At 43.7% G+C, this 50,661-nt stretch overlaps 1 protein-coding gene and 10 non-coding genes across 19 annotated transcripts; 10 read left to right on the top strand and 1 right to left on the bottom strand.

The window, feature by feature from the left end:
- Positions 1–2,895: 2,895 nt before the first annotated feature.
- Positions 2,896–2,968, bottom strand: TRNAA-AGC (transfer RNA alanine (anticodon AGC)). Its single transcript has one exon. It is a non-coding gene; the product is annotated as a tRNA-Ala (tRNA).
- A 22,691-nt stretch (positions 2,969–25,659) lies between these two features.
- LOC103654752 (uncharacterized) lies at positions 25,660–30,050 on the top strand. 9 transcript variants are annotated; one of them, XR_004857976.1, is made up of 8 exons: positions 25,660–26,828; positions 26,908–27,111; positions 27,221–27,313; positions 27,406–27,516; positions 27,598–27,951; positions 28,075–28,308; positions 28,385–28,621; positions 29,777–30,050. XR_004857976.1 is itself a non-coding variant. In XM_020552887.2 (6 exons), the coding sequence occupies exons 1-5, from the start codon at positions 27,094–27,096 to the stop codon at positions 28,243–28,245; spliced, it is 747 nt and encodes a 248-aa protein (XP_020408476.1). In that variant the 5' UTR covers positions 25,660–27,093; the 3' UTR covers positions 28,246–28,308; positions 28,385–30,050. The 9 variants fall into 9 exon arrangements, 1 of the variants encoding a protein (XP_020408476.1); XR_002269335.2 differs by adding an exon at positions 28,964–29,002 and having other exon boundaries at positions 27,221–27,516; XR_002269330.2 differs by having other exon boundaries at positions 27,221–27,236; positions 28,385–30,050.
- Positions 30,051–30,633: 583 nt separating this feature from the next.
- TRNAA-AGC (transfer RNA alanine (anticodon AGC)) lies at positions 30,634–30,706 on the top strand. Its single transcript has one exon. It is a non-coding gene; the product is annotated as a tRNA-Ala (tRNA).
- Positions 30,707–31,376: 670 nt separating this feature from the next.
- TRNAA-AGC (transfer RNA alanine (anticodon AGC)) lies at positions 31,377–31,449 on the top strand. Its single transcript has one exon. It is a non-coding gene; the product is annotated as a tRNA-Ala (tRNA).
- Positions 31,450–32,121: 672 nt separating this feature from the next.
- On the top strand, positions 32,122–32,194 carry TRNAA-AGC (transfer RNA alanine (anticodon AGC)). Its single transcript has one exon. It is a non-coding gene; the product is annotated as a tRNA-Ala (tRNA).
- A 293-nt stretch (positions 32,195–32,487) lies between these two features.
- On the top strand, positions 32,488–32,560 carry TRNAA-AGC (transfer RNA alanine (anticodon AGC)). Its single transcript has one exon. It is a non-coding gene; the product is annotated as a tRNA-Ala (tRNA).
- A 300-nt stretch (positions 32,561–32,860) lies between these two features.
- TRNAA-AGC (transfer RNA alanine (anticodon AGC)) lies at positions 32,861–32,933 on the top strand. The gene has a single exon. It is a non-coding gene; the product is annotated as a tRNA-Ala (tRNA).
- A 1,039-nt stretch (positions 32,934–33,972) lies between these two features.
- Positions 33,973–34,045, top strand: TRNAA-AGC (transfer RNA alanine (anticodon AGC)). The gene has a single exon. It is a non-coding gene; the product is annotated as a tRNA-Ala (tRNA).
- Positions 34,046–34,348: 303 nt separating this feature from the next.
- Positions 34,349–34,421, top strand: TRNAA-AGC (transfer RNA alanine (anticodon AGC)). The gene has a single exon. It is a non-coding gene; the product is annotated as a tRNA-Ala (tRNA).
- Positions 34,422–34,721: 300 nt separating this feature from the next.
- On the top strand, positions 34,722–34,794 carry TRNAA-AGC (transfer RNA alanine (anticodon AGC)). The gene has a single exon. It is a non-coding gene; the product is annotated as a tRNA-Ala (tRNA).
- Positions 34,795–35,461: 667 nt separating this feature from the next.
- On the top strand, positions 35,462–35,534 carry TRNAA-AGC (transfer RNA alanine (anticodon AGC)). The gene has a single exon. It is a non-coding gene; the product is annotated as a tRNA-Ala (tRNA).
- Positions 35,535–50,661: the final 15,127 nt, after the last annotated feature.

Raw genomic sequence — 50,661 nt, 5'->3', positions numbered from 1 at the left:
TCTTTCTCCATGATAAGTCCACCTTTTGTATCCCTCTTGAAAGCCATCACATATCAAGTGCGCACGAACTTCATTTTCATCTCTCCATAGAGAATTAACACATTTTATACATGGACATAGAATTTTGTTTCCAACTATAGAATTGCTAAACGCAAACTCAATAAATCTAGCTACCCCATCTATGTAGACCTTCGTGTGCCTATAAATATTAGGTACAAAATGATATGTTGGTCAAAGGTGATTACTACAAAATAATGGTTTATAGTACATTGTTAGAAGTATACCTAGGTTCATTCATCCACCTTTTATCCATGTTGTACCTTAACAAATAATAAGATGAAATGTATCCTTCACATCTTCATAATGTAAGTGCAAAAAGGGTGGAAAAGGAGGAATCATTACAAGTATCAAAGACAAAAGCTAAATTAATTAGTTGTTTCTGGTGCAAATAGTTCTAATCAACAGGAGATGGAAAAGTAACAAGTAAAGATTACCACTATTCAATGGATGTCGTCCAAGTGTTGTTCACGCACTTCTCCTTCTAGTGGTCCGGCGCCCGCGCTCGTCCTCACGAGCAGCAACAGTAGACTTATGCCAAACACAAATAAATATCTTCAGTTCTTCACCATAATTTTTTATCACAAATTTACAATGGCACTAGTAAACATTCTGAAACCTAAACTACCTTTCTTTAGTCTTGGGCACCAGCAGCAGACTACACCACCGCACGGTCACAAGGCACAGCGTTGGGCGGTGCTGCGGTGGTCGATGGGGGAGGGACCAAAGGAGGACGCGTCGGCGTAGGGCGTCCGCAGTCACCTGTGGTCGAAGCCCAGAGATGGCGGCGCTTCTTTCGATTAGCCGAGTTTTGAAGTTTAAAATATCAAATTAGGTCCAATTCTGTGATTAATAAAAAGGTCAGGGGTCTGCTTATAAGAATACAGGGGCCTGCGGGCAAACCTAAAGAACGACGGGTTCATTACTAAAAAGCTAGTGGTTTCTTTAACAAAATAACACGCGAAGGGGTATCGGGTCATCTCAGCCGTCAGATCTCAAATCTACGATCGAGATCAGATCCCACAGACGAGCGGGTGGGCACACGACAAGCGCTGACAGGTGGGGTCAGGGCGCCAGTGACCTGAGATAGGACTGACAGACCGGGCCTAGCGGTAGGGGCGCTGGTGAGGGGGAGATCTGAGCGGCCAGATCTACAACGAGCGGCAGAGATTAGATCGGTCCTAATTAAACCTAGACCGCCAGATCTCGAATGGACGTCCGGGATCCAACGACCAGTGAGGTCAAGGCGACCGTTCTTAAGTGCGGCGGCGCTGCTCGTCCCCGCGGCGAGGTCTCGCCAGAGACGAGGGCACGACCACGGAAAAGCTCTTGGGGATCGAGGAAGGACACGGGCGCACTCAGGGTGACACGGCGGACTCAACCGTGGGCACAATACCGGTGAGGGGCACCAGAGGGCACAGAACGCAGTGGAGTGGCCCAACGACAGCGTGTATTCGCTCCGACGAGCAATCGTGCAAAAGACCAGGGCAACGAATGGATAAATAAGGGCACGGGGACGTTGCTTGCCTCAATAGGAAACTCTAGAGCACCGGGGCAACGGTGGGGACGCAAAGACGCCTCGGGTCGACGACGGCGGGCTTCGGCTGCACGGCGAGAACACCGGTGAGCGCGGAATGGGCGAATTAGAGAGGCTGGGGGCAAACCAGGAGGTGTCTTGCGTTGCTAGCGAAGGGGCAGAGCTCAGTGAGGCAACGGACGCGGCAGACGCTCGATGACGGCCACAGAACGACGGTGAACCTTCGGCGGAGTTCCACGAGCGCGTGCGCAGAGCAAGAGAGAGAGCGAGGGAGTTCAGCCAAGGGCGCAACTAGTTGAGGGGACTGAGTGAGTGGGCGCGGGCTGCAGAAAAGGGCTCGAGAGCGGGGGTCGTAGATGGAAAACGCGCGGTCGTGGGCGCGTCCACGGTGGAGAGCGCGGGCGGGAGGTTAGAGAAGAGGGGAGTGGCTGACAGGCGGGGTCCGCAGACTAGCAAGGGTGAGCAGCAAACGGGCGGTCAACACTGACAGGAAGGCCCCACCGAGGAGCGAGCGAGAGCAGCCACAAGCGCGGACGGGTCGGCGCCGATAGGTCGGGCCTACAGGGCAGCGGGAGGGAGAGGGAGAGAAAGCGCGTGTGCACGGACGCAGGCGGTCGCTGGCGGGTGGGGTCCACCTGTCAGGCGATGCGGGCGCGCGCGCGGCCAGGCTTGGCCGAACTGGGCCTAATGGGCTACTTTCGGTTTTCTCTTTTTCCAGGGAATTTCTATTTCCTTTTCTTTTTATTTTCTCTAGGGTTTTCATTTCAAATTCAAACCAAGTTTCAAATTTAAACCAAATCAAACATGTGCATCAATTCAAAGAATATTTTGGGATCAGCATGATGCAACAATTCATGACTCACATAAGTTTGACAAAATAAATAATAAACCCCTCACTAAATTAACCTAATTCTACTCAAAAGAAAGGGAGAAAGAGAAAGTAGAGAGAGAGAAAGGGTGACACTTTAAATTGGTAGGCATTTAGAGAAGAAATTTTATACCCCCAAATTCAGGGTGTTACACCAACATAATGAAAATGTCACATCATCAATATAAGCTCAACACTCAGAACGGGTTGTTGTTCTGCTCCTCTTACAAGCATTGCTACTTCATCGCAGCACGACGATGGCGATACGATGTCGTCCATGGCGATCAAGTCTCTAGACTACACGGATGGAAACATGACGTGGTTGGCGAAAAAGATTCGAGGAGAAAGAAAGTTTCCTCTAGATTAATTACTGCATGCAATGCATTGCAATCACAGATTAAAAACTTAATGGAAGATTAAAAAAACATGATTTTGGAGATGCGGGGTATCGATCCCCGTGCCTCTCGCATGCTAAGCGAGCGTTCTACCATCTGAACTACATCCCCTGAGCTACTATTATGCTATAGCCAGCATAATGAAAATGTCACATCATCAATATAAGCTCAACAGTCAGAACGGGCCGTTGTTCGGCTCCTATTACAAGCACTGCTACTTCATCGCAGCACGGCGATGGCGATACGATGTCGTACGTGGCGATCAAGTCTCTGGACTGCACGGATGGAAACATGACATGGTTGGCAAAAAAGATTCGAGGAGAAAGAAAGTTTTCTCTAGATTAATTACTGCATGCAATGCAATGCAATGACGGATTAAAAACTTAATGGAAGATTAAAAAACATGATTTTGGAGATGCAGGGTATTGATCCCCGTGCCTCTCGCATGCTAAGAGAGCGTTCTACCATCTGAACTACATCCCTTGAGGTACTATTATGCTATAGCTAGCATAATGAAAACGTCACATCATCAATATAAGCTCAACAGTCAGAATGGGTCGTTGTCCTGCTCCTCTTACAAGCACTGCTACTTCATCACAGCACGGCAATGGCGATACGATGTCGTCCATGGCGATCAAGTCTCTGGACTGCACGGATGGAAACATGACGTGGTTCACGAAAAAGATTCGAGGAGAAAGAAAGATTTCTCTAGATTAATCAATGCATGCAATGCAACGCAATGACGGATTAAAAACTTAATGGAAGATTAAAAAAACATGATTTTGGAGATGTGGGGTATCGATCCCCGTGCCTCTCGCATGCTAAGCCAGCGTTCTACCATCTGAACTACATCCCCTGAGCTACTATTATGGTATAGCTAGCATAATGAAAACGTCACATCATCAATATAAGCTCAACAGTCAGAACTGGTCGTTGTCCTGCTTCTCCTACAAGCACTGCTACTTCATCGCAGCACGACGATGGTGATACGATGTCGTCCATGGTGATCAAGTCTTTGGACTGCACGGATGGAAACATGATGTGGTTGGCAAAAAAGATTCGAGGAGAAAGAAAGTTTTCTCTAGATTAATTACTGCATGCAATGCAATGCAATAACGGATTAAAACTGTAACACCCCGGGATCCACAAACACCCCAGAATGCTACTAAACTACACCTCTATCATTCGTATATAAAATTTCAACAGCATCTCCTTTGAAAATTTCATAAACGGGGAAGCAACAAAGTATAAATAGATATCATGATAAGAAAACATAATCGACATTAATAATCTGCTAGCAATGGGAAGACAACCATAACGACATGAACTAAATTAACCAGTGCGCACAACTAGTTAGAAACAAACATCCTTTGACAAGAAGCTTCTAATTAAATCATGACCGCGCCTTAGAAGCGTTATTATGAGAGTGAAGGTGGATGTGCTGCTACTTCCCACTTCCTTGGATGAGCAACAAGCACCTGCATTGAGTAATGCAAGAGTGAGATGAAACATCTCAACAAGCGAATTGTTTTGACGAGATATTTAAACCACAAATTGAATTAATCAACATTTTAAAAGAATCACAATTAAGATTAGAAATACTTGTAGATATAGAACTCAGTAGTCCCAATATAACCAATACCATCTCATTTCCTCGAACAACCACAATAGGTTCTATAACACTTCCCTGTGTCAACAAAACCTGCAAATATCACTTCAATGTATGCATAGGAATGCAAAGTGTAGGTACTCTGTCTTCATAACTCTGAAGGTATAAAACCACATCATCTGCAAATATCACTTCAATGAATGCATATGAATGCAATGCGTATGTCATCTGCCTTCATACCTCTAAGGGTATGAAGCCGCATCGTACCACTCCTCGGGCAACGTACGATGCTAAGTTGTACCGGTACGGTTGGACCATAGGTCACGACCCAACTTCAGATGCAAGTGAATCATGCAATGTGTATGGCATGCCACATTTATCAATATACTTCACTTCCTACACATACAATACAACCTCAAATAATACTTCATTTACCTTCAGTTACAATACCAACCTCAAATAATACTTCATTTACCTTCAGGGGTGTGAATTAATCTCATGAGTCATACTCGAATCATAATCATCATCAATATATGATTGAGCATTAGTATAATGCAAGCAAGTAAAGCATCACCATAGAGTCCAATTATGAAAGAATCCGATACTTCTGAATATTAGAGTGTAGGTAATAGAAATAACAGGTCAGAACGGAAGCAACCACCGCTACATTCACTTGCCTTCATCGAAGAAGAAAAATGTACTAGTCGTGATCTGGAGTGTAGCCACCTGCTAGAGGGCATAAAACTTAGTACAAATATTTCACAAACATTTGCCAACAATCAACAAAACACTCCTACACTTGACACCAAGACCCAGTGGAAAGACTCCCACCCTGAACCACATGCCACACAACAGTAGCGCTGTTTGTTAATTTTGTATCTTTAAAATTAAAATAGTGGTGACATCAAACAAATACTCTAGGAGTATCTACACAAAATACTATACAACTTCGGTATTCAATGGATAATTAAATTCTGCCATCTATAAGTTCTAAAACATCTGACAAGATAACTGACTAAATCTGTTTTAGACAGCATCATAGTTAACTTCAAAATTCGATATCTCTCAAACAACTGAATAAAAAATTATGAAATTCTGCTGGCAGTAAGAACTTTTATCCCTCTACAAAAATCTCCATAGTTGGAAGAGCCAATTCGGCCATTTACTAGATCAAACCCACCAGTGAACAGACCCGCTCATTTTTGTCAGGCAAACAGGAACAACCACAGTAAAACAAACATAACTGGAGTTTCACAAATCATATGAATGCACTCTTTAACAATCTGGATAGCTTATGAAATTATATACAACTTCTTTTACCAACCCACAGTTTGATTCTGTTGAGAGAAGAGATTCTGCACAGAATTATGAGACTGAAAAACTGCTATAGTAAAACTGCAATAACTTTCTGATCTGATGTCCGATTGAGGCGTTCTTCGCGGCGACGGAAGGATCTACAAATTATCTACGACTCATATATAGACCTTTCATTTTTTTGAGGCCACTAAGACCACCGAAAACTGGCATGAACAGAAACTGTCAAATCTACCATTCCACAGAAAACTAAATTCGAGATCAAAACCTAACCCCACATCTAATCCAACCTCTAATCCTTTAATCCCCATGATCCACAACCTCCAAAAGCACATAATTACAGGGAGGAACAAGAATTTCATCCATACCTAGGGTTTTCCCCAAGAAAATCTTCAAGAAGAGATGGAGAAGAACATCTCCTTGATCCTCTCTTCCTCTTCAATTCAACGTGCTCCTCCTCTTCTCGATCCTTGCTGTGTGGGGGGATCTAGAGGGAGGAGGGAGCCATGGAGAGGGTAGGGGGCGGCTGCCAATGGGGAGGAGAGCAAGAGAGGGAGGGGGCGGCTGCAACCAATTGGGGAGAAGGAGAGGGGGGGCTCCCATCCACCGGATTGAGATCAATGGCCCAAACTCGCTCTCCCCTTTGAGCTCCCAAACCCAGCGGAAAAAATGCCAAAAGATCTACTGTTTTCTGAGGAATGCCTCCTGAAACTCCAAACCCTAATGCCACAGAACATGAAAGAAAAGAGAAAAGGAAGTTTAACTTCGTTTCAGAAAATTGGGGTATCACAATTAAGCCATATCTTTATAAGCAGAGTTGAAGAACATATATTAGTGTGCAAGTTTGATGTAAGGAGGTAGCTCTGTCCCTATAAAAAATGGGAGCAAAAGAAAGATGAATTTGGCTCTGCAGTCGAACTGAAGAAGTTCAACGCAATTAGTGTAGTCTGAATTTTCATACTCAAAATAGTATCTGGCAGAGACTGAATTTCAGCGTTAGTGATCAGTTTAGAGTCTTGGTGCAGCAAATTCTTGTGGTTTTGGACTGAGAATTTTGTAGCAAAATGGGAAAATAAAGAATAAACCAAATGACATGCATTAGAAACCAATAATTTAGTTCATCACGCTATTTGCAGCTGTTGCTTTTATTCAGATCATCCGTGTTTAAATGCCCTCCTTGAGAAGCAACATATTGATCAAACTCTAGCATGTTTGGGATCCATGGTTTCTTGTTGCATTACCTTGGGATCTGCGTTTTCTGGCTGATTTGCCTTCAGACCCGTGGTTTGTGGTTGCATGGGACAGGTGCTAGTGCGGTACTCAATGCCTTCTTAGTCTCCGAACATGCCCCAGTAAGTGGCCCTGATTGATTAACTGCAGCAACTCCTGAAACATCATGAACTGCACTAGCATTTAGAGGTTCTAGGTGCTGGGAGCCCCCAGGTTGTGTTCCATGCAGTTTCCTGTCTTGATTTCTTACTTTCGTAAGGAATGGATTTAAATTTGAACATTGTTATCAACGAGGTCTCAAAATTTTATCAAAATTATAGTAGTTATTTCACTGAATTAAATGTGTTTACAAAAGTGTACATATGTTGCAACTGTTGAAAGGAGGTACAAAACTCACCTGAAATTTTGCCACAGTCTCAGGCATCCTCAGGAGACCCTAGGGAGATTCTGCAGCAAGCTAATGGATAGGTTCATATTACAGATAATTGTCACTACGATATTGATTTTGTAGCAATTGATGGTACAAACCCATCTCCACCTCCCTATTCAAGCATTGTTATTGCACAAATCACCATGGCAACAAACTCATCCCTTTCAACCAAAAGCATTCTCCAACTATAGCTCTATTAGTTTGTTGTAGTAGTCCAAGACCAAAAATGAAAGGATCAAAAGTTACAATGCCCCAAACTACAACCAATGTCACTAAAAATTCAGTTTCAGAAATCTGAAACAGCATCACACTGAGTCTGATAGAGGTTTTTGTCACTCCTTTTTCTCCAAATTCTACACAGTAACAAGTCAACCCTTTGCATAAACATTGTTCCACTTCATATGGACTTTGACTTTACTACAGAACTGTAACACCCCCACTGATCCCACACAATGGATGTTACCAAATACCCTTCCCACTAAACTTATGCAACACAAGAAATTAAATAAAGAGAGAAAATATTGCAAAATCCGGCAGCACCTCCCTTGAAAGAAGCATAACAAGGGGGGAACATAGCGTTCATACAGGATATAAAAGACAGATAATTCACGTAGTATAATCAAAATGCAAAAGTAGTAAAGCACATTCATGACCAATTAAAAAAAATGGGTAACTCAGCCCACCCCAAAAAAAATCAGCTCAACTACCATGAAAGGCTAGAACATAATAATTCCCTAGACTTGACCCTCCCTGATTAACAACATTATTAAGCAGTGGTTCCTTTATTAAAGGTGTAGTGGCCGTGCTGCTACATCCCTTCTTTCCCAAAGCAGAAATCAGGTGCCTGCATCAGACAATGCAAGAGTGAGATGACACATCTCAGCAAGTAAGTAGAGCAAACAACAATTGGACAATGTAAACCAACCGTGCTTAAACAACCATGTAGTTCAAAACTTCCTTCTTGAATATTAATTTGCAGCAAGTAAGCAAGTAACTGATTACTTAATGCCAAGATGAATCACAATGTAAAGATCCACACAATCGACATCCACATAACAGATTCCACACCTCTCCCATGAATGCACATGGCTACAGATGCAGTAATGACTTCTGCCTTCATATCTCTAAGGATATGAAGCTGCATCATACCCCTTCTCGGGCAATATATGATGCTCATTGTACCGGTACGGTCGGACCATAAGATCGCGACGAAACTTCAATGCAATGGATGATGAATGCATTATGCAAGTCAACAACATGAGTTCTTCCCAAACAAAATGTGCTAGACATATACTTCCACCCATTTGTAAGGCCCTAAAATTGGGTATAAAATAAATAAATAAATAAATAAATAAATATATTTATCATAGTGTTTTGAGAATTGTTGAATCCCTTGGAAAATACATTTGGATATTTTCTTCTCATAATCAATTAATGGTACTAAATTAATTAAGCAACCAATAAATAAATAATGAAAAGTGCATCTCTTACTGATGACTTTGTGGGAGGTACTTTATTAAACACATAATTTTGACCTCAAAGTATAAACGAAGATATAAATATAAAATAAGAAAGGGGAATTTAATGAAGCTATTTATTCCTTCCCTAAATAAACAACAAGGAAAAAAAATAAATAATAATACTGAAAATGGTAGAGGTCACATTAGTATTAGCTTTTGTACTGGCAAAATTGAAGTTGAATCAATTTTGAATTTGAAATAGGAATCTGAAAATGTGAAGGAAACTAAAACAAGAAATTTAAAATAGAAAAAAAAGAGGAGCAATCCTGCGCTTGGGCCAGATCACCTCCCACCCAGCCCAAGGTATTCCGTAGCCCACATCTCTTCTTTTCTTTTATTTAATCCTCTTGCCGCACATGAGGTCAGCATGACACAAGTGTGACATCAAGCAAGCAACACATGCAGCCGTATTTCCATGCACACGTCTACTTCTACGTAGTCACCGACATGTGGACGATAGAATCACGTACGAAGCTCTGCGCGGGTAACTAGTTTATAGGCTCTGATGTCAACCGCGTCTTCCTCCCCGTAACAAATCCATGCATGCCGTAACCACCTCCCCGTAACAGCCGGCCCAGGTGGCTTCCTCCTGCAGCTATTCTCCCGCCGAGGACCGCTCCAGCCGAATAAAGAATAGTTTCCTGCGTGGGTGACGTCGGCCGGGCGTCACAGGTGACCTCATCCGTATACCTTTCACTGTCCCTGACGGCTGGGCCACTGCGAATACGCATACGCGTATTTCCGGGATGTGGGCGCCGACCAAAACGGAGAACCGGATTTCCGGCGCTACCGCCCTGCGCGCCCCCATAAATCTCTTGGTCCTGGCAGTTGCCGTCTCGGTCGCCCTGGAGAAAAGCACCGGGCGTGCGCCGTCATATTCACAGCCGCCGAGAGAAACAAAGGATGAAGAGAGAGAACGTGAGTGTTGTTGCCGAGAGGGTGTTCGACAAGTCACGCACTGGATGTCCAGGTACTTCCTGTGCGTGCGATGAGGAGCGGACCGGGCCTCTTCGCCGAGCGTTGAAGATTGTGCGAGTGCTTCGTTGTCGACATTGAAGGATCGCCGTCATGCTGCAGACTTCTAGACGACTGTACTTGCGCCGTGAAACACGGTATGATAACTCCCCTGCAAACCACCATTACTTTCTCAGTACGTGAGTTATATTCGCACGTCGACCCGTACCGACGAGTAGCTAGCTCACCGTTCACCATGCTGGGTTTCCTGGCACTTGCAACTACTGCCGGGTTGACGAAAGGAAGAAGACGAACGCAGAGCCCTTGATCTCGCGATGACTGGTTAGGATTAGAAGACATGTTATAGAAGCCGGGGCCGTAGGATTCTAAACGGAGGGAGTGGATTAAATTCTGCGTACACCTTCACCCCGCGGAATTCGGGCGGTTGGATCGCAATCGTGCGGTTCGGATCTGGATTAGATTTCATAAAACTCAGACCGTTAGATCTGGATCCAAGGCCTTATATTTCATACCCTTTCTGAAAAATTCAAATCTAATCTGCACCGTCTGTTGGGGATCGGACGGCCAGATCTGGCTGATACCCCTTCGTCGGGTCTGTTTTGCATATGGGCCCTGGGTTTATTGAGATTCAACCCGCGGTCCAGCGCGGATGGCGCTGTGTCTTGGAGATCTTGCGGGTTAGCCCCTGAACTTACCAGTAATTGAGGCCCAGTCCAGTAAATAGAAAATCCAGGGAAATAAATAGAAAATGGATTTTTAATATAAAAATAATGGCTAGAATTTGTTTAATCCGTAGAAAATTCATACTAATTCCAAATTGAGTCATTCCAGTTCCTATAATTTTATAATATTATTGTTTATCTAATAGTGCCACTAATTTGACACGAAAGCCACCTTAAAATTTATTTCCTAATTAAATCCATATCAAATACATAAAACATTAGGAAATTCGTATCTTCCCCGTTTTAACTCTGATTTGATCCGTTCAAGTTGCGTTAGTCTCGTAGAAACGCGTAGATCATTATTATTCAGTTTGTACTTATGCTTGGTGTGATGTTAGTTTTATCTATACCATATTTGTTTGTATTGCTACGACTAGCGCGAGGACACGTGTCATCCGAAGAGCAAGTTGGTACCTGGAATCTCAAGTGTCAGGCAAGTTGTGCCCTTGATCACTTCTTTTTACCTACTCATGTTCTGATTAATCATAATGATCTGCATAGGTTAATTTTGATGGGACCCAATAGGTCACCCTAGTTTGTTCATCCTGAATACCTTGTTTACCCCTGAATCACTTGGGTAGTTCTGCTACTGCTTTATATGGTTTTGGGTTAATATTTCATTACATCTATGTTCCAATTATGTTGTTATTCTATTTATGTTCATGACAAGATCATTAAATGTTAATTGGAACATAGAGCTTAACTTGAGAAACACGTGCCACCACAAGGGTTTATGGACGCCCTTGGCTGATTAATTAGGAAAGCTAGTGGAGGACTACCTTACCCGAAAGGGGCAAGGGCAGTAGGGGAGTGGTCAGTGTAGGGAGGCCCTCGGGAGGATTTTGCTGCGATGGCGGTCCTGCAAGGGATTCCTGCATTGGAGCTTCCTATAAACTGTAGCGGGTTTTCTGAAGCTAGTGGAACTTTGTAAAGGCCTCGTAGTGTTACCCTGCCTCGCCTCCTCGGTAGAGGTGTATGGGAAGTCGCGATCCCTTGGCAGACGGGTAACATGACTTGTGGGTAAAGGGTACCACCTCTGCAGAGTGTAAAACTGGTATACTAGCCGAGCTCACGGTCATGAGCAGCTCAGGACTCTCTGATGATTAATTTATGGAACTAAATTCAATTTGTCATATGCATTGCATCGCAGGTGATGATGTTACTTTTGCTCTACTACTTAATTGGGTTGGTATTTACTTATACTTAGTAACTGCTAATAAAATTTTGACCAACTTTAAAAGCAATGCTCAGCTCTAACCATCCTCTTTGGTAAGCCTTACACTTCACGTGAGCTCCCACCTTTGGCGAGTTCATGCACTTTATTCCCCACAACTTGTTGAGCGATGAACGTATGTGAGCTCACTCTTGCTGTCTCACACCCCCCCCACAGGTCAAGAACAGGTACCGTAGGATGACACATGGAGGATGCTGCGATGTGTTCGTGAGAGGTCTAGGCCGTCGTCTCCCAGTCAACTTTGGGTTGCTGGACCGTTGTCTCCTTATAATGTAATTATTTATTTATTTTGTACAAAACTCCTATTATATAGTAAAGATGTGACATTCGATCCTGTGCCATGATTCATCATATGTGTGAGACTTGGTCCCAGCACACCTGGTGATTATGTTCGCGCCCGGGTTTTGGACCCCTAAAATCCGGGTGTGACAGAAGTGGTATCAGAGGAATGTTGACTGTAGGACGAAACCTAGATAGAAATGGACAACCATTGTCTACTTACCTTACTCTGATTCTTTCTATACTTATCTTGATCCTGTTTCACCTTCTACTGTTCTACTCTGATTAACCTTACCTCTGCTACTCTGACTCTTTCTAAACTCATCTTAATCTTTTCTCATCTAATTCCGCTTCACTCTGATTATTCTTACCTTTTCATTCTAAAGACAAATGTGGGTTTCACACTTTGAAATCCTGTTCTTAAAGTGACTTTAGGAATAGGTGACCTACTCTTAGGAACAAAAACAAAATTATTTTCTGTTATATAGATATCTATGAACTTGAATGTTTGTTCTTATGATGCTTGTCTGATTTGGATCTTTGATTGAGTGCGATGAGTTGTGGAGTAATGTCCACAATTACATCTATATATACATATAGTAAATAAAAAAATGTTGATACAAAAACTAGGCAACTTAGATTATCCCCCACTAAAATATAGTAAGCTTAATAGATCCATCTTATCTTAAAAATATACTCTATTACCTTAGAGGATTCATCTTATCTTGAAAAGATTTTATGTCATCCTAATAGATCTAACCCAACCAATAGAGTCATGATGGATTGCATAATCTATCTGTGCCTACCAAACATCAAACAAGATTTTGACCTACAACATGTAGTCCATCTCACCCATAACTACTTCGACCATATGCCCCAACTCCGATGATATACACTAACCTCGAATCAAGGAGACCAAGACTGGAGAAGAAAAGATCAACCTCGTCAAGGAAGGAGAGAAGTCAAACTCAATCTTCTAATGCTTTACCACTCAACACAGAATTCTTTCCCACTATAAACCTTCTCACCCTAGGCTATGCTTGCCCTAACCTATCTTTCATCCTACACAATAAGGTGACCATACATATATATACCCATGCTTTCATAACCACTTTCTAAATAACATGACACTTCTTAGAAGTTAAAAGCTAAACTATAAAAAAGTTTTCTTTTACATCCATGTCCGTACAAATCTCGAGGACGAGATTATTTTTAAGGTGGTAGGATTTGTAAGGCCCTAAAATTGGGTATAAAATAAATAAATAAATAAATAAACAAATATATTTATCATAGTGTTTTGAGAATTGTTGAATCCCTTGGAAAATACATTTGGATATTTTCTTCTCATAATCAATTAATGGTACTAAATTAATTAAGCAACCAATAAATAAATAATGAAAAGTGCATCTCTTACTGATGACTTTGTGGGAGGTACTTTATTAAACACATAATTTTGACCTCAAAGTATAAACGAAGATATAAATATAAAATAAGAAAGGGGAATTTAATGAAGCTATTTATTCCTTCCCTAAATAAACAACAAGGAAAAAAATAAATAATAATACTGAAAATGGTAGAGGTCACATTAGTATTAGCTTTTGTACTGGCAAAATTGAAGTTGAATCAATTTTGAATTTGAAATAGGAATCTGAAAATGTGAAGGAAACTAAAACAAGAAATTTAAAATAGAAAAAAAAGAGGAGCAATCCTGCGCTTGGGCCAGATCACCTCCCACCCAGCCCAAGGTATTCCGTAGCCCACATCTCTTCTTTTCTTTTATTTAATCCTCTTGCCGCACATGAGGTCAGCATGACACAAGTGTGACATCAAGCAAGCAACACATGCAGCCGTATTTCCATGCACACGTCTACTTCTACGTAGTCACCGACATGTGGACGATAGAATCACGTACGAAGCTCTGCGCGGGTAACTAGTTTATAGGCTCTGATGTCAACCGCGTCTTCCTCCCCGTAACAAATCCATGCATGCCGTAACCACCTCCCCGTAACAGCCGGCCCAGGTGGCTTCCTCCTGCAGCTATTCTCCCGCCGAGGACCGCTCCAGCCGAATAAAGAATAGTTTCCTGCGTGGGTGACGTCGGCCGGGCGTCACAGGTGACCTCATCCGTATACCTTTCACTGTCCCTGACGGCTGGGCCACTGCGAATACGCATACGCGTATTTCCGGGATGTGGGCGCCGACCAAAACGGAGAACCGGATTTCCGGCGCTACCGCCCTGCGCGCCCCCATAAATCTCTTGGTCCTGGCAGTTGCCGTCTCGGTCGCCCTGGAGAAAAGCACCGGGCGTGCGCCGTCATATTCACAGCCGCCGAGAGAAACAAAGGATGAAGAGAGAGAACGTGAGTGTTGTTGCCGAGAGGGTGTTCGACAAGTCACGCACTGGACGTCCAGGTACTTCCTGTGCGTGCGATGAGGAGCGGACCGGGCCTCTTCGCCGAGCGTTGAAGATTGTGCGAGTGCTTCGTTGTCGACATTGAAGGATCGCCGTCGTGCTGCAGACTTCTAGACGACTGTACTTGCGCCGTGAAACACGGTATGATAACTCCCCTGCAAACCACCATTACTTTCTCAGTACGTGAGTTATATTCGCACGTCGACCCGTACCGACGAGTAGCTAGCTCACCGTTCACCATGCTGGGTTTCCTGGCACTTGCAACTACTGCCGGGTTGACGAAAGGAAGAAGACGAACGCAGAGCCCTTGATCTCGCGATGACTGGTTAGGATTAGAAGACATGTTATAGAAGCCGGGGCCGTAGGATTCTAAACGGAGGGAGTGGATTAAATTCTGCGTACACCTTCACCCCGCGGAATTCGGGCGGTTGGATCGCAATCGTGCGGTTCGGATCTGGATTAGATTTCATAAAACTCAGACCGTTAGATCTGGATCCAAGGCCTTATATTTCATACCCTTTCTGAAAAATTCAAATCTAATCTGCACCGTCTGTTGGGGATCGGACGGCCAGATCTGGCTGATACCCCTTCGTCGGGTCTGTTTTGCATATGGGCCCTGGGTTTATTGAGATTCAACCCGCGGTCCAGCGCGGATGGCGCTGTGTCTTGGAGATCTTGCGGGTTAGCCCCTGAACTTACCAGTAATTGAGGCCCAGTCCAGTAAATAGAAAATCCAGGGAAATAAATAGAAAATGGATTTTTAATATAAAAATAATGGCTAGAATTTGTTTAATCCGTAGAAAATTCATACTAATTCCAAATTGAGTCATTCCAGTTCCTATAATTTTATAATATTATTGTTTATCTAATAGTGCCACTAATTTGACACGAAAGCCACCTTAAAATTTATTTCCTAATTAAATCCATATCAAATACATAAAACATTAGGAAATTCGTATCTTCCCCGTTTTAACTCTGATTTGATCCGTTCAAGTTGCGTTAGTCTCGTAGAAACGCGTAGATCATTATTATTCAGTTTGTACTTATGCTTGGTGTGATGTTAGTTTTATCTATACCATATTTGTTTGTATTGCTACGACTAGCGCGAGGACACGTGTCATCCGAAGAGCAAGTTGGTACCTGGAATCTCAAGTGTCAGGCAAGTTGTGCCCTTGATCACTTCTTTTTACCTACTCATGTTCTGATTAATCATAATGATCTGCATAGGTTAATTTTGATGGGACCCAATAGGTCACCCTAGTTTGTTCATCCTGAATACCTTGTTTACCCCTGAATCACTTGGGTAGTTCTGCTACTGCTTTATATGGTTTTGGGTTAATATTTCATTACATCTATGTTCCAATTATGTTGTTATTCTATTTATGTTCATGACAAGATCATTAAATGTTAATTGGAACATAGAGCTTAACTTGAGAAACACGTGCCACCACAAGGGTTTATGGACGCCCTTGGCTGATTAATTAGGAAAGCTAGTGGAGGACTACCTTACCCGAAAGGGGCAAGGGCAGTAGGGGAGTGGTCAGTGTAGGGAGGCCCTCGGGAGGATTTTGCTGCGATGGCGGTCCTGCAAGGGATTCCTGCATTGGAGCTTCCTATAAACTGTAGCGGGTTTTCTGAAGCTAGTGGAACTTTGTAAAGGCCTCGTAGTGTTACCCTGCCTCGCCTCCTCGGTAGAGGTGTATGGGAAGTCGCGATCCCTTGGCAGACGGGTAACATGACTTGTGGGTAAAGGGTACCACCTCTGCAGAGTGTAAAACTGGTATACTAGCCGAGCTCACGGTCATGAGCAGCTCAGGACTCTCTGATGATTAATTTATGGAACTAAATTCAATTTGTCATATGCATTGCATCGCAGGTGATGATGTTACTTTTGCTCTACTACTTAATTGGGTTGGTATTTACTTATACTTAGTAACTGCTAATAAAATTTTGACCAACTTTAAAAGCAATGCTCAGCTCTAACCATCCTCTTTGGTAAGCCTTACACTTCACGTGAGCTCCCACCTTTGGCGAGTTCATGCACTTTATTCCCCACAACTTGTTGAGCGATGAACGTATGTGAGCTCACTCTTGCTGTCTCACACCCCCCCCACAGGTCAAGAACAGGTACCGTAGGATGACACATGGAGGATGCTGCGATGTGTTCGTGAGAGGTCTAGGCCGTCGTCTCCCAGTCAACTTTGGGTTGCTGGACCGTTGTCTCCTTATAATGTAATTATTTATTTATTTTGTACAAAACTCCTATTATATAGTAAAGATGTGACATTCGATCCTGTGCCATGATTCATCATATGTGTGAGACTTGGTCCCAGCACACCTGGTGATTATGTTTGCGCCCGGGTTTTGGACCCCTAAAATCCGGGTGTGACACCATTCCACTAAATAGACTACATGGGTAACATGATCAACCCACAAACTCAACATATGTAATCAATAAAACATTAATATCTTCCAACGATGATACTCAATTAGAAATATGAATACGAACACAAATAACACAAACATAATCAAGTATAAGACTCTTCATTGGACAGACGAAATAACCATCACTGTTTTACTTGACTTCACCGGAAGTTTGGGCAAATCCCTAAGTACGATCCGGAAGTCCACCACCTGTTTTTGACACACAACTTAGTGCACCAATTTCACATAATAAGGCTCATAAACGACGCCGCACCTACGCACAATCTCAAACCCCGCCACGGGTAACAATTCTCCCCGCACCCACCAAACTGCAGCGGCGCTGCTTAATAATTTCATAACTTTAAAATTATGACAGCAGTGGTGACAAAATTCCAACATCTAATTAGCCCAAAACAGTCCACAAGATAAACCCTGTAATCTGTTTTTTTCTCTTTTGGACAGCGACATACCCGGATTCAAACAGCGATATCTTTTAAAATATAATTCCAAATCAAGCGCATAAGTACTCATTGGAAAGATAAGACAAAGCCCTACATGATTATCATACTGGTCATCAATAATTACATACAACAAATTCCCAGAAACTGCTAATACTACTGCTGTTCACCCACCTGAAAAATCTGTTTTTTTTTGGACAGCAACATATCCGGATTCAAACAATGATATCTCCTAAATTATAACTCCGAATCGAGCGCATAAGTACTCGTTGGAAAGGTATGACAAAGCTCTACATGATTATTCCACTGATTCCCACTAATTAACCCACGAAAATTCCCATAAATCCCTATAACTACTGCTGTTCACCCACTCACAAAATTCCTGGACAGCACCTCTACCGATTCGCAAAGATAAACGCATAATCCAATTGATTGCAGCACAAAAACAACAAAAGTTAAACATGAATTCACCTTGGGTTCTACCCTTCCTCCTTCTTTCTTCCTCCCTTCAAACTCCAATTGAGATCGCAGCCACACGACGGAGAACACGTGGAGGGCTGCACCTTGGAGGGGGGAAGAGAAATGGGGGGGGCTAAGGTTTTGGGTGGTGAGGGCTGCAAAGGTTTGAGGAGAAAGAAGATGGGAGAGGGGGAGGGGTGACGTCCAAGAGGAAGGGGAGGGGAAGGGGGCGGCTGCAAAAATCCCAAGGGGAAAGGTGGGGTGGCTAGGGTTAGGGGAGACTAATGGGCTGGATCAAGGTTCAAGGCCCAACTCGCCCATGTGACAGCTCGCGACCCCGTCGCAAACAACTAATCAAAGAAATTCTACTGCCTTACAGGTGAATATTTTCCGCAAATTCCAAATTCCCAAAGTGCATCACCCGAATGAGGAAAAAGAACAAAAAGAATAACCTCCACTTCTCCTCTTTGCAAACCGGGTATCACATTGTACCTCCCTTAAAAAGAATTCGACCTCGAATTCTGACGCTTCTATCGGAACGACAAAAGAGAAAAATTTAATGAATCAACAACACTTACCCACAACAAAAAGTTCCGGATATTTCTGCCGCATGAGCTCCTCAAGTTCCCACGTAGCCTCGCGTTCAGACTGATTAGTCCATAAGACCTTGACATACTTAATTGATCTCTTCCTCAAAACACGCTCTGAGGATTCCAAGATACACACCGGACGACACTCCAAGGTCAGATCCTGCTGCACCACAATTGGTTACATCTCAATCTGATGGTCCGGATCCCGCAAGAACTTCCTCAGCATAGAGACATGAAAAACAGGGTGTACCCCTGCCATGGAATCCGGCAATTGCAAGCGATAAGCCAAGCTGCCCACCCGAGCCAAGATAGTGAACGGTCCAATATATCTCGGGCTAAACTTTCCGGAGACACCGAACCGAACAACTCCTTTAGTGGGTGATACCCTGAGAAGGACTTGGTCACCCACTGCAAATTCCAAATCCCGCCTCCTCACATCAGCATAACTCTTTTGACGGCTCTGAGCGGCCAAAATATTCTGACGAATTTCCCGAACCTTTTTAGAAGTCTGCTGTACCCAATCAGGACCAACCAGGATCTCTCTCCCAAGGTCTCCCAGCACAGAGGGGAGACACATCGCCTACCATACAAAACCTCAAATGGTGCCATCTTGATGCTAGCCTGGTAGCTGTTGTTATAAGCAAACTCTGGCAATGCAAGATGATCTTCCCAGCTACCCTTCCAAGACAGAACACAAGCGCGCACATATCTTCCAAGGTTTGGATCGTTCGCTCCGACTGACCATCAGTCTGAAGATGAAAAGCGACACTAAGAGAAAGCTTGGTGCCCAATGCACTATGAAGACTCTCCCAGAATTTGGATACAAATTTGGAGTCTCGATCAGAAACAATGGACTTAGGTACCCCGTGAAGCCTGATTACTTCCTTCATATACAAGGGGACCAAATCTGAAGCTGAATTTGTGGTCTTCATGGGAATAAAATGCGCAGACTTAGTCAAGCGATCCACTACCACCCATATAGCATCTCTGCCCCAAGGAGAACGAGGTAAACCCACCATAAAATCCATGGTGATATCCTCCCATTTCCACTCCGGAATTTCCAATGGCTTCAATAAACCTGCAGGCCGCTTATGCTCGGCCTTCACGCGCTGACATACTTTACAGACGGCCACATACTTAGAAACGTCAACCTTCATCCGCTTCCACCAGAAGTTTTGCTTCAGATCTCGATACATCTTGGTTTCGCCAGGGTGAATGGTGTAAGGCGTTTTATGAGCTTCTCTCAATATATCCATCTTCACCTCTGATTTCTGAGGCACACAAAGGCGACCCCTGAAACGAACCAAATCATTCTCATCGATGGAGAACTCCCGGGGTTTACCATCGCCAACCCTCTTTTGAGCTTCCTGCAATAAACGATCCTGCTGCTGAGCCGCACGCACTCTCTCCATGAGGGAAGATTGAGTAAGCATACGAGTCTCCTCACTAGCGGTGCCGACATAGCACAAGGCGATCCCCAAACGGTCCAGATTAGCAATCAACTGCAAGGCCACTTTTGGAACCCCGGACCTGCTAAGGGCATCAGCCACCACATTTGCCTTCCCCAGGTGATAATGAATAGACAAATCATAATCTTTAATCAATTCGAGCCACCGACGCTGCTTAAAATTCAGCTCCTTCTGAGTAAAAATATACTTGAGACTTTTATGATCGGTGTAAATGTCACAAGCCTCGCCATAAAGATAATGCCTCCACGACTTTAGAGCAAAAACCACTGCGGCCAATTCAAGATCATGAGTTGGGTAATTCCCCTCATGCTTCCTCAACCGCCTTGAGCCATAAGCAATCACTCTGCCTTCCTGCATCAACACACAGCCAAGACCAATACGCGAAGCATTCGTATAAACTGTGAAACGCTTACTGCTCTCAGGCAAAGCTAGGATAGGGGCGTCCACCAACTTGCTCTTTAATGTCTGATAATTGACCTCGCAATCGCTGGATCAGATGAAGACAACACCCTTCTCCAAGAGTCTAGTCAAGGGCTTAGCAATGCTGGAAAAATTTGGTACGAAACACCGATAATATCCAGCGAGCCCCAAGAAACTTCGAATTTCAAAGACACTAGAGGGTCTCTTCCACTCCACCACAGCCGCAAGATTCTTGGGATCAACCGCAATGCCCTGCTGATTAATCACATGCCCTAGGAAAGCCACTTCGGACAGCCAAAATGCACACTTCTTCAACTTGCCATAGAACTGATTCTCCCTTAGGGCACCCAGAACGAGACGGAGATGCTGCTCATGCTCAGCCTCGGTCTTAGAATAAATCAGAATGTCATCCAGGAACACGACCACAAAGTCATCCAAGAACTCATGCAACATCCTATTCATTGCTTCCATAAAATTAGCAGGGGCATTAGTTAAGCCAAAAGACATGACTATGAACTCATTATTCCCATACCTGGTGCAAAAAGCGGTCTTCTCAATATCCTCCTCACGAATCCTCAGTTGATGATAACCAGAGTTTAAATCAATTTTGGAGAACACCTAGGCACCCCTCAACTGTTCAAAGAGAACCTCAATACGGGGGAGTGGATATTTATTCTTGATAGTCACTTGATTCAAAACACGATAATCCACACATAGCCGCTTGCTTTTATCCTTCTTCTCAACAAACAATACTGGGGAAGCCCATGGAGACCTGTTAGGCCTAATTAAACCCTTAGCCAGCAAATCATCCAATTGCTGCTTCAATTTCCTTTGGGGCCATTCGATACGGAGCCTTATGAATGGGCTGCATACCCAGAATCAGCTTAATCTCAAAAGCTGCATCGCGCTCTGAAGGAATGCTTGGAAGCTCTGCCGGAAACACGTCAGCAAAGTCACACACCACCCGGATGTCCTGCACCCGCAAGGCAGCCTCACCCTCCACCACCATGGAGAAAAAGATTCCCGACTTCCTGGACCGGCGATCCGGAAGCAATTGCGCTAACAAGGATAACGTGAACTTAGGGGAACTTCCTAAGAATACCACCTCCCTACCTAATGGTGCCTACAATAACACTGTCTTCCAAAAATAGGATATAACTGCGCGATACTGAGATAACCAATCCATACCCAAGATAACATCGAATGCCCCCAAGGAAATCACAACCAGATTGGCCGAAAAGACCTCATCAGCAAGAATGACGGAACACCCCTAACAAATTGAATAGCTACTAATGGAGCCATTAGCAGAACTAACCAAAATTGGGTGACCCAACCTCTGCACCGAAAGACCAACCCGCGACACAAAATCCTCTGAAACAAACGAATAGCTAGCGCAAGAGTCAAAAAGAGCATGGGACACAAACGAATCAACTGAAATCGTACCTGTCACCATGTCTCCTTGCTCTTTGCCATCCGCAGCGGGTAGCACATAAGCCCCAGAAATACCCGTAGAAGAGGAAGCTCCCGGAGTGAAATTAACAGAAGAACCCCACTAAGCCGCTGGGTGAGGCAGACGCGGAGCTCCAAACTGAGACGACATAGGAGTAGTCGGTGCAGGAGTAGGCGCATCCAGATACTGAGGAAAACCCTGCATCGGCACGAACTGAGAAGTCCCAGGCACATAAAACTGCTGTGGAGGAAGTGGAACTGAAAGTTGCTGCTCAGCGCTTGACATCATGTTGACAGTGCCCTGAGAAGAGGAGGAAGTCACTGGCTCCCATCTAAGCTTCCCATTGGGATTCCTCCTACACACCACATCCTTGTAGTCTTGACTGCAGATTGAACACCTACCACTCCACTGGGACTCTGCACGGCGATGCGCATCACCACAACAGAAACACACCAGCCCCAGCCCGGGCTTAGGAATAGCCCGAAACCTCTGAGTACTTCCTCTCGAAGTACCCGAGTCAGAAGATTTGCCACGGTAGGGATGGTGGCGCTAATGCTGAGACTTGCCCCTCTTGTGGGCTAGACCTCCAGTGTTGCCCCTCCTCGCGTCCTGGCCACGAGCCTGATCAACACCCGAAGACCTCTACGACTCCATGGTATACTGGTGTTGCATCTCCACACCCAGTGCCTGCTCCACTGTAGTACGGAAGTCCACCAACGGAAAGGCTCCCAAGGCATGCCTGATAGAAGGTTTCATGCCCTAACGGAACTGGCTCGCCTTCTCCATCTCATTAAAAGCCACATGAGGGACAAAGCGGACCTTCTTGTTGAAGCCCACTTCATACTTTGTGACAGACTTCTTCTCTTGCTTGAAAGACTGCAAATCAATCTTCATTTTCTCCAGGAAGGTGACCGGGTAGAACCTCCTTTCAAACTTCCTGATGAAGACATCCCAAGTCAGGACTCCTGGTGAGGAGGAGTGCGCTGCCTGCACACCTCTCCACCAAATTTGAGCCTCTCCCTTCAGCAGCTGTGTGCCAAAGTGAACACGATCACCATACACAATCTCAAAGACATTCATCTTATCCTCCATGTAAGTTAGCCAATCTGCCGCCTCGACCGGAGTACCACTGCCATCAAAAGCATCCAGCTTCATGCCCATCCACTGCATCAGAGAAAGACCACTGACTGGAAGAGGCACCTCAGCCTCGCCACCTAGAGCAGCACCCGCAGGGACAGTGCCCTCGGGCACTCCTCCTCCACTAGCACCCTGAGCAGCACCCGCAGGGGCAACATGAATAGCTTGCCTCAGAATGGCCAACTCCTGCTGCATGGCCTGTATCACGGCTAACATTGCTGTCGGACTCATCGAGTCCCCACTAGGAACTTGCGGACTACCCCGAGCCCTACGAGGCGGCATAGCTGCTGCCATAGGGATGAGAATAATAAGTAAATAAGATTGGCATAGCATCACTTCAGATAATGTCAAACTAGCACAGACAATAACATAACATATCAATAGTAAAGCAGAAAACCAATCCTACATGTGCAGTGTGTCAATTTATTGTTATTCCACTTGCTAGGACCTACAGCCTATTCCTCTGATACCAACTGTAACAACCCCACTGATCCCAGACAATGGATGTTACCAAATACCCTTCCCACTAAACTTATGCAACACAATAAATGAAATAAAGAGAGAAAATATTGCAAAATCCGGTAGTACCTCCCTTGAAAGAAGCATAACAAGGGGGGGACATAGAGTTCATACAAGATATAAAAGACAGATAATTCACGTAGTATAATCAAAATGCAAAAGTAGTAAAGCACATTCATGACCAATTAAAAAAATGGGTAACTTAGCCCACCCCAAAAAAATCAGCTCAACTACCATGAAAGGCTAGAACATAATAATTCTCTAGACTTGACCCTCCCTGATTAACAACATTATTAAGCAGTGGTTCCTTTATTAAAGGTGTAGTGGTCGTGCTGCTACATCCCTTCTTTCCCAAAGCAGAAATCAGGTGCCTGCATCAGACAATGCAAGAGTGAGATGACACATCTCAGCAAGTAAACAGAGCAAACAACAATTGGACAATGTAAACCAACCGTGCTTAAACAACCACGTAGTTCAAAACTTCCTTCTTGAATATTAATTTGCAGCAAGTAAGCAAGTAACTGATTACTTAATGCCAAGATGAATCACAATGTAAAGATCCACACAATCGACATCCACATAACAGATTCCACACCTCTCCCATGAATGCACATGGCTACAGATGCAGTAATGACTTCTGCCTTCATGTCTCTAAGAATATGAAGCTGCATCATACCCCTTCTCGGGCAACATATGATGCTCATTGTACCGGTATGGTCGGACCATAAGATCGCGACGAAACTTCAATGCAATGGATGATGAATGCATTATGCAAGTCAACAACATGAGTTCTTCCCAAACAAAATGTGCTAGACATATACTTCCACCCATTCCACATAATAAACCACATGGGTAACATGATCAAACCACAAACTCAACATATGTAATCAATAAAACATGAATATTTTCCAACGATGGTACTCAATTAGAAATATGAATACGAACACAAATAGCACAAACATAATCAAGTATAAGACTCTTAATTCGACAGACGGAATAACCACCACTGTTTTACTTGCCTTCACCGAAAGTTTGGGCAAATCCCTAAGTACGATCCGGAAGTCCACCACCTGTTTTTGACACACAACTTAGTGCACCAATTTCACATAATAAGCCTCATAAATGACGCCGCACCTACGCACAATCTCAAACCCCGCCACGGGTAACAATGCTCCCCGCACCCACCAAACTGGAGCGGCGCTGCTTAATAATTTCATAACTTTAAAATTATGACAGCAGTGGTGACAACCAAAAACTGCAGAGGCATCTACATCAAATTCCCCACAAGTTTTGTATACAATTTATAATAAAATTCCAACATCTAATTAGCCCAAAACAGTTCACAAGATAAACCCTGTAATCTGTTTTTTCTCTTTTGGACAGCGACATATCCGGATTCAAACAGCGATATCTTCTAAAATATAATTCCAAATCAAGTGCATAAGTACTCATTGGAAAGATAAGACAAAGCCCTACATGATTATCATACTGGTTATCACTAATTACCCACGAAAAATGCCCAGAAACTGCTAATACTACTGCTGTTCACCCACCTGAAAAATCTGTTTTTTTGGACAGCAACATATCCGGATTCGAACAATGATATCTCCTAAATTATAACTCCGAATCGAGCGCATAAGTACTCGTTGGAAAGGTATGACAAAGCTCTACATGATTATCCCACTGATTCCCACTAATTAACCAACGAAAATTCTCAGAAATCCCTAGAACTACTGCTGTCCACCCACTCACAAAATTCCTGGACAGCACCTCTACCGATTCGCAATGATAAACGCATAATCCAATTGATTGCAGCACAAAAACAACCAAAGTTAAACATGAATTCACCTTGGGTTCTTCCCTTCCTCCTTCCTTCTTCCTCCCTCTAAACTCCAATTGAGATTGTAGCCACACGACGGAGAACACGCGGGAGGGCTGCACCTTGGAGGGGGGGGGGGGAAGAGAAATGGGGGGGGGGGGGCTAGGGTTTCGGGTGGTGAGGGCTGCAAAGGTTTGAGGAGAAAGAAGATGGGAGAGGGGCGGGGGGAGGGGTGACGTCCAAGAGGAAGGGGAGGGGAAGGGGGCGGCTGCAAAAATCCCAAGGGGAAAGGGGGGGGCGGCTAGGGTTAGGGGAGACTAATGGGCCGGATCAAGGTTCAAGGCCCAACTCGCCCATGTGATAGCTCCCGACCCCGTCGCAAACAACTAACCAAAGAAATTCTATTGTCTTACAGGTGAATATTTTCCACAAATTCCAAATTCCGAAAGCGCATCACCCGAATGAGGAAAAAGAATAAAAAAAATAACATCCACTTCTCCTCTTTGCAAACCGGGTATCACAAGAACTCTTAACCAAAATCTCCATAGATTAATTATCATAGAGCTCCAAACTGGGCAACTTGCTGCCATTCAGGTTTCAGAACTGAATTAAAATTCAGTTATTAACCAATCTGAAACTTCAGAAATACGTGTCATTGAAATATAACGAATCTGAATTTGTGCTAAGTTCAACTACTCTAAGTTTGACCAATTCTGCAAAGAAATCATTAACACTTACAATCGGCAGAGAAACCAAGTCTGAATTTGTGATAAGTCTAACTACTCTAAGTTTGACCAAGTCTGAATTTGTGTTGTGTTGCTTGTGAAAACGATCGGCAAATATATTGGGTATCTCTGTTTTGTAAAACTATTTTCAAAAAAGAAAGCGCCAATATCTAGATGATCTTTAATTAGTTTAAACATGCACATACAATTTCGCATGCTAGATCTATTGATTCTCTCATTATTACTCGGGCATGTACTCCTCATGTCTTGACGATTAGTAATGTTTTCATTTCTTTGAGTGTAGACAAGGACATTAGCAGCTTCAACTAATGGTCCTACTTTGCGATCAAGGACTGAAAGGGATATTGTTGATGATAACCACGAGGATAGTACTTTTGAAAATGAAGAAACTAAAAATCCCATCAATGATGAATGTAAAAATCAAACAAACTTTAAATTTATTGTAGCAATTTTGAGAATAGTTATCTAGAAAGGTTTTCATCTGTTTTATCTCCTGTAATAAGCAGAGCAACCTATTGGGCATCAAAATATAAGGAAAGGAAGGGGCCCAACCTTGAAGAAGAACATATATTCAAGTAGTGGTGGGCCTAAAATCTGCATTACCCTTAATGAATATGGACAACCAGTTGGTAGGAACAACAAAGAGTTTGGTAATTTCATAGGAACTTTGGTGAGGAAAAATATCCTGGTTTCTTGTGAGGATTGGAGACTAGTTGATTCTAAAAAGAAGTTTGAGTTATGGACAAAAGTGAAGGTAATCTGATTTAGTGAGATAATTTGGCTTAGCCTATTGTCAGTAGATTTGGAAATCAACTACATTTTTGTTGAAAAAGGAATACTATGAAGTGGATGAATCTGGTATAGATTATGTTATAACATCTGCAGCAAAAAAGTGGAGAGAGTTTAAGGCTGACCTAAAGGACAAATATTTTGATGAAACATTGAGTTTTGAAGAGCTTATTGCTAAAAGGGATGAAAGGGTGAAAGAATCTGATTAGGAGTGGTTGATAACTTATTGGATGTCTCCAGAAGCCGAGGTACATGCTGATTTGTTTTGAATTGCTTTTTTGAGATATAAACCTTTATTAAACTATTGTATGAATGAATTTGTATTATTGTTTTGATAGATTCATATTTATGTTGTAGGTTCGTACAAACAGAGGTAAAGATAACCGTTCAAAGCTGACTATGTCGCATGCAGCTTGCAGCAAGAGTTATGCTCGTGTGGGGCATGAACTAGTAAAAACATTATAATCACTAGTTTGTATAATCATTAGTTTAATTTATGAAAAATCTAGTCAATTACTGGACCAAATCATTTTTTCTTGTAGGCCGAGCAACAAGGACGCCCTGCGAGAAGAGATGAAATATATGTTAGAACACACACGCGTAAGAACAAAGAAGGGGATATTGTGCCTCTACCTAGAGCAGAAATATTCATTGTGAGTACACACATATTTTTGATTTATGTAATAATTAAAATATAAGTGAACAAAATATAATATATGTGTGGTCCTCTTAAGAATAAATTTGAAGAAGTTGTTGCTGAGAACCCAGAATTGAAGGACAGAAGTATTGAAGATGGTGATTTATATGCACATGTTTTTGGAGAGAAAGAACCAAGAGGTTGTATTTGTGGTTTAGGCTTAGGACCAACTCCACAACATGTAGGCACCCCTGGAACTCAAATGAAAATATCAACAAAGCTTCAAATGGCATTGCAAGCTCGCAGTCAGTCTGAGCAAGAGGTTAGAGCCTTAAGACAGGATATGAATCAAATGAAAGAAAAAATAGATCAAATTTATCAAATGATGGTAGCAGCTCAAGGGGTGCAACATATAGAAAGCCCATCACAACATGGGTCTAATTCTCGACAGGTGATATAATATTGCATATGTTTAGCCAGTGTAGCATATATCGAGTAGTTCGCCATCTATCCTGTTAATTAGGCTTGTTTCCTTTATCTCACTAACACTTTTTCCCTTTTTATTTTTCTTTAGAACTCAAGGGTGCATCGGTCAGATGAGGTGGCACATGATTACAATGGTAATGACCATTCACCAAATATGGTTGAAGATGACTTGCAGCTTACTAGGCGAGTTGCAAGCACTATGGCCCGTCCAAGGAATCGTGAAGATGTTAATACTATTGAAGAGCAAAGTCACAAGTGAGACATTGCAACAATGGTACCTCAAAGAAATCATGGATCACCTCCAAATGCAGATGATAATCATGTAATTTCTCATCTATCACTTCATATTTATGTTTCATTATTTGAACTTTGTAATCTTACTTCGCATATTTTATTAGGTTGGTAAAGAAGTCATATTATATTCTATGATGAGATCAGAAGTTCCTGTTGCAATAGCAAATATTATCTCAACCGACCCAACCACTAAGGTTGGAGATGTTCCTCTTGGAAGGGAGTTTACACAGGTTTTTGTGACTCGTGTGCTAAAAAGGGAAAGTACTCTACCACGACCATACTTAGGTGTATAGAGTATGGGGGATGCTCTTTTTATGCCCGTTGCATGGCCAACGAACAAGGTAATACTACAACCTTGTATTTTATTTATGTAATTAATAGAACAAGCTTCTAATGTCCAGTATTTTTAGATGAGTCGTAACAAAAAATCAACATTGACCCAAGGTTCTACAGCAGCAGATAAATATTTTTTCATATATAGTTGTGTATAAGTGTAGAGATGGATTTAAAACATAGTGAATGGTACTATTGCATAACTGTGCATCTGAATCATTCTCTGATTTTGTAGACAATTCTTGTCTCTAATATGTAATTGTGTCTGCAAATAGATAATTCTTTGTATTCTATGAATTATGAAACATGTGCTTCCATATATTGTGAGTTTGCCAATGATGCCATTGTAGCCGAGTCTGGGAAGAAAGTGGCCTCTTCCTCAAGATCAGGTCAGCTTCAATTGTTTGCTTGGATGTTTGGCTCTTCTGCTGGTGCTTTCGGAAACCTCCTAGGTGGCATTGCGCTCAGCTATTTTTCTCCCAAAGTCATGTTTCTGTTTTTCGCAATCCTTCTCCTGCTCCAGTTCTTCAGTACATCACTTTAGCTCAGTTCTGTTTAGTTCAGTACATCATGTTCAGTGACCAAACCATTGACTGTCATAAGAAATCTGAAAACAAGCCACTCGGTTTTCATTTCCTGGTTGTGTCCAGTTTAGTTCTCTCTTTTCATTTCCTGAAAACAAGCCACTCGGTTGATACATTTTCTGGTTACATTTTCTGAAATAGCTTCAAGAACTCGGTTACATTTTCTGAAATCTGAAATCTGCAATAGCTATTTTCTGGTTACATTTTCTAAAATCTGAAATGTGTAATAGCTTCAGGAACTCGGTTGATACCAGAAATCTGAAATCGGTACACATATCATTCACTCACACAGTCACTTCCATGTTGATACTAGGAATCTGTAATAGGTTCAGGAACTCGGTTACATTTTTTGAAATCTATAATAGCTATTTTCTGGTTACATTTTCTGAAATATGAAATCTGTAATAGCTTCAGGAACTCGGTTGATATCTAAAAAAACACTATGATATGTGCACCTCTCCATCATGTGCATTGGATATTTTCCCTTCTTTGTAATCATGTGCATTCATTACATAAATATATGTATTTATAGACCTTTATTGCACTTTCAGTTTGACATATTATCAAAATATGTTGTAGGAAGAGGAGCTGGAAGCAAGGATCAGATTGCTTGAAGTGTCGAAAAAAATGATTACTCGCATGCATGCTAGCTGTTGGCGTAACACCTAGCCGATGGAGAGATTTTAGTTTGCTAGATATATATTTATACTTTTGCATGTAATAGAACTGAAAGATCACTTCAAAAATTTAGGAAACTCGTGTATGCTATTATTTTTATATGTTCATCACATGAATCGTGTTCTAAACAAATATATGTTGGGATTCAAAGTCAAAGATTGATCTCTTTCTTTTACTAATCAAATTTCATATATTCTGAGCTACATATTATTCAAGTTGTCCTGCAATGTGCATCATAATCGGTTTATTATTTGTTTCATTAGCATATATTTGTATGCATGGATTATTTTTTTAAACTGCACATAGGGAATAACATCAGACAATCTGTCGGTATATATACTTTTAGCGACACACAGGCCGTCGACACAAGAATATGTCGGCAAAAGTAAGTCCGACGGCAAAGATATGTTTGTCGGCAAAAACAAAAACATTGCCGACAGATAGTATGTCGGGACATCTATGTATGCCGGTAAAGCTTATTGCCGACAGGACTTTCGCCGACACACATTATCTGTCGTCAAAACTCTTTACCGACAGACTGGGTGACGTTATTCAGGTGTTTTACCATCAGACAGTCCGTGGGCAATAATGTGCCATGGAGAATTGATCGCCATGGACGACATCGTATCACCATCGTCGTGCTACGATGAAGTAGCAATGCTTGTAGGAGGAGCAGGACAACGTCCCATTCTAACTGTTGAGCTTATATTGATGATGTGACATTTTCATTATGCTGGCTATAGCATAATAGTAGCTCAGGGGATGTAGTTCAGATGGTAGAACACTCGCTTAGCATGCGAGAGGCACGGGGATCGATACCCCGCATCTCCAAAATCATGTTTTTTTAATCTTCCATTAAGGTTTTAATCCGTTATTGCATTGCATTGCATGAAGTAATTAATCTAGAGAAAACTTTCTTTCTCCTCGAATCTTTTTTGCCAACCACGTCATGTTTCCATCCGTGCAGTCCAGAGACATTATCACCATGGACGACATCGTATCGCCATCGTCATGCTGCGATGAAGTAGCAGTGCTTGTAGGAGGAGCAGGACAACGACCCGTTCTGACTGTTGAGCTTATATTGATGATGTGACGTTTTCATTATGCTGGCTATAGCATAATAGTAGCTCAGGGGATGTAGTTCAGATGGTAGAACGCTCGGTTAGCATGTGAGAGGCACGTGGATCGATACCCCGCATCTCCAAAATCACGTTTTTTAATCTTCCATTAAGGTTTTATCCATTAGTGCATTGCATTGCATGCAGTAATTAATCTAGAGAAAACTTTCTTTCTCCTCGAATATTTTTTGTCAACCATGTCATGTTTCCATCCGTGCAGTCCAGAGAGTTGATCGCCATGGACGACATCGTATCGCCATCGCCGTGCTGCGATGAAGTAGCAGTGCTTGTAGGAGGAGCAGGACAATGGCCCGTTTAACTGTTGAGCTTATATTGATGATGTGACGTTTTCATTATGCTAGCTATAGCATAATAGTAGCTCAGGGGATGTAGTTCAGATGGTAGAACGCTCGCTTAGCATGCGAGAGGCACGGGGATCGATACCCCGCATCTCTAAAATCATGTTTTTTAATCTTCCATTAAGTTTTTAATCCGTCATTGCATTGCATTGCATGCACTGATTAATCTAGAGAAATTTTTCTTTCTCCTCGAATCTTTTTCGCCAACCACGTCATGTTTCCATCCGTGCAGTCCAGAGACTTGATCGCCACGGACGACATCGTATCGCTATCGCCGTGCTGCGATGAAGTAGCAGTGCTTGTAAGAGGAGCAGGACAACGACCCATTCTGACTGTTGAGCTTATATTGATGATGTGATGTTTTCATTATGCTAGCTCTAACATAATAGTAGCTCAAGGGACGTAGTTCCGATGGTAGAACGCTCGCTTAGCATGCGAGAGGCACAGGGATCGTTAACCCGCATCTCCAAAATCATGTTTTTTAATCTTTCATTAAGTTTTTAATCCATCATTGCATTGCATTGCATGCAGTGATTAATCTAGAGAAATCTTTCTTTCTCCTCGAATCTTTTTTGCCAACCACGTCATGTTTCCATCCGTGCAGTCCAGAGACTTGATCGCCATGGATGACATCGTATCGCCATCGTCGTGCTACGATGAAGTAGCAGTGCTTGTAGGAGGAGTAGGAGAATGGACCGTTCTGACTGTTGAGCTTATATTGATGATGTGACGTTTTCATTATGCTGGCTATTGCATAATAGTAGCTCAGGGGGATGTAGTTCAGATGGTAGAACGCTCGCTTAGCATGCGAGAGGCACGGGGATCGATACCCCGCATCTCCAAAATCATTTTTTTAATCTTTCATTAAGTTTTTAATTCGTCATTGCATTGCATGCAGTGATTAATCTAGAGAAATCTTTCTTTCTCCTCGAATCCTTTTTGCGAACGACGTCATGTTTCCATCCATGCAGTCTAGAAATTTGATCGCCACGGACGACATTGTATCGCCATCACCGTGCTGCGATGAAGTAGCAGTGCTTGTAGGAGGAGCAGGACAACGACCCGTTCTAACTATTGAGCTTATATTTATGATGTGACGTTTTCATTATGTTGGCTATGGCATAATAGTACCTCAGGGGATGTAGTTCAAATGGTAGAACGCTCGCTTAGCATGCGAGAGGCACGGGGATCGATACCCCGCATCTCCAAAATCATGTTTTTTTAATCTTCTATTAAGGTTTTAATCCGTTATTGCATTGCATTGCATGCAGCAATTAATCTAGAGAAAACTTTCTTTCACCTCGAATCTTTTTTGCCAACCACGTCATGTTTCCATCCGTGCAGTCCAGAGACTTGATCACCATGGACGACATCGTATCGCCATCGTCGTGCTACGATGAAGTAGCAGTGCTTGTAGGAGGAGCAGGACAACGACCAGTTCTGACTATTGAGCTTATATTGATGATGTGTTGTTTTCATTATGCTGGCTATAGCATAATAGTAGCTCAGGGGATGTAGTTCAGATGGTAGAACGCTCGCTTAGCATGCGAGAGGCACGGGGATCGATACCCCGCATCTCCAAAATCATGTTTTTTAATCTTCCATTAAGTTTTTAATCCGTCATTGCGTTGCATTGCATGCATTGATTAATCTAGAGAAATCTTTCTTTCTCCTCGAATCTTTTTCGCGAACCACGTCATGTTTCCATCCGTGCATTCCAGAGACTTGATCGCCACGGCCGACATCGTATCGCAATCGTCGTGCTGCGATGAAGTAGCAGTGCTTGTAAGAGGAGCAGGACAACGACTCGTTCTGACTGTTGAGCTTATATTGATGATGTGACGTTTTCATTATGCTGGCTATAGCATAATAGTACCTCAGGGGATGTCGTCCAGATGGTAGAACACTCTCTTAGCATGCGAGAGGCACGGGGATTGATACCCCGCATCTCCAAAATCATGTTTTTTAATCTTCCATTAAGTTTTTAATCCGTCATTGCATTGCATGCAATAATTAATCTAGAGAAAACTTTCTTTCTCCTCGAATCTTTTTCGCCAACCACGTCATGTTTCCATCCGTGCAGTCCAGAGACTTGATCGCCATGGACGACATCGTATCACCATCATCGTGTTGCGATGAAGTAGCAATGCTTGTAGGAGGAGCAGGATAACGACCCGTTCTGACTATTGAGCTTATATTTATGATGTGAAGTTTTCATTATGCAGGCTATAGCATAATAGTAGCTCAAGGGATGTAGTTCAGATGGTAGAACGCTCGCTTAGCATGCGAGAGGCACAGGGATCGTTAACCCGCATCTCCAAAATCATGTTTTTTAATCTTTCATTAAGTTTTTAATCCATCATTGCATTGCATTGCATGCAGTGATTAATCTAGAGAAATCTTTCTTTCTCCTCGAATCTTTTTTGCCAACCACGTCATGTTTCCATCCGTGCAGTCCAGAGACTTGATCGCCATGGACGACATCGTATCGCCATCGTCGTGCTGCGATGAAGTAGCAGTGCTTGTACGAGGAGTAGGAGAATGGCCCGGTCTGACTGTTGAGCTTATATTGATGATGTGACGTTTTCATTATGCTGGCTATTGCATAATAGTAGCTCAGGGGGATGTAGTTCAGATGGTAGAACGCTCGCTTAGCATGCGAGAGGCACGGGGATCGATACCTCGCATCTCCAAAATCATTTTTTTAATCTTTCATTAAGTTTTTAATTCGTCATTGCATTGCATTGCATTGCATGCAGTGATTAATCTAGAGAAATCTTTCTTTCTCCTCGAATCCTTTTTGCGAACCACGTCATGTTTCCATCTGTGCAGTCTAGAGACTTGATCGCCACGGACGACATTGTATCGCCATCGCCGTGCTGCGATGAAGTAGCAGTGCTTGTAGGAGGAGCAGGACAACGACCCGTTCTGACTGTTGAGCTTATATTGATGATGTGACGTTTTCATTATGCTGGCTATAGCATAATAGTAGCTCAGGGGATGTAGTTCAGATGGTAGAACGCTCGCTTAGCATGCGAGAGGCACGGGGATCGATACCCCGCATCTCCAAAATCATGTTTTTTTAATCTTCTATTAAGGTTTTAATCTGTTATTGCATTGCATTGCATGCAGCAATTAATCTAGAGAAAACTTTCTTTCACCTCGAATCTTTTTTGCCAACCACGTCATGTTTCCATCCGTTCAGTCTAGAGACTTGATCACCATGGACGACATCGTATCGCCATCGTCGTGCTACGATGAAGTAGTAGTGCTTGTAGGAGGAGTAGGACAACGACCAGTTCTGACTATTGAGCTTATATTGTTGATGTGTTGTTTTCATTATGCTGGCTATAGCATAATAGTAGCTCAGGGGATGTAGTTCAGATGGTAGAACGCTCGCTTAGCATGTGAGAGGCACGGGGATCGATACCCCGCATCTCCAAAATCATGTTTTTTTAATCTTCCATTAAGTTTTTAATCTGTCATTGCGTTGCATTGCATGCATTGATTAATCTAGAGAAATCTTTCTTTCTCCTCGAATCTTTTTCGCGAACCACGTCATGTTTCCATCCGTGCAGTCCAGAGACTTGATCGCCACGGCCGACATCGTATCGCAATCGTCGTGCTGCGATGAAGTAGCAGTGCTTGTAAGAGGAGCAGGACAACGACTCATTCTGACTGTTGAGCTTATATTGATGATGTGACGTTTTCATTATGCTGGCTATAGCATAATAGTACCTCAGGGGATGTCGTTCAGATGGTAGAACGCTCTCTTAGCATGCGAGAGGCACGGGGATTGATACCCAGCATCTCCAAAATCATGTTTTTTAATCTTCCATTAAGTTTTTAATCCGTCATTGCATTGCATGCAGTAATTAATCTAGAGAAAACTTTCTTTCTCCTTGAATCTTTTTCGCCAACCACGTCATGTTTCCATCCGTGCAGTCCAGAGACTTGATCGCCTTGGACGACATCGTATCACCATCATCGTGTTGCGATGAAGTAGCAATGCTTGTAGGAGGAGCAGGATAACAACTCGTTCTGACTATTGAGCTTATATTTATGATGTGACGTTTTCATTATGCTGGCTATAGCATAATAGTAGCTTAGGGGATGTAGTTCAGATGGTAGAATGCTCGCTTAGCATGCGAGAGGCACGGGGATCGATACCCCGCATCTCCAAAATCATGTTTTTTAATCTTCCATTAAGTTTTTAATCTGTGATTGCAATGCATTGCATGCAGTAATTAATCTAGAGAAAACTTTCTTTCTCCTCGAATATTTTTTGCCAACCACGTCATGTTTCCATCCGTGTAGTCCAGAGACTTGATCGCCATGGACGACATCGTATCGCCATCGCCGTGCTGCGATGAAGTAGCAATGCTTGTAAGAGGAGCAGGACAACAACGTGTTCTGTGTGTTGAGCTTATATTGATGATGTGACATTTTCATTATGTTGGTGTAACACCCTGAATTTGGGGTATAAAATTTATTCTCTAAATGCCTACCAAATTAAAGTGTCACCCTTTCTCTCTCTACTTTCTCTCTCTCCCTTTCTTTTGAGTAGAATTAGGTTAATTTAGTGAGGGGTTTATTATTTATTTTGTCAAACTTATGTGAGTCATGAATTGTTGCATCATGCTGATCCCAAAATATTCTTTGAATTGATGCACATGTTTGATTTGGTTTAAATTTGAAACTTGGTTTGAATTTGAACTAAAAACCCTAGAGAAAATAAAAATAAAAGGCAATAGAAATTCCCTGGAAAAAGAGAAAATCGAAAGCACCCCATTAGGCCCAGTTCGGCCAAGCCTGGCCGCGCGCGCGCCCGCATCACCTGACAGGTGGACCCCACCTGCCAGCCACCGCCTGCGTCTGCGCACACGCGCTTTCTCTCCCTCTCCCTCCCGCTGCCCGGTAGGCCCGACCTGTCGGCGTCGACCCGTCCGCGCTTGTGGCCGCTCTCGCTCGCTGCTCGGTGGGGCCTTCCTGTCAGCGCTGATCGCCCGTTTGCTGCTCACCCTTGCTGGTCCGTGGACCCTGCCTGTCAGCCACTCCCCTCTTCTCTAACCTCTCGCCCGCGCTCTCCGCCGTGGACGCGCCCACGACCGTGCGTTTTCTGTCTATGACCCCCGCGCCCGAGCCCTTTTCTGCAGCCCACACCCACTCACTCACTCCCCTCGCCTAGTTGCGCCCTTGGCTGAACTCCCTCGCTCTCTCTCTCGCTCTGCGCACGCGCTCGTGGAACTCCGCCGAAGGTTCACCGTCGTTTCATGGCCGTCATCGTGCGTCTATCGCGTCCGTTGCCTCAGTGAGCTCCGCCCCTTCACCAGCAACGTAGGACACCTCCTTGTTTGCCCCCAACCTCTCTAATTTGCCCATTCCACGCTCACCGGCGTTCTTGCCGTGCAGCCAAAGCCCGCCGTCGTCGACCCGAGGCGTCTTTGCGTCCCCACCGTTGCCCCGGTGCTCCAGAGTTTCCTATTGAGGCGAGCAACGTCCCCGTGCCCCTATTTATCCATTTGTTGCCCTGGTCTTTTGCGCGATTACTCGTCGGAGCGAATACGCGCCGCCGTTGGGCCACTCCACCGCGTTCTGTGCCCTCTGGTGCCCCTCGCCGACATTGTGCCCACGCTTGAGTCCGTCGTGTCGCCCTGAGTGCGCCCGATTCCTTCCTCAATCCCCTAGAGCTTTTCCGTGGTCGTGCCCTCGTCTCTGGCGAGACCTCACCGTGGGGACGAGCAGCGCTGCCGCACTTAAGATCGGTCGCCTTGACCTTGCTGGTCGTTGGATCCTAGACGTCCCTTTGAGATCTGGCAGTCTAGGTTTAATTAGGACCGATCTAATCTCTGCCGCTCGTTGTAGATCTGGCCGCTCAGATCTCCCCCTCACCCGCGCCCCTACCGCTAGGCCTGGTCTGTCAGTTCTATCTCAGGTCGCTGCCACCCCGAGCCCACCTGTCAGCGCTTGCCGTGCGCCCGCCCGCTCATCTACGGGATCTGATCTCGGCCGTAGATTTGAGATCTGACGACTGAGATGGCCCGATACCCCTTCGTGTGTTATTTTGTTAAAGAAACCCCCTAGCTTTTTAGTAATCAACCCGTCATTCTTTAGGTTTTCCCGCAGGCCCCTGTATTCTTATAAGCAGACCCCTGACCTTTTTATTAATCACAGAATTGGACCTAATTTGATATTTTAAACTTCAAAACTTGTCTATTTCATATCTTTTGCATATGAACTCCAAATTGAGTGATTCAAATTGCAAAATGTTCATAGAATTATTCTCAGTTCAAATAAATTAGGATCATTCACTATCTATGCATTCTAATTTTATGCCTAGACTATAGGTTAGTTTATGTGATAATTTATTTGTTTAATAAAAAGGAAACCCTAGTGGTAAATAGATATTTTACCTTGTGAGATTAATAATATGTAGTATATGGATTCATCCCTGGTTTAACTTTTATGTCTCACTGAAATGAGTAGAATCAGACTATGTAATCATGGAGATATACAACACTTAGTGAATAACAAACTACTAAATGTGGTTCATTCACCCTATAACCTAAACTCCTTTTTGAGTTAATGGGCCTGTTTGGTTCGCGGCTAACTGTGCCACACTTTGCCTAAGGTTAGTCGTCCGAATTGAAGAACTAAACTTAGGCAGAAAAGTTAGGAAAAGTGTGGCAAGTTAGGTAGTAAACCAAATAGGCCCTATATTTTTCCTTTTTGAGATATGTTCCATTGTTTGTACAAGATTGGTGTGCTGTTCATTTGTCATTTTCCAAATGTATTGAATGTATGATCGCTTTATTTAGACGACGAGCAGCCCGTGGTTCCTGAGTGTGTTGCCGAAGATCTTCCTGAGCAACAACCTGGTGAAGGCAAGTGTCCTCTGACCCATTATGTCCTACTTACTTTATAATTCACCGTCCCGCATTACTTTATGGAAACCTAAGGATTGACTAGTCTGTATTTACCTTATCCTTGTTTACCTTTTGGGTTATCATGGTTAGCTTTATGCTTGTAACACCCCACTGATCCCACACAATGGATGTTACCAAGTACCCTTCCCACAAAACTTATGCAACACAAGAAAAGAAATAGAGAAAGAAAGTATTGCAAAATCCGGCAGCACCTCCCTTGAAAGAAGCATAACAAGGGGGAACATAGAGTTATACAGGAAATAAAAGAAAGATAATTCACATAGTATAATCGAAATGCAACGGTATTAATGAACATTCATGACCAAATAAAAGATAGGTAACTCAGCCCACCAAACTAAACAGTTCAACTACCATGAAAGGCTAGAATATAATAATCTCCTAGTCTGGACCCTCCTTGTTTAACAACATTATTAAGCAGTGGTTTCTTTATTTAAAAGTGTAGTGGCTGTGCTGCTACGTCCCTTCTTTCCCAAACTAAAGATCAAGTGCCTGCATCAGACAATGCAAGAGTGAGATGACACATCTCAGCAAGTAAAAAAAGCAAACAACAATTGGACAATATAAACCAATCGTGCTTAAACAACCACGTAGTTCACAACTCTTTCTTAAATATTAATTTGTAGCAAGTAAGCAAGTAATCAATTACTTAATGCCAAGATGAATCACAAAGTAAAGATCCACACTATCCACATCACCATAGTAGGTTCCACACTTCTCCCATGAATGCACATGGCTACAGATGCAGTAATGACTTCTGCCTTCATAAATATAAGGATATGAAGCTGCATCATACCCCTTCTCGGGCAACATATGATGCTCATTGTACCGGTACGGTCGGACCATAAGATCGCGACGAAACTTCCATGCAATGGATGATGAATGCATTATGCATGTCAACAACATGAGTCCTTCCCAAATAAAATGTGCTAGACATATACTTCCACCCATTCCACATAATAAACCACATGGGTAACATGATCAAACCACAACCTCAACATATGTAATCAATAATACATGAATATTTTCAAACGATGGTACTCAATTAGGAATATGAATACAAACACAAATAGCACAAACATAGTCAAGTATAAGACTCTTTAATCGACAGACGGAATAACCATCACTGTTTTACTTGCCTTCACCGGAAGTTTGGGCAAATCCCTAAGTACGATCCGGAAGTCCACCACCTGTTTTTGACACACAATGTAGTGCACCAATTTCACAAAATAACGCTCATAAACGACGCCGCACCTAATGCATAATCTCAAACCTCGCCACGGGTAACGACTCTCCTCACACCCACCAAACTGCAGCGGCGCTGCTTAACAATTTCATAACCTTAAAATTATGACAGCAGTGGTAACAAACAAAAACTCCGGAGGCATCTACATAAATTTCCCACAAGTTTTGTATACAATTTATAATTAAATTCCAACATCTAATTAGCCCAAAACAGTCCACAAGATAAACCCTGCAATCTGTTTTTTTTTTCCTTTTGGGCAGCGACATACCCGGATTCAAACAGCGATATCTTATAAAATATAATTTCAAATCGAGCGCTCAAGTACTCGTTGGAAAGATAAGACAAAGATTTACATGATTATCATACTGATTATCACTAATTACTTACAAAAAATCCCGAGAAACTGCTAATACTACTGCTGTTCGCCCACCTGAAAATCTGTTTTTTTGGACATCAACATACCCGGATTCAAACAACGATATCTCCTAAAATATAACTCCGAATCAAGCACATAAGTACTCGTTGGAAAGGTATGAAAAAGCTATACATGTTTCTCCCAGTGATTCCCACTACTTAACCCACGAAAATTCCCAGCAATCACTAGAACTACTGCTGTTCGCCCGCCCACAAAATTTCTGGACAACACCTCTACCGATTCGCATAGATAAACACATAATCAATTTGATTGCAGCACATAAACAACAAAAGATAATCACAAATTCACCTTGGGTTCTTCCCTTCCTCCTTCCTTCTTCCTCCCTCCAAACTTGAATCGAGAGCTCGCAGCCACACGACGGAGAACCAAGCGGGAGGGCTGCACCTTGGAGGGGGGGCTAGGGTTTTGTGTGGATGTGGCTGCAAGGGCTTGAGGAGGAAGAAGATGGGAGAGGGGAGGGGGCGGCGTCCAAGGGAAAGGGGAGGGGAAGGGGGCGGCTGCAATCCCAAGGGGAGAAAGGGGGGGCTAGGGTTAGGGGGAGGCTAGTGGGCCGGATTGAGATCCACGGCCCAACTCGCTTGCACGACAGCTCCCGATCGACCAGTCTACTGTTATACTGATGAATGCTTCCCAACTTCCAAATCCCTAAAGCACACTACCCGCAAGAGAAACAAAACAAAACACAGAAAGAATAAACTCCAACTTCTCTTCTTTGCAAACTGGGTATCACACTCTACCCCCCTTAAAAAGAATTCGACCTCGAATTCTGACGCTTCTATCGGAACGACAAAAGAAAAGGTTAAAGAATCAACAACACTCACCCACAACGAAAAGTTCGGGATATTTCTGCCACATCAGCTCCTCAAGTTCCCACGTAGCCTCGCGCTCAGACTGATTAGACCACAAGATCTTAACATACTTGATTGATCTCTTCCTCAAAACACGCTTCGAGGATTCCAAGATACGCACAGGACGACACTCTAGAGTCAGATCCTGCTGCACAACAATTAGTTCCATCTCGATCTGATGGTCCGGATCATGCAAGAACTTCCTCAGCATAGAAACATGAAAAACCGGGTGTACCCCTGCCATGGAATCCGGCAATTGCAAGCGATAAGCCAAGTTGCTCACCCGGGCCAAGATAGTGAACGGTCCAATGTATCTCGGGCTAAGCTTTCCGGAGACACCGAACCGAACAACTCCTTTAGTAGGTGATACCCTGAGAAGGACATGGTCACCCATTGCAAATTCCAAATCCCGCCTCCTCACATCAGCATAACTCTTTTGACGGCTCTGAGCGGCCAAAATATTCTGACGAATTTCCTGAACCTTCTCAGAAGTCTGCTGAACCCAATCGAGACCAACTAGGGATCTCTCTCCGAAAGTCTCCCAGCACAGAGGGGAGATACACCGCCTGCCATATAAAGCCTCAAATGGTGCCATCCTGATGCTAGCCTGGTAGCTGTTGTTATAAGCAAACTCTGCCAATGCAAGATGATCCTCCTAGCTACCCTTCCATGACAGAACACAAGAACTCAACATATCTTCCAAGGTTTGGATCGTTCGCTCCGACTGACCATCAGTCTGAGGGTGAAAAGCGACACTAAGTGAAAGCTTGGTGCCCAATGCACTGTGAAGACTCTCCTAGAATTTGGATACAAATTTGGAGTCTCGATCGGAAACAATGGACTTAGGTACCCCATGAAGCCTGACTACTTACTTCATATACATGGGAACCAATTCTGAAGCTGAATTTGTGGTCTTCATGGGAATAAAATGCGTAGACTTAGTCAAGCGATCCACTACCACCCATATAGCATCCCTGCCCCGAGGAGAACGAGGTAAACCCACCACAAAATCCATGGTGATATGCTCCCATTTCCACTCCGGAATTTCCAATGGCTTCAGTAAACCTGCAGGCCGCTTATGCTCGGCCTTCACGCGCTGACATACTTCACAAGCGGCCACATACTTAGAAACATCAACCTTCATCCGCTTCCACCAAAAGTTTTGCTTCAAATCTCGGTACATTTTGGTTTCGCCAGGGTGAACGGTGTAAGGCGTTTTATGAGCTTCTCTCAAGATATCCATCTTCACTTCTGATTTCTGAGGCACACAAAGACGACCCCTGAAATGAACCAAATCATTCTCATCAATGGTGAACTCCCGAGGTTTACCATCGCCAACCCTATTTCGAGCTTCCTGCAATAGATGATCCTACTGGTGAGCCACACGCACTCTCTCCATGAGGAAGGATTGAATAAGCATCCGAGACTTCTTACTAGCGGTGTCGACATAGCACAAAGCGATCCCCAAACGGTCCAGACCAGCGATCAAAGGCAAGGCCACTTTTGGAACCCTGGACCTGCTAAGGGCATCGGCCACCACATTTTCCTTCCTAGGGTGATAATGAATGGACAAATCATAATCTTTAATCAATTCGAGCCATCGACGCTGCCTCAAATTCAGCTCCTTCTGAGTGATAATGTACTTGAGACTTTTATGATCGGTGTAAATGTCACAAGACTTGCCATAAAGATAGTGCCTCCACGATTTTAGAGCAAAGACCACCACAACCAATTCAAGATTATGAGTTGGATAATTCCCCTCATGCTTCCTCAACTGCCTTGAGCCATAAGCGATCACTCTACCTTCCTGCATCAACACACAGCCAAGACCAATTCGAGAAGCATCCGTATAAACTGTGAAACGCTTACCACTCTCAGGCAAAGCTAGGATAGGGGCACTCACCAACTTGTTCTTCAATGTCTGATAGCTGACCTCGCAATCGCTGGACCAGACGAACAGAACACCCTTCTCCAAAAGTCTAGTCAAAGGCTTAGCAATGCTGGAAAAATTTGGTACGAAGCGTCGATAATATCCAGCGAGCCCCAAGAAACTTCGGATTTCAGAGACACTAGAGGGTCTCTTCCACTCTACCACAGTCGCGACATTCTTGGGATCAACCGCAATGCCCTGCTGACTAATCACATGCCCCAGGAAAGCCACTTCGGATAGCCAAAAGGCGCACTTCTTCAATTTGCCATAAAATTGATTCTTCCTAAGAGCACTCAGAACGATACGGAGATGCCGCTCATGCTCTTCCTCGGTCTTTGAATAGATCAGGATATCATCCAAGAACACAACCACAAAGTCGTCCAAGAACTCATGTAACATCCTATTCATTGCTTCCATAAAAGCAGCAGGGGCATTAGTTAAGCCAAAAGACATGACTATGAACTCGTAATGCCCATACCTGGTGCAAAAGGTTGTCTTCTCAATATCCTCCTCACAAATCCTCAATTGATGATACCCAGAGTTCAAATCAATTTTAGAGAACACCCGGGCACCCCTCAACTGTTCAAAGAGAACCTCAATACGGGGTAGCGGATATTTATTCTTGATTGTCACTTGATTCAAAGCACGATAATCCACACATAGCCTCTTGCTTTTATCTTTCTTCTCAACAAACAATACTGGGGAAGCCCATTGCGACCTACTAGGCCTAATGAAACCCTTAGCCAGCAGATCATCCAATTGCCACTTCAATTCAACCTTCTCCTTTGGAGCCATCCGATACGGTGCCTTATGAATAAGCTGCATACCCGGAATCAGATTGATTTCAAAAGTTGCATCGCGCTCCAGAGGAATGCCTGGAAGCTCTGCTGGAAACACGTCGGCAAAGTGACACACCACCCGGATGTCCTGCACCCGCAAGGCAGCCTCACCCTCCACCACCATGGAGAAAAAGATTCCCGACTTCCTTGACCGGCGATCCAGAAGAAATTGCGCCAACAAGGATAACGTGAACTTTGGGGAACTTCCCAAGAATACCACCTCCCTTCCCGATGGCGCCTGCAATAACACTGTCTTCCAAAAACAGGATATAACTACGCGATACTGAGATAACCAATCCATACCCAAGATAACATCGAATGCCCCAAAGGAAATCACAACAAGATTGGCCGAAAAGACCTCATCAGCAAGAATGATGGAACACCCCTGACAAACTTAACAGCTACTAATGGAGCCATTAGCAGAACTAACCAAAATTGGGTGACCCAACCTCTGCACTGAAAGACCAGCCCGCGACACAAAATTCTCTGAAACAAACGAATAGCTAGCGCCAGAGTCAAAGAGAGCATGGGCCACAAACGAATCAACTGAAATCGTACCTGTCACCACGTCTCCTTGCTCTCTGCCATCTGCAGCGGGTAGCACATAAGCTCCGGAAATACCCGCAGAAGAGGAAGCTCCTGGAGTGAAATTAACAGAAGAACCCCACTGAGTCATCGGGTGAGGCAGATGCGGAGCTCCAAACTGAGACTGCATAGGAGTAGTCGGCGCAGGAGTAGGCGCAGCCAGATACTGAGGAAATCTCTGCATCGGCACGAACTGAGAAGTCCCAGGCACATAAAACTGTTGTGGAGGAAGTGGAACTGAAAGTTGCTGCTCAGCGCTTGACATCATGTTGACAGTGCCCTGAGAAGAGGAGGAAGTCACTGGCTCCCATCTAAGCTTCCCATTGGGATTCCTCCTACACACCACATCCTTGTAGTCTTGACTGCAGATTGAACACCTACCACTCCACTGGGACTCTGCACGGTGATGCACATCACCACAACGGAAACACACCAGCCCCAGCCCGGGCTTAGGAATAGCCCGAAACCTCTGAATACTTCCTCCCGAAGTACCCGAGTCAGAAGATTTGCCACGGTAGGGATGGTGGTGCTAATGTTGAGACTTGCCCCTCTTGTGGGCTGGACCTCCAGTGTTGCCCCTCCTCGCGTCCTGGCCACGAGGCTGATCAACACCCGAAGACCTCTACGACTCCATGGTATACTGGTGTTGCATCTCCACACCCAGTGCCTGCTCCACTGTAGTACAGAAGTCCACCAATGGAAAGGCTCCCAGGGCATGCCTGATAGAAGGTTTCAGACCCTGACGGAACTGGCTCGCCTTCTCCATCTCATTATAAGCCACATGAGGGACAAAATGGACCATCTTGTTGAAGCCCACTTCATACTCTGTGACAGACTTCTTCTCTTGCTTGTAGGACTGCAAATCAATCTTCATTTTCTCCAGGAAGGTGACCGGGTAGAACCTCCTCTCAAACTGCCTGATGAAAACATCCTAGGACAGGACTCCTGGTGAAGAGGAGTGAGCTGCCTGCACACCCCTCCACCAAATCTGAGCTTCTCCCTTCAGCAGCTGCATGCCAAAGCGAACACGATCACCATACACAATCTCAAAGACATTCATCTTATCCTCCATGTAAGTTAGCTAATCCACCGCCTCGACTGGAGTACCACTGCCATCAAAAGTATCCAACTTCATGCCCATCCACTACATGAGAGAAAGACCACTAACTGGAAGAGGCACCTCGGCCCCGCCACCGGGAGCAGCACCTGCAGGGACAACGCCCCCGGGCACTCCTCCACCACCAGCACCCTGAGCAGCACCCGCAGGGGCAACAGGAATAGCTTGCCTCAGAATGGCCAACTCTTGCTGCATGGCCTGCATCACGGCTAACATTGCCATCGGACTCATCGAGTCCCCACTAGGAACTTGCAGACTGCCCCGAGCCCTATGAGGCGGCATAGCTGCAGCCACAGGGGTGAGAATAATAAGTAAATAAGACTGGCATAGCACCTCTTTAGATAATTTCAAACTAGCATAGACAATAACATAACATATCAATAGTAAAGCAGAAAACCCATCCTACATGTGCAGTGTGTCAATTTATTATTATTCCACTTGCTAGGACCTACAGCCTATTCCTCTGATACCAACTGTAACACCCCACTGATCCCACACAATGGATGTTACAAAGTACCCTTCCCACAAAACTTATGCAACACAAGAAAAGAAATAGAGAAAGAAAGTATTGCAAAATCCGGTAGCACCTCCCTTAAAAGAAGCATAACAAGGGGGAACATAGAGATTATACAGGAAATAAAAGAAAGATAATTCACATAGTATAATCGAAATGCAACGGTAGTAATGAACATTCATGACCAAATAAAAGATAGGTAACTCAGCCCACCAAACTAAACAGTTCAACTACCATGAAAGGCTAGAATATAATAATCTCCTAGTATTGACCCTCCCTGTTTAACAACATTATTAAGCAGTGGTTTCTTTATTTAAAAGTGTAGTGGCCATGCTGCTACATCCCTTCTTTCCCAAAGCAAAGATTAGGTGCCTGCATCAGACAATGCAAGAGTGAGATGACACATCTCAGCAAGTAAAAAAAGCCCTCAGCCAAACAGTTGCATGGTCTAGAGGTAGAGGAGTAGATTCCTCACACCGGGTAAGTCTAGCTGAGTATTAGTATACTCAGCCTTGCTTGTGGCATAATTTTTGCAGGTACGCTTCAGGATATGGTTGATGGTGTGACTTGGCCTACCACCCTGCCACCGGGTTGGACGGTCGAGTGGGATGCTGTTCCAGCAGGAGAGGAGCAGGAGGAGTAGTGGGCTAGGCCTTGCCCGATTCCTCATTATTCGACGATACTGACTATACGCTGCAATTTAAATTATGAACTCGTTTTAGTTACTTGAAAAACTTTGATTCATGTAATAACTCCAGTACTTTAATTTGAGGTTTCCTGTTTTATTGTATTTTCTCTGTGACTCACCATCGAGTGAGTTAGTGGTATTTGATCTTGGATAAGTGGCTTTATCAGACTAGATCTGAGGGACTGAAGAGTTATTCCGATTTAAGTGTGTTGCGGCCCCTAAGGCGTGACTTGGGCACTTAACCTGGAATAATTCGGGCGGTTCCGCCACAAGTGCGATCAAAACCAAGTTGCTAACGTGTGAACTTTAGAAGAAAACCAATCACAATGAAGATGGACACAAGACACAATGATTTTTATCCCGTGGTTCGTCCAATGCCTACTCCACGTTGTGGTGACCTCCTTCGATCAAGGATTGCACTCAATCCCTCTCAAGTGATCCAATGATCAACTTTTGAGTACCACGGTTTTCTTCCTTAGTAGTTTTTTCCCGTTTGCGAGGAATCTCCACAAATTGGAGCCTCTCGCCCTTACCATGTTGATCACAAGAGAGGCACAAGAGTAAGGGAGGGAAAGCAACACACGCAAGACTCAATTCGCAGCAAACACATGCACACAAGCCAAGACGTGAGCACAAAACACGGCGCAAGGAGTTTACAACTCAAATCTCTAATACGATGAACCGATTGCGTGATTGCAGAGTCTAGGCATCTTAGGATGTTTAGTGAATGTTTGGTGTTTTGCTCCATGCGCCTAGGGGTCCCTTTTATATCCCCAAGGTAGCTAGGAGCCGTTGAAGTTCCAATTGGAAGGCAATTCTTGCCTTCTATCGGGTGGCGCACCGGACAGTCCGTTGCACCACCGGACATGAACAGTAGTTGTCCGGTGCCCGATCCCCTTCCTTATCAGGTGCAGCCGACCATTGGACCTCTGGTCCCGTTGGTGCACCAGACATCACCGGATAGTCCGGTGTGACCAACCGACCGTTGACGCGGGCCACGCGTTGCCCGCTGATTGTGCTGCCGACCGTTGGCGCAGGCGGCTTTGGCTCACCAGATAGTGCGGTGAATTTTAGCCGCGGTGCCATTTCTTTTTCCCCAGAGCGACGAGTTCGTCGCTGGGTCAGCATGGGCACCAGACAGTCCGGTGCACCACAGGCTGGTGCTGGTTTGGCTGAACTCAGCCAAATTTTCTCCAATTCATTTTTTTGACTTGGCAAGATTCCTGGCACTTAGATAAATATATTAGTAGCAAAACAATTTACTAAGGCCGGATACATACCTTGTTCTTTGATTTGCATCTTAGCACTTATGAACCAACGTATTTTGTGTTGGGCATCTAATCACTAAAACATTTATAGAAATGGTCCAAGGGCACACCCTTTCAATCTCCCCCTTTTTTGGTGATTTATGCTAACACATTAAAAAGCAACTAAAGAGTGCAAATTGAAGACCAAATTTTCTTCATTTAGGATTTGGCATATTTGGATCACTTTTGCCACCACTTGGTTTGTTTTCGCAAATCAAGTTCTTTTTCTTATCTCTAAGTCAAACACATTTGTTCGGGCAAATAGAGAGATGTTTCAAGAGTAATTTTGATCAAGTGCCAAAAAACTCCCCCTTTTTCCCATAATCAAAATTCTCCCCCATCAGAGACCAAATTTTGCAATAAGAGGATTTTGGACAAAATACAAATTCTAACTCTACTATTTTCAAAGTTTGCAAGTGGTTGGCTGATCCATTTGCTTTGGCCTTAATTTCTCCCCCTTTGGCATTAAGCACCAAAACGGGATAACTTTTGGCCCTTTTAACCCCATTGCCTGACCAAAATGTCAAATTGAAGCAAAAAGGCAATGAGAACACAAAAAAGGAACTTAGGACAAGATACATTTTACCGGAATGCAGTGGAAGCTCTTTCCTTATCCAAGTTCACTTTCCCTTTTAATGTTCCTTCGAGACTCCTTCAAGTGCACTCAAACAAACAGGTTAGTCTCAAAGGAGTCAAGTTGTAGCGCATCTCCCCCTAAACATGTGCATTATTTGCATAGGGACTTGTGAGGTCTGGGGATGATTTGTACAACTTGAGCATCAAATATAAGCAAATGAGACAGTAAAGCTTAAAGTATCATGATCAAAGGCATAAAACACATGTATGTTGTAGATCAATCCAAGTTACGCGAATCTAAGACATTTAGCTCACTACGCAACCTGCAAAACCTTTTCTCATCTAAAGGCTTGGTGAAGATATCGGCTAGCTGGTTCTCGGTGCTAATATGGTAAATGTCGATATCTCCCCTTTGCTGGTGGTCTCTCAGGAAGTGATGCCGGATGTCTATGTGCTTAGTGCGGCTGTGTTCAATAGGATTATCCACCAAGCGGATTGCACTGTCATTGTCACAGTCAGATTGTAGCCAAAGTCCCGGAGGGTTTGCCTCATCCAAAGCAGTTACGCGCAACACTGTCCTACGACAACGTACTCGGCCTCAGTGGTGGATAGGGCAATGGATGTTTGTTTCTTGGAGCTCCAGGATACCATGGACCTTCCTAGAAACTAGCACGTCCTTGATGTGCTCTTCCTATCAACCTTGCACCTGTCATAGTCGGAATCTAAGTATCCGATTAAGTCAAAGGTAGACCCCTTTTGATACTAGATCCCGAAGCAAGGCATAGAAACTAAATATCTAAGAATTCGCTTAACGGCCATAAGGTGACAATCCTTGGTGTCGGATTGAAATCTAGCACACATGCATACACTAAGCATAATGTCCGGTCTACTAGCACAAAGATAAAGTAATGAACCTATCATTGACCGGTATGCCTTTTGATCAACGGACTTAACTCCTTTGTTGAGGTCTAGATGTCCGTCAGTTCCCATCGGTGTGTTCGCGGGCTTAGCATCCTTCATCCCAAACCTCTTGAGAAGATCTTGAGTGTACTTCGTTTGGGAGATGAAGGTGCCTTCCTTGAGTTGCTTCACTTGAAATCCAAGGAAGTCATTCAACTCGCCCATCATCGACATCTCGAACTTTTGCATTATTAATAATTATTTATATCATATTAAACATTGAATAACATCGAAGTTTATCTCGTATCTCAACATAGTAATATATATATATATATATCTTCGGCTTGTTCGAAGGAGAAAATGAGAGTGCAATCTCAATTAAGCATGAATAGTACGGAGGTACTATTCATCTATTTATATGCATGGGACAAAGTCCGGACAAAAATACATTTATGACCCTAACATATGCACATAATCCTAATACAAACATCAGGGATTAATTAGTTTTTTTCTCTTTAGATCAACATCATGTTTAACCTTTGTAACCATCTTGAGCCAAAGCTGCCATCCTTCGGCGCTTCACGTATATTTGTTGTAGCTTCGACATTTATTCTCGTTGCTTATAACCAATTTCTTCGTCCTCGGCAAAGAAGAAGACCCTCAACCGTGGCGCTACGTCGTAAAGCTCAAACCGATCGAACAATGCTTCCGAGCTAATGGAACTCCACTAGATGTGAACCGGTGCCGGGTAAGAATTGGCTTCCTCAAGGAAAAAAAGCTCGTGTGTCTGCCTGGGCCGAGTAACTCAGTTGCAATCTTCTTATCCTATCTCAAAGCATCCGCATTCAGGAAATATCGTCCTCCATATATATATGGTTTACGAGACTTGCTGAAGGTATCATTCACTTAAACTATGACCTCAGTATGCTACGCAGTGCCGCTTTCGCTCCTCTTTATTTATTTTTTTCATGCTTTTGCACTCGATAGTCGAAAGCGCATTAATGGTCGCTGCAGAAAATGCAACGGACGGCTGTGTAGCACGGCCCAATCAAACTTAATACCAGGAGTGGCGATGGAATGGGCTGCATCCGATGCCCACACGCGCCTGCATGTGTGTTTGTTCGGCATTGTACATGCTTTCACTCACAAAACTAGCTTCTTTGTAATCTATATCTATACTACTATATTAAGGCTGCAAGGGGGTAGCCTGCCATCCCTGGTTCTGCCTCCCGTTGATCTGGACTGTCGATCTGGTTCTACCTACCGTCCATCTGGGTCGTCCAACTTAGTTCTATCAACCCGCAGTAAGTACCTCACTCATCGTATGTAAACCCTAGCCTTTCGCATCCGCTACCTCGATGCTCAGCGCCGAGCGCTCC

The sequence above is a fragment of the Zea mays genome, chromosome 4, assembly GCF_902167145.1.
Source record: "Zea mays cultivar B73 chromosome 4, Zm-B73-REFERENCE-NAM-5.0, whole genome shotgun sequence".
Taxonomy (NCBI): domain Eukaryota; kingdom Viridiplantae; phylum Streptophyta; class Magnoliopsida; order Poales; family Poaceae; genus Zea; species Zea mays.
This window is presented reverse-complemented; position numbering and strand designations above follow the sequence as displayed.

What these genes read in the sequence shown, in the direction of transcription:
- LOC103654752 (XM_020552887.2), top strand. An exon ending in CTCGTGTGGGGCATGAACTA is followed by an intron (nt 27,314 to 27,405) that starts GTAAAAACATTA and finishes TTTTTCTTGTAG; the next exon opens with GCCGAGCAACAAGGACGCCC. An exon ending in ATGGGTCTAATTCTCGACAG is followed by an intron (nt 27,952 to 28,074) that starts GTGATATAATAT and finishes ATTTTTCTTTAG; the next exon opens with AACTCAAGGGTGCATCGGTC.